The sequence below is a fragment of the Apostichopus japonicus genome, chromosome 13 (assembly GCF_037975245.1).
Source record: "Apostichopus japonicus isolate 1M-3 chromosome 13, ASM3797524v1, whole genome shotgun sequence".
Taxonomy (NCBI): domain Eukaryota; kingdom Metazoa; phylum Echinodermata; class Holothuroidea; order Aspidochirotida; family Stichopodidae; genus Apostichopus; species Apostichopus japonicus.
Genome location: NC_092573.1, coordinates 8,609,070 through 8,665,195, shown reverse-complemented (window position 1 = coordinate 8,665,195; position 56,126 = coordinate 8,609,070). Strand labels below are relative to the sequence as shown.

The 56,126-nt window shown below is 36.7% G+C and overlaps 2 protein-coding genes across 5 annotated transcripts; one reads left to right on the top strand and one right to left on the bottom strand.

Annotated features, from left to right (window-relative positions):
- Positions 1 to 294: 294 nt before the first annotated feature.
- Positions 295 to 15,114, bottom strand: LOC139978636 (neuronal acetylcholine receptor subunit alpha-6-like). Of its 2 annotated transcripts, XM_071989009.1 has the most exons (7): positions 14,858 to 15,114; positions 11,462 to 11,607; positions 10,735 to 10,779; positions 9,775 to 9,884; positions 9,008 to 9,197; positions 5,956 to 6,316; positions 295 to 1,014 (listed from the first exon to the last, which is right to left on the bottom strand). In XM_071989009.1, the coding sequence occupies exons 1-7, from the start codon at positions 14,955 to 14,957 to the stop codon at positions 527 to 529; spliced, it is 1,440 nt and encodes a 479-aa protein (XP_071845110.1). In that variant the 5' UTR covers positions 14,958 to 15,114; the 3' UTR covers positions 295 to 526. The 2 variants fall into 2 exon arrangements, with proteins under 2 accessions (XP_071845110.1, XP_071845111.1); XM_071989010.1 differs by lacking the exon at positions 10,735 to 10,779.
- A 5,640-nt stretch (positions 15,115 to 20,754) lies between these two features.
- Positions 20,755 to 55,680, top strand: LOC139978627 (uncharacterized). Of its 3 annotated transcripts, none has more exons than XM_071988990.1 (33): positions 20,755 to 20,861; positions 23,894 to 24,013; positions 24,211 to 24,338; positions 25,373 to 25,571; positions 26,400 to 26,666; positions 27,657 to 27,859; positions 28,306 to 28,437; positions 29,293 to 29,385; positions 30,271 to 30,381; positions 30,903 to 31,175; positions 32,010 to 32,233; positions 32,759 to 32,918; positions 33,476 to 33,703; positions 34,320 to 34,498; positions 35,351 to 35,505; positions 36,113 to 36,378; positions 36,606 to 36,830; positions 37,631 to 37,735; positions 38,467 to 38,604; positions 39,319 to 39,471; positions 43,598 to 43,636; positions 44,063 to 44,203; positions 44,991 to 45,122; positions 45,700 to 45,873; positions 45,984 to 46,082; positions 48,668 to 48,802; positions 49,424 to 49,587; positions 49,902 to 49,989; positions 51,163 to 51,301; positions 52,144 to 52,304; positions 52,542 to 52,744; positions 53,304 to 53,382; positions 53,966 to 55,680. In XM_071988990.1, the coding sequence occupies exons 2-33, from the start codon at positions 23,929 to 23,931 to the stop codon at positions 54,023 to 54,025; spliced, it is 4,938 nt and encodes a 1,645-aa protein (XP_071845091.1). In that variant the 5' UTR covers positions 20,755 to 20,861; positions 23,894 to 23,928; the 3' UTR covers positions 54,026 to 55,680. The 3 variants fall into 3 exon arrangements, with proteins under 3 accessions (XP_071845091.1, XP_071845093.1, XP_071845092.1); XM_071988991.1 differs by having other exon boundaries at positions 20,827 to 20,903; XM_071988992.1 differs by lacking the exon at positions 43,598 to 43,636 and having other exon boundaries at positions 39,319 to 39,510.
- The last annotated feature ends 446 nt before the right edge of the window (positions 55,681 to 56,126 follow it).

The following is a 56,126-nucleotide window of genomic DNA, read 5'->3' as shown; positions in this document are numbered from 1 at the left end:
AAAGTTGAAAATATAGATGTAAATTTGAAGGGGAAAAAATCGTCTTTATAGAACTTGAGACAATCCCTGTCCATCGAAATCTTAAATAAGAAGTACACACTTTTGGGAGAACTGATGAAATTAAATAAAACCACAATTTTGAGATATAGTAGTAAAACACTTTAAGATATCTGAGGTATCGTAGCAGCTTCAAAATTAAAAATCGACTGGTGAGGATCCTCAAACTGGTCACTACTTTCTGCCCCCCCCCCCCCTCCCCACTCCATGATACACACACACCTTTTTTATATCTAATTTAGCCTTACGAAAATGCTCATTCGAAATTGCTTAACGTTTATAAGGTAAACAAGTTTTAATGCTGATGTTATTATAAAGAAGTAAGACAAACTTAAGTATTTAGTATCAACTATGCCACAGGAAATTAGTATACATGAAGTGTAGGAACCGGCTCATGATAGAATGAGGCGTCATCTATTGCTCGATCATCAAAGCTTTCGTTATTGTTGCAATGAACTTTTCAATTTGTCTAGCTAAGTAAGACGATAAAAAACCAGAGGTTGAGGATGAAAATCACAACGAAATAAATTAACCCAAATCCATAAGTATATAATAAGTAACAAAGAGAACCCTTTTTGTTTTTGTCCTCTTCATTGCTGCTGTCTATTAGAAGTGACCTCTCACTTGGGTTAGGGACCGATGGATGTGAAAAACTCGATTCTGCAATTCCTGATCCACTAGAAACTTCACCGGTGCCACTGCTATGACTAGGTGGTGTACTTTCTTGATGTGAATCAGGTTTCTCCTCCGTTTTACGTCCCTTGTCTCCTTCAGACGAACTCGTTTTCTTATCTGTTTGATTAGTAGAATCTACATTGCTTATTCCATAACTGGTTTCGGTTTGGGTGGAGATTGTTGATCTACTCACTTTACCTGAAACAGGTATCAGACGCCACCAAATAATTCTCACTATTGTTACGATCGCCTGGAACAACATCAAGATCGCGGTATAAATTCCTGAAATAAAATAGAAATGTTTTATACATGTAAAATGGTATAGTATGGAAACAGTGAAATTGTACAAAAACATTGAAATAAAAATCTCGGGGTTGTTATGATCGAAATTTTGTGTTGTCGAAATTGTCTAAAAATCAAACCAACCAGCTCCCCGGTCGATTGATCGACTCTATGTATGGCGGGCCATCAGTTTCAAATCGTGGGAGATCGAATTATACCGATTTAAATCGACATATACCAATTTCCTTCGACTTATACCAGTTTCCAGCAGCTTAAATTGACAATTACTTGCAAAAAGATTTCGGTGTAACAATAAGGCTGAAAAACTGATATGTCAATGACGTGCAATTTTCTCAATGCAAACTGGGCTTGAGTCTACTCAAACACGTGGAGCTATAGTATAGGAATATACACGCAACTGCATAGGCCTCAGTACGTACACAGATGCAATTACCTACTCCAGTTACACCATAAACAGTGAGGCCTGAAAGGTTACGTTTTACTTCAGCTAAATATATACCCAGAGGATTAACAATTACAGTATTCAAGCTCAAATCATGCATTCCACTGTGCTCGTGTTTATTTTCAATTATTCGTGCGCCTTGTCAGGTGACTACACGTGATGTATGTCCACATGTCAATCATCACCGAAAACGGGATTTGGAATATGTTAATGAGCTAAATCGATGATATGTCGATTTTAATAGGTATATGTCAATTTGAGTTGCTAGAAAGTGGTATAAATTCACGGAAATTTACTTCTATTGATTTATTTCGACATATCATCGATTTAATCTGGTAGACGTCGATTTAAATGGACATATCATCGATTTATTTTATATATCATCGATTTAAATTGGTATATGTCGATTTAAATCAGTATATGTCGATTGAAAGTGGTATAAGTCGAATTAAATTGGTACGGTATATGTCGATTTAAATTGACATATACCGATTTATTTTACTTATCATCGATTTAAATTGGTATATGTCGATTTAAATCGATGATATGTAGAATGAAGCTGGTATATGTCGATTAAAATTGACATATACCGATTTAATTCGACAATATCATCGATTTAAACTGGTCTATGTCGATTAAAATTGACATATACCGATTTATTTTACTTATCATCGATTTAAACTGGTATATGTCGATTTAAATCGATGATATGTAGAAAGAAACTGGTATATGTCGATTTAAATCGATGATATGTAGAATGAAACTGGTATATGTCGATTTAAATCGGTATAAGTCGATCTCCCACGATTTGAGACTGTGGCCCGCCATATCTATGTTCCACTCTTTGTGTTCAGGATACCGCTAAGCGCTGTTTACGATGAACGGTGATCAGCGATTATTGCACACTAGGTAGAGCTTACTCTGTTAGTATGGAAACTACAACTAGCAGCAGTTCCAAAGTAAGGGGGTGGAGTGTGGGGGACGTATTGGGACAACTCTTGAAATTATGAATATTTTATACACGAAATTCAGAATTGTGACAAAGTTTAATGTTATATAACAAGTTTCTTACATTCACCATAGTTTTGAGACCGACTAGCAGTGACTAGCTGAGCAATGTTTCGAAAGCGGCAACTTGCTTTATAATTACAAATGTACACTGTTATTGGTTGGGATTGCAGGCCTACAGAAGCTGCAGCAATTTTTAGATAGCGAATTTTAGAGCACAAAATACATGTCGCAAACTACAGTAAGACTTTCATTTTTCTGGAATGCATCTCAGATCCCTATTGGGGTTCCAGAGGGGAAGCACCAGAAAGCTCAAACGTTTTCATGTATTTATTATTCACTAGCAGCGAGTTTAACCCGTACGGAAGCGTAGAAGGGACATGGTGATGAAAGAGAAACAACAAGTCAAAATGACAAAATTCAGAAAAATGACGTTTGCCGAGTTTAACAACTTGTCAAAACGACAAAATTATTAAATTTGCAGAGATGCAACAAATCGTCAAAATGACAAAATTCTGAAAATTGACGTTTTGCCGAGATACAATAACTCATCAAAATAAAAAAAACTGAAAATTGACGTTTTGCCGAGATACAATAACTCATCAAAATTAAAAAAAAACTGAAAATTGACGTTTTGCTGAGATACAACAAGTCGTCAAAATGACAAAAATTCGAAAATTGACGTTTTGTTGAGATACGACAACTCGTCAAAATGACAAAATTTTGAAAATTGACGTTTTGTCGAGATACAATAACTCATCAAAATGACAAAATTCTGAAAATTGACGTTTTGCCGAGATACAATAACTCATCAAAATAAAAAAAACTGAAAATTGACGTTTTGCTGAGATACAACAAGTCGTCAAAATGACAAAATTTTGAAAATTGACGTTTTGCCGAGATATAACAAGTCGTCAAAATGACAAAAATCTGAAAATTGACGTTTTGTTGAGATACGACAACTCGTCAAAATGACAAAATTCTGAAAATTGACGTTTTGTCGAGATACAAAAACTCATCGAAATGACAAAATTCTGAAAATTGACGTTTTGCCGAGATACAATAACTCATCAAAATAATAAAAATCTGAAAATTGACGTTTTGCTGAGATACAACAAGTCGTCAAAATGACAAAATTTTGGAAATTGACGTTTTGCCGAGATATAACAAGTCGTCAAAATGACAAAAATCTGAAAATTGACGTTTTGTTGAGATACGACAACTCGTCAAAATGACAAAATACGTTTTGCCGAGATACAACAAGTCGTCAAAATGACAAAATTATGAAAATTTACGTTTTGCCAAGATACAACAAGTCGTCAAAATGACAAAATTCTGAAAATTGACGTTTCGTTGAGATACAACAAGTCTTCAAAATGACATTTTAGAATGTTGTCATTTTGACGACTTGTTGTATCTCGGCAAAACGTAAATTTTCATAATTTTGTCATTTTGACGACTTGTTGTATCTACACATGTTATTGTTTATACTTCATTAAGCAAGCCACCTGTGACTCTTATCTTTCTCTCTGCTGCCTGCTCTGTGGTCAGATCAGTTTGAGCAAACTGTAACTTCATAGCACAGCTCTGGTTATGAAAGGTCGGCAGGGGGCAAGTCAGGATGGAAGAGTTGGTGATAACATTCCTCCTTGACCACATATGAGGAGGGTTTCATGGTAATGGGAGATTCACACTTATTTCTTTTCTCATAGACCTGTGTTGTTTTTCACTACAAACATCATACTGTTTTCAGCATTGTAGTAGGCAACACCGCATCCGCCTTACATACCCTACACAGTTTCATTAGCTAACGTTTTCGACCTGGCTCAATTATAATCTGTAAGTTTTCTCTTTGTCGTATTTGTTAGGTTAATTATTTTACAACCTTGCCTAGCAGACACATGTCAGTTAATTGAGATTGTTAATTAGACATAATTAATCTAATTGTTTTCCAAGTAAGAAGTATTTACCTTGATTGCAGGTTTGCACATAATTTGTTGTTTATTAAATATGACTATATATATTTACTTGTGACCTGATTAAGTTAATATTAATTTAGTTACACTTGGGTTTTAATTACCTTAACCCCTGTTCAACTATGTTTTTGCTTACATATTCATGTTCCTATCAGAGTTGCGTATTGCTTACGTTACGTAATTGCCGTTCGTTGAGATGGATTGTTGTTACTAATTAATCATAATAGTTTTTGCTCATTTGATACTCTATTTGTTCTTTAGTAAACTTTATTAATTATTCTTCTTAAGACAAGTTAAGATAATTAATTAAACCCCAGAGTTATTCGACTCTCATCACATTATAGTTATTCAGTGTAAAATATTGTACTGTGGTGAGCTTCATTTGGCCTATGGCAAGTTCGAAGTTCACCGTTATATTCTTTCATTTAAAAACATTCATAGTGTTGTATTTAGCATCATTATTATTCAAGTTTATCATATCCTTTTATTTCAGTTTTACCGCGATAACATGAGTGAGGAATCTCAATACAGTTTACAGAAACGTACTCCTGTCTTCTTCTCGTCATTTCGCTGGTTAGCTAGCTGTCTAGTGTCGCATATCTAGACGCGTCTGCGAGGGCAGCATATCTACCCTTCGATGGCCCCCAGAAGTCTGTAATTGTATCTTTCCCAAAATATGTGTAGAGCTGTTGCGAGTTGCAGGTGGGGACAGCCAATGAAAATCTTACCCCTGTTTGTTTGTAAACTTTGTTGAATCAGCACCCAAGTTTGGAGATGTTTCCCCTTGTTAGTGGTAGCGCAGATCGTTTAGTTAGTTTTTTAGCTCACCACGCTCACGAGGTGTTCCGAGATTGGCCTCTGACAGAGAAAGAACTGCGCCTATTTTCTGTAAGTTGCTACCACTTAACTGGTATATCTGTTCTATCACACGATTATGTGCTTGGCATGACGTGCATGTTTAATTGTTTGTCTAAGGAAAGGTAAAATCGGGTATCTTTGGGGTGACGGGGATATTGTTTGTACACCTAGGAAATTCTAAGAAAACTATCTTTGCGCTAAGTGCACTTAAGTAACAAGAAACGAGGGTTTAGTTTTAAGAGACATCATATTTGTTGTCACTTTCTATAGGGGTTCGATAATTGTAATTTCGACTTCACTAGGGGGGGGGGGGCTCACAACGCTAGACCATGTGTTTCATGTGGGCGTATGTCTTCGTTGTGGTCAAGTGGTTTAGGCAGTGGACTTGTGATCTAAGGATTAAATTGTGGTAAATTCATATGCCAGTGAATCAAAGATCGACTGAATACATCAATAAATAAGAGATCAACCAGTCATCGACCTCTTCTCCAATTTTTGTCTTGATATGTGTTAAAGCTTTTATTAGTTCAAGCAGCTGGACTTCGGGAGACACTGGTCAACGTTACACTATTTTAAATGGTCAAACAGGAAAAAAATCGCTCTCGAGTTAAGTGGCATATCAATCATTGAACTCACCTACATAACAGACACCAGTGTCAGGTAGCAGATTGTACAGCATCGGTAAGAAAACCACCAAAGCCAAGACACACGTGAGGCCATAAGTTGCAACTTCAGCATCTCCGACATGAAAGCAAAACACAAGGAAAGTCATGGCTTCCACCACTATGCAAGGTGCCACGAAACAAAGCATGGCGAGCCCAGGTTTATACCGTTCCAGTGTGACTTTATACGTTATGTACGATTGGTCCTCTACACAGTAAAGACATCGGTAGTTAGGGTCATAATGGAAGAGCGTCATATCCCATTCACCAGCACTTGCTTCATTTTGTTTGTAAGTGTCGTTTATGAATAAATCGTTGTAGTGGTAAAGTAATTGCTGTAAAATAACAGAACATACATGAAATACGTGGAATACATACAATTTGCTATTGAAATAGCGTGAAATAACACATAGATTGTTATCCACATATAGAACACACGTTTCATTTCTTATAGGCAAGTGCGGGTGTCACGGAAAATAAGAATTAACCAAAAAACGATATATATAACTAATTTAGACAGTACCACATAATATATAATATATTAGACAATATACGATATGGTGTATAATTTATATAGCATACATCTTATATTCAAATCTGATCCATCAAATCCATCAAGTCCAGGTCGGTGATAGTAGAGTGTATTGCGATGTATGAGAACAGTATACGTAAACCAGTACACACACACTGCCTCTGTTTAGAGTCATTACCATCTTGGAATAAGAATTAGAAAACTGTACTACATCTTAACAACTTTTGAGAATATTCAAGAGGAACCGAAACTTATGTCGCGAAGTATATATGCTGATGTGGAATAACTAGACGAAATATATTACTGGTAAACGGTTCCAATAATTTAAATTCCTCAAGGAACTCTTTTACTGTCACAACCGTAAATCGAGGACTAATTAGTGAACTTAATCTATATTTGATACGATTCCCTTTTTATAATCAGTATTACTTTTATATAAACAATTTTTTGGGGGAATTGCCGTATGCCTTTTTTTCATGAAGGAACAAAAACCAATTAGCTACATAGCAATTAGCAACATATTAGTACTTTAAGAAAGAGCTACATACGGTACGACAAAAAATATTTAAGATTACAAACAAAACTTGAGGGCAATCTACGGAGTTGCAAATCTCATCGCAACATTGCTTATGAACGCCGCATAGAACAAAATACCATGACTTTGACCTTAGTTGCCATAATTGAATCATTATATTTTGACAAAGCTTAATTTGCGAAGGTTGTAAGGGCTATTCAAGATTTGTCCTCCAAAACAAGATTGAAAATCTGCCCTTTGACACTTTTCACCTTATGCAACTTCTGATATTTGACCTTTCGTTCCTAGGGTCTGCGAGATAGAAGTTCTAGTCGTGGGGCAACTTCCTAGCAGTTGTGAAGAAAATCGGCATAGTCCGCTTACGAGGAGTTTTTTACACAAAATTGTCGATGTAACAGACATACACACGGACAGCTTTTTACACGTCTCCCAGATATGGACTTTCGGACAACGTACCATGGGTGAGCTCCTAAGAATCGCTACACAGGAAAATTAACTACAACAATGGCAACCGTTGCTATAACCAACCGAATTCAATAGCTTTCCAAATATAACCAATTTGTGTCAAACGAAGCTTGCATCATCGAGGAATTAACGTTCAAAATTACGAGGGTAATAAAAACTTTGTAAAAATTGTTGTATATATATGCGCGTGACGTCATAAACGTCATACAAGTCTGAGAACACACAACATTACACTGTTGCAGTGCTCTGTAGTAATGGAGATTTGGTGTTGGAGTTTTGTTTTTACATGAATTTATCTCGTAACTCTTAATTACTCCGAACCGATGTGTGGTTGCAGGTTGCTCCAACACAAGTAAAGACGGATTTCACTTGCACGCTTTTCCAAAAGATGACAGACATCGAAGAAGTTGGACACGATTGGGTTATAACACTACAAGGGCATGTTGGCCTACACTATTGAAAAATTACTTGTTCCACATCCTAGTACTCCTTGATGCAGCAAATGACGATTTTTTAATGGTTACATGGTATTTTGCACAAACCTTAAGGCCAGTTCGATTTAGAACAATCAATACTAAATCTGCAATTTTTTCTTTTGTGGTAAAACTGGCGTTGTGTTATGATTTAAACGTAACAGTTGGATGATACAACTTACACAGGCTAGCCTGTGATACAACGTCTATTAGTTAGGTCTTGACCCATGATACTACTAGTAGTACTATATGGTTGTACTTGCACTTTACAGAATGTCACAATCTCCTTGCACTATAAGTAACAAACTTCCAGAAGCTTTGCTACGAAGTTAAATGGCAGGATCATCGACATTCGAGTAAATTTAAATCATGTTATAGTCTTAATAACGGTGGTTTTGATGCTCAACCGACCAGTTTTCGGTTCAGGATCGTCCAACAGTTGTTCTCGGGGACTTCCATCGGCAGCGACGCGTCTCAACCGTCGGGAGCGGGTTCAAGCTGATAGGGCAAAAACAGTGATATCTTCATCATTCTCGCAGACTATTTCCTCTTCTTCTTCAAGAAAATAATTTTCGTCAAAGCTTTCGAATGTTCTGAGAGGTGAAGTCCCATTTCCTCGGAATCGGAAGATTTTGGGGAAGACTATTTCAGTTGATGAAGAGGGTGTGTTTTAGTACCTGTAGGTTACGTAGTAAACTGTAAGACGCCGTAACAGTTAAAATCGTGGAGTCGGCTTTGGCTGAAATGGTCCCTTTACTACCGTCATACGAACTGCCCTGAGAAGCTTCGATTTTTTGCAAGAGTGTCTGCTCGGGAGGTCTCTAGGGAATACTTCGACAGCGAATCTTTGGCGTTTGCAGCTGCATTTACCGGGAGTATAGTGAATGGGTGGTGTTTTAGTCATGTAGATAAACCATTCTTAGACATGAACACCCACCATGATGATCCCCTCTTTAATCAAGTAGTCCTACATTATACACTTAAACATTTTCGATGTATTTTGCTACAACGTAACCATTACCTCGTTTTCCGGGTGCATCCAAGTTGTGAACGTTACGTCACAGTTCTGCTTATCGAATGGAAACTTCCTTATATCAATGAAGCAGAATGATCTCGTTGATGCCATGGTATACCAGTAAACTGTTCCGTTAGAAAGAACTTTCGCAACTTCGGTCTCTATTTGGATATTGCCGTCAGTGTCAGAGGGAATCCTAGTATGGAACAAAATATGAACCCATTTAACATTTCGGGAAATTAGAACCATGGAAAACAGGTCACATATTACCCAATAGATATCATTCCGTACCGAACTTGGTAAACGTTTCATTTTGCCTTCGTAAGCATAACTTTTGGAGCATCGCGCTCGGCTTGAAATTATCTATGAAGGAATGCAAAAATCATAAGAACTAATGTACCCAGGCAAGCCAGCAAAAACTATTTTTAAGAATCACTTTAAGGATACTTACTAGTTTCTCAAAAACATTTATGAAAACGTGACTGGACAGTTTGGAAAAATATGGAATATTATTTATTGAAACATACAGTTTCACCACAAGGAGGTGGAAGTCTAAAAAAGTTTCTGAAGTAAACCATAGGCTAAAGGCGCAGTATCAGAATTTAACTCCAGTTAACGGATGGACAAAACTGCAAATACCACGGCAGTGCACATGTTACACGAATGATCAGGAATGGTGTGTGCTTCCCTAGACAGCTAGTGGTGCCGTATGTTTACATAAGTATCTTCTTTAACATAATAAACGATTTTTTTCTAGAGTTTTGCCTAGGTACCTTTCATACAAGACCAGTTCCGGTTGCCATATTTTATTTACTGGTAGATCTAAGCTACGAAGACCTCCATAATCATGAGGATTCCACACAAGGCGATGGTCATCCCAAATCTGAGGGAAAAAACATAATTTTTTTAATCCCATTAGGCTGAAGTGTTGGTTTGGCGGCATTTAATGTACTATGTAAGTTTTTCGATTCATTTGCCAAATAAAAAGAAAGGATGTATGTATATATATATATAAATATATATATATATATATATATATATATATATATATATATATATATATATATATATATATATATATATATATATATACATATATATATATATTTATATATATATATATAAATATATATATTTATTTATATATATACATATATATATATATTTATATATATATAAATATATATATTTATATATTTATATAATATATATATATATTTATATAATATATATATATATATATGTGTATATATATATATATATATATATATTTATTGAAATTGTAGTGAGTTGGAAAATCCAGAACAGTGAAAAAAACTTCCAGCCTCCACCGGGATTCGAACCCGGGCCTCCCGCTTTATATACGGACACCCTAACCAGCTATTGACACTGATTGTATGTCCAGAGGTTCGAAACCGGTAAGGAAGGTCGTAATTTCACTGTAGGCGTTGCCACCTGTATCGAACAATACTATAGTCCTGTTTTGGTGACATATTTGTCATGCTCTAGAGATCAAACATGATGCTAACCAATTCGAAATCATTTGAGATTCCAAAAGCCGGATCTCGATAGAGATACTTTTGAACAGACTGTTAAATGAAATGGAGGTAAACGACAAAGGCAAATGAATATATATATTTATATAACTTAAATTGAAGTAAGTTAGAAAATCCAGAACAGTGAAAAACTGCCAGCCTCCCGAACTCGAAAAACAATAGAAATATATTGCATACCAAAGCCATCATGCCTCTTAACTGCATTTCCTGATTACCTTCAACCTGAAAGAAACAAATGAATGCATATTTGACACACGTTAGTGTTGCATCAGCATCACCAAATACCAAATAGTTTATGGCCACTTGGAGAGGGTATTGGCGGCCTAGGCGCCAAATTATTCGTATAACCCCCACAAAGTTGTCAAAACAAATATTTCATCTAGGAAGTAGGTTCTGCCTGCCACCCCAGAAAGCATTCCCTCCATCCGAAAAAGGAAGTCTAATCACACCCAGGTTTATATAGAGAAAACCGGACCAAAAAGTCTTAGTTGGACTAAGCCTTGCCAAGATAATCTACCAAACTCGAATAAAATTTAACTTGGCTACTTAGCTGTCGGGCAAATGTTAATATTTTACTTCGAGAAATCAATACCGCTCTCATACGAGAGGCTCGCATATCCGAAAACACATGCATGGAGTCACTTAAAAGTTCCATTGAGATCTACCGAGGTCTTCAAACCGACAACAGAAAACGGACATAGCGGTAAGGGGTTTTGCAATGAATTATCTCCAAAAATCTTCTCACGAAAAATGTTGTTGATTCCCGTTTCATTTACACCACTATTTAAAAACGATTTGTCTTCCTTTTTAATGATGAAAACTTTTCATATATAACAATGAAAAGAACAAACGAGAAGCCTTTAAGATGAGAACAAAGGAAAGAGGGTACTTCAAATTTATTTACCAAATAATGTATCACCGGTGCGAAACGGAACTGAACAGAAACTGGTAGAGATGAATTTTCTACAGGTCTCACATAAGGATTGTACGTGCTACTGTTTAGAAGCGTTGCATATAATGCAGTACGTTCACTGATGTTGGCACAATCCCCTAGAATGTGAAGGAAGTAAAAAGAATATCAATAAAAGAAGTTAGCATTCAGATAGCTGAACTAGGGGTTTACTTGAGATTAGTTTATGTTTTTCCTTGTAGTTAGCAGCTTGAACCTAACTAGCTAACAGAAACACAAAAAACAATTCAAGCTCCCAAAAATCACTCCAACGCAGTAGTTCAGCTGATATATGTTAACTTGTTATTTCAACCCACCCAACGTCGATTCTCCTTACCCACACCCGCCCACCCCTCCCAAGTAAGCCTTGTTAGAGTTCTTAATATTGTCATGTTTTGTAGTTAGGCCTCGTATATACCATTGATACCGGTATTGTGAGAGCAAACGACAGAATCATTACAAAGTGAGCGAGATACGAAGAGAATTGACATACGTGTCACTTGAATTCCATCATGTTTATCAAATGTATTGAACTAACTTATCTATTATTTAATCAGTAATATATTAAGTTTAGTTCTTATCATCACAGTCGTCTAAGTGAGCAAAAATAGCATATTTCCTTATCAAGCACCAGTATAACTAGCAAGCCTGGAAACCAATAATTCAAGACGACAAAGAATTATTGAAATGCATATAAAAAATTAATCAACTATAAATAAATTGTAATACTGTGTGGCGACAATTTAGAAATAACAAACAATCAAATTATATAATTCCAACTACTGTAAATTTCAAAGTTTCGTGCCACAGTAAAAATTGGATCGTGCTGATAAATCTGATAAATCGGTAGCATGTGCTATTAGGATTGAAGTAAGAACTGAGGATATGTCTAATCCCAACAAATGTATCAAACTGGATTTGTTGGGATTACACATATTCTCTGTTATTACTGTAATCCTACTGGCACATGCTACCGATTGATAGCACCATCCAGTTTTTTTTTTTTTCATGGTTTACAATTTTAAGACATAGTAGTTACTGTGTTCTCTGTATGTATCGGGTGATAATACACAAATGTATTCAAATTAAGATAAGAAACCAACAAAAGTTAATTGCAAACGTAGTCCATAAGCTCCATTACAAACAAGGAATCCATACTCTAAAAACGGTAGTCCTAAACCTAGTCTTTCAAAATACATATCTCGGTCTCGGGTTTGTATTGCTAAAAACGTTTTAATTCAAACTAAAATGGCTTTTTATTCAAGGATGCAAACCAGGAACATGAAGGTGGTTACCAGCTCTCCTTCAGCACTACAGAAGAACCGTACAGTAGGAAACTGAATGAAGGATACTATTAAATTATGGAGATGAACAACTGCTCATGGCACCATTTTTATTTAAGCAAACCTGTACGGAGTGCTACTCAATGCAGATAGCAGTTAATCAGCGTTAAGGCGCTAATTATCTCAATTTAACTAGCGCAGATTCATACACTAGCACAACAAGTGATTTGTATATGGAGCAAGTCTTCAATGGGTGTGATTCGGTTCTAACCATTGGTCTCGAAGAGCACTTTAGTACTATCAGAATAAATTGGGAGTGACAGGTGGAAGAGGATGATATATAAAATGAATCTAGCTTCTGTAGTTTGCATACTTGTACTGAGGACTTCCCAATTAGCCCATATTAATGTTACATGAGGAAATGGACAGTGTAAGATGAAAACTAATTCATTGCACATTAAATGTAACGTATGCAAAGTATCATATCTTCTCCAGACCCACACATATGATGATAATCATGTTCACTGTTAGCGAAAATGTGGATATTTGTGAGACCTGCTATCTAGTCATAAACACGTACTTGTAACTATGTGATACGTCTTGTTAAAAAGCGAAAGTTGATGTTCACTATTATCAACAGCGATTTTTATAAGCAACATAATTAATATTTGTATCAAGAGATACATACACATACGGGCATTGTTAATGCCACAGCTAACAATATGCGGTAACCTTCAGCATTATCTCGTGAATATGAAAGTATATGTTAATGGTGCGTCATTTTATCTCTACCGTCATCACATACATATCCATATCATGTCCACGCATGATTACACTACCTACAGTTATTAAAGGCAACGGTTGTTGGCATTTACACAGATGTGCCATCACCCTCCCCAAAGAAAATCCAGTTTTACATTGCCTTATACTGTTCAGATTTGTAAGCAGCTAGCTCTATGTATTTTCCATCTCTGTTTGATGGCTTTGTCAATACTTTGCATGTACCATATATTATTTTTTGTGACTTCCTGTTTGCTCACAGAAGTGTATGTTTTTCAATTCGTTAATTTGTAATCTCCAAAAACGTTTTCATGTGAACTTTGATCACTTATCACATATCCATTATGATCGTACATCCCTTATCATCCAACAACGTATCTATTATAGTAATGTAAATTCCAGTTATGGACTTTGAACAGTTACTTTAGATTATTAATAGACGCCAACCACCATGCCCCAGTAACTTGAAAGTATTACAACGGTTCAAGTTGCGTTGTTGGAATTAGTTACAACAGTATAACTGTGTGCTTATGTATTTATGTGAAAGTTTATATATGGGGGAAAGGGGAGGGGGTAAAACATGTCCGTTTGTGTGAGTTTCTAAACCTAGTCATACTAAATACAAATTGCAGTGTTCAGACTATTATGGACGGTTGTGTTGTTCTAAAACGTTTTCACATTATTTTTGATCACTCGCATGTTCGCTTCGAAATTGTCTACTTTTAGTTGGTATCTTGTTGTAAATTGTACTTTAGGCAGGCAAGCTTATGATCTATTGTTTTTGGATTTTAGCATCAAATGGCAGATAGAGCCTAGAAGTGTACTAATATCCACCCAATACTGATATAATATTGCATAAATTACTGACTTGTCCGGTTCACTTTACTGAAATCATCATCTTTTCCCGTTGTATTCATGACCTTAAATATGCATGCTCAATATTATTGCAATTGGGCTTAACATAATGAATGAAAACATTACCTTACAAGAAATAATCAATGGCTAAATTAAAATGAATAGTGTTAAATACATAAACATACTTGCAGTAATACGTGTGTACAACATCAAATCACTATCACATGGCTGCATTCTCGTATCGAACTTGACAGTAAAGATGTTCTTTGCTTGAAGCTCGATTAAGACTTTTCAATTTTCACAGATATTTGTACCATGTATATGAATATTAAATTATATGGCATATAAAGTTATGTAGCCTATATACTTTTCTTATATTAAACTACAATGTAGTGCAGATAAGTTACAATAATGAACATTCATATATACTTACCAGTAAGGCAACAAAATGGTGAAATAAACGCGATTCCAAGAAGAATGCATTTGAAGAAAAACATTACGATTTTTGGGTCTGAGACGATAAGGCAGTGCATTTTATCGATTCTGTTGGAAACAAGAATTTCTCAAGATTCTAAGTTGTTGTACAGTGCTGTATCAATGCTTTGTGTATTAAACTTAGGAATATGGAAGCTCTTGGACCGTTTGACGCATTAAACATTACACGATACCAGCACCACATATTATACTATACTATCTCATTAATATGGAGAGTTCCATTGGCGTGGAGGGGGGATTATGATCATGTGTTTACTAGACTAGAGTTGTCACTCCCTTGAAGTTGGCATTTGCAGAAGTCAATAAAAGAGATGTGTTGTATCGTGACCTTTTAATAATTATGATATGCTAGAAATTATGATATCTCTATGGCATATAAGTTATGTACTTTGTCCTTCGCGGTTTACATACCCATGTTGAAAACTAAGTGTATTTTCAATGTTTGAGTTCATTAAACCTTAATTCAGCTCAGTGTGTCTGTCTACTAGCTATTTACGTAGAAATTGTCGTCGAAATCAAATATTGCTGCAAAATAAAAGTATAGATCTGCAATTCTATATCATTGTAACTCCTCCTTGAGTAGTCTGTGGATTTTCTTCCATCTGAAGTAAAAAGGTGCTTTATGGTAGGGTTTTGTGCTTTGTAGACTTTCGGAACGAAAAATTAATGGTCAGAGGTCAAAAGACAAATTAATTGAAAAGTGATTGATTGCGATATCAATGTATGTGACCTTGAAACTTATAATCGACATGTGAAATATTATCAAAGTATGTGGTTACCATGGTAACTGAGGTCAATGGCTACGGTGTCAAATGTTACATGTACGTTTTACCGCAATTTTCTTTGACAAACTCCTTCCTAAACGGCTCTGCCGATATTCTGAAAACTTGGTAAGAATGCTGCGCATATTAATATGGAAACTTGTGTTTTTCACGAACATTTAGACTGAAAGGTCAAAGGAAAGTCAAATTAGGTGAAAAGTGACTCTTTGCTACATCTTCATGGGGAAACCTTCAATAGTCTTGCATAATGGGTACCTCAAGTATGCCGACTACGAAAAGAAAAATGGTTATTCATGGTACCTGACCTAAGAGGTCAACTTATTAAATTTTAGTTAAAATGATATATCTGAAATTTTTCTTAAACACTCAACTAATATTCTTCAACTTTTTATGGAAAGTGTTTCCGTGATAGGTACTTATGCCATTTTTTTTCACAGAATATAATTAATGTAACTATTTTATGATTAAAAAAAATACGCATCTAACGGACACGCAATGTAACAAAGTAACATCACTTCATGTAAAGGCACAACGTGTCTCCTTTGTATTTCAGTCACGATTCGTAATTACGAAGCATAGAATGTAAACATGCACATTGGCGACTGTCACACATTGAAAAACATCAAAAGGATTGAAAATTACCGTTTGCACAATTGATACAATCTTGACAAGACGTCAAAAATCTAAAAATTACCGTTTTGGTGGCATATGCTAAGTGAGCAAAACGGTAAAGATCTTACAAATTAACGTTTTGCACACTGACTACCATTTTGGCAAACGTCCAAACGGTAATTTCAAAATTTCAGATTTCGAAAGGAGTTTTGTCGCGCAATACACGGTTGGAGTAAATAAGATGACGTTGCAAGGAGTCGCGGACGACGAAGACCAATATCAGTCAAAAAGACGCAGTAATTAATATCAGTACTTCATTCGATATCCGACGTATTCATAATTCTTGATTACGGACATAAACAGGTAGAGGTGCGGATTCCTACATGACTCTAATGTACATAAAAGAGACTGACCTTCATGTTGAAAACATTTCTACACTTAAATATCACCTGCTACTTTGCCCTCATGAAACACCACACCAAAAGGCTGCTCGCAATTTGATGCATGATGTTCAGAAAGATATGTCCACGTAACGTATATGCTGTTACTGTAGAAAAATGTACATAATGTTCATTAATCAGTTTAGAATATTGATTAACTTCGGAACATGGATCCACCAATTTGGTGAGCCTTTTTCGGCACAGATTTAAAAAAAAAGGTTACCAAATATGAAATGAAAGATATGTACCTGATGTCAGGGACGTCGATAGAAGGGTGTGTGTGGTGTCTCACCCCCCCCCCCCCCCCCCGCACCATCTCGCGATCTTTATACTCCGCCGTACAACACTTCGTATGATTTTGAATACTTTAAAAAAAAATGCCTGATAGAACAACGGCGTTGTATAACGTTCGCCAGCTTCAATTCGGTTTATTTATGTACTAATTTTGCTATTTGGTGGGTTGACCCTGTTCGCTAGCTTCAAGTAAGTTCAGGATATAATTGTCTCTATGGAATATAATTAAACTTGAAACGCAATGCTAATCTACGGAAGCTTAAAGTGCCATTAACATGAGAAAAACTTTGCCCCATAAATTGACATTTTTCAGTAAATTGTATGAAATAACAAGATAAAATCTTTTGGATTGCTGAGTTGCTCTAACTGAGCAATTGAACAATATCTGCAAAATGTTTAATTGACAACTTATTTATCATATCTCATCAATTTGGATATGTTTAATTGACAACTTATCATATCTCGTCAATTGGACATTTTGCTACAAAATGTTAAATTGTTCACTTCATTCGATCTGAGCAATTGAAAAATGTCTGCAAAATGTTTAATTGTCATCTTATCGTATCTCGTCAATTGGACATTTTGCTACAAATTGTTCAATTGTTCACTTCATTCGTTCTGAGCAATTGAAAAATGTCTGCAAAATGTTTAATTGTCGACTTATCGTATCTCGTCAATTCAACATTTTTCTGCAAAATGTTTAATTGTCCACTTCATTCCAAATACTCAGTTGGAATGAAGTGAACAATTGAAAACAATTTCATGTGAGTGATTAAAAGCCCCGCCCCCCCCCCCTAGTAGTCTATGTAGCCTTCAAGCAGATAACTTATACTCAGTTGCTTACGTGCTTAACCAGAGTGATTAATAACACGGTGCGTATCCAGGGGGGGCGTTGGGGGCGCGCGACCCCGGGTAAGAAAAAGAGGAGAGAAGAAAAAGAGAAGAAAAAAGGAAAAAGGGGGAAAAAGAGGAGGAGGAGAGGAAGGAAGGGAAAAGCAAATGAAGAAAGAGAGAAAAAGGAGAAAAGGAGGGAGTAAAAGAAAAACGCGAAGACATCGGGAAGAGAAAGAGGAACAGTGACATCATTACAGCGCTAAAGGGTAGCCAGTGACTGATCAATGATTTCTCACCCTACCCCTTACACCGACAACTCCATTTTTTGACGTTTCCATTCCTCTCTCACTAATGATCTATATATATACTATATATGGTCTATCACAACGCGTGTGTAGAATTGTGCTATGAAACCAACTGTGGCTGGTCTCGAACTCGACAGCGTCGTCGGGGAACATGACGATTTTTGGGATGGGGGCGACCGCCCGCCCCCCCCCCCATTCAGCATTTTTTTTTAAATGATATCGCTAAGTAATTTCAAAATAGAAAGTGCTTAGATGCAACTTACAAGGCCTGGGAAGTGTCATTTCCAGCGATCTGGGAGACATTTTTGGCCAAAATTTGCATGTACGCTTCGCGCTAACAAAAGGTCCTGGGTAGTGCCATTTCCAGCGATCTGGGAGGCATTTTCGGCCAAAATTTTCTTGTATGCTTCGCGCCAAACTATGGTGGCGCTACGCTTAGATAATTTGCCTACAGGCTTCGCCCCTCCCTTGACAAATTCCTCGATACGCGCCTGCTTGAATTTGTAACGCAAACAGCAGATATCACATCATATCAGTGAGCATGAAAATGGCGTTCCAGGATGAAAAGCCTCAAAACTGTCCGACTTGCCTGACAAAATAACCAAAAATTTTCGCGTGCGCTCAACGTGTTAATGTCAATATCATATAAGCAAGCCTCGGTTATTACATCGCATGCCATCATGTACCGTACGTTCCGTTAAAATTGCTCAGTATATCGCGGGATGCTAATGTAAACAACGACATGTTTCATGTAGATGTATAAAAAGCATGGAGGTCCAATTATGTCAAACCTCTCTTTTACATTAGTAATGGAGAATTAGGGGCTGCACCCCCGCCGCGCAGTGGCGGAGCGTCCATACGGTCATGGGGGCGGATGCCGCCCTGACGGACTCAAATGAACTGCTGGCGCCTTTTTTCAGCTCTTTACCACTTTTTACTTATTCTAGATTATTGACTTTTTTTATTGCGCTCTCATCTACTTATTGACATTTGTCATATTTTGTTGGTGTAATTTGGCGATGACACCTTATTCTTCGTTTATCTGCAAATTAGCCAGGCCCGGAAAGGGTCATTTCCGGCGATCTAGGGAGTATCTTTACTCAAAAATTTTCTGTACGCTACGCGCCAACCAGTGGTGGCTTCCGCTTAGTGTCGAAAGCGCCCCTACAGACCATTCTCGCCCTTCCTGACCAATACCCCTAGCTCCGCCACTGCCGCCGCGCCTCCTACGCCTATGTGTGTAGTGTTCGGTTTCGGAAATATCTGCTATTTTTACATTTCCTTCAACCAAGTTTTATAATAGCCGTTATAAGAGGTTTTAATATTTGTACACCAATACATTAACTGTGTCTGAAGTTTCGAAAATTTCTGACCAACATTCTGCATCACACTTCCCTCTACTCGCGCAATTTTGACCGGTCTGTTAGGGGTTGAAGGAAGTTTTTCTATATTGGTTGTCCATAGATGAAATTTTGTACAACATTATGGGTATGTTTTGAAGTGAGTTTATTCACGAGAAATGTGAATTTTCAAATTCTGAACAAATATGGGGCTTAAAACCTTGAAAAGTGGGGCTGACGGGTATTGTGGGCCGCGACGTAGAATCACCTACAAAAGCAAAGACCCACAGGAGATGCGATCAGATCGAACATGATGTTTGCCGGGTTGACAATCTTCAAAAAGATTATGGATGGAAAAAAAACTATTAGGAAATACTTGGTTCTCAGGCAAAAAGTGTACATCTGGTTGGTCATTTCAAGCCCGAGAATTAAGTGCCGTTTCCGGTGATCTGGGGGGTATCAAAATAAGAAATTTTCTTGTACGATGCGCGCCAACCGATGGTGGCGCTCCGCTTAGATAGTAATTCGCGCCCCCCCCCCCCCCCCCCCCCGGTTTGAAAATCCTGGATACGCGCCTGAATAAGTTTGTGAAGTGAGGGCCAGTGGTACAAATATATGGAAAAAAGTTAGTATAAGTATAATGGGTATATCTGATTATATAGATTATTGTAGTTTAGTATGGGGTATGACTAATACCAGAATTGTTCTCAGAGACTTAGTCGTCTACTGAAAGCTGCAGCAAGATTTATTCTCAATGCAACATTTGACTATATATAGATCTGAAGAACTTTTTAACTTTGAACAGGTCCTCCACTCGAGAAACGTTTAAAATGGTCTTTAAATGGTCTACCTTGTGGACCTGTCACGTCACACGAATAATGTATATAACCATTCCCGATAAGGTCCACCACACGAAATAATTTATTTTGAGAGGGTGGAATAATTTGATTGTTCCATGTTGTGTTTCATGCCATTGTCTATTTCGTAGGCTATGTATTTTTTTCTTTTCATGGTCCTTCTATCGTTTACGTTTGAATTTCTAGTTTATTTTTATTATGATTATATTGCTTTATACTACTTGTAGTTTCTTTATTCCAGAGCATCGGGAGATTAGCTTTACGCTAAACGAGTAAAGCAATAATAAAAAATAAAAGCTTTTGTTAATTACTCTCGTTTCAAAAAAGAAGTCAGAATTTTTTGGGCACATTTTAGTACCTAAATCTAGTCACTTCGGTAATGACGTCAGCTTCTCCGGCTGCCAAGTAACCAAAATACAATATGGCCGATAATTGACGTTTTGGTGAAAGTTTGATCGTGACTGATATTTTCCAATATGTATGTATTGCTGTAAAGTTGAAACTTAATGGTAGAACCAATGTATGTTTTAATTATTAAAAGTTTCCAACGTTGAAATTTTGGCCTGTTAACTGAGCTCTGCACTCGAAAAGGAGCTAGATCTAACAAATGCTAGGCTAGGCTTAACGTTAGTCTACATTATCGACACGCACTTTGACGTTACGCCTACGGTAGGCTAGCTTTCGGGAATAACTTTAGTGCGCAGTGTGAATCATACCGGCCTAGGCTAGTCTGTTTATATATGAAGAACTAGGCATAATGAGTCGGGGTAGACTAGCCCAGTTCGACCCAAACGTATACCCTACAGTAAATTTGCTAGACCTAGGTGCCGTGGAGTATTTTTGGTGGAAAAAACAAAGGACCAGTTGCATGGACACTTCGAAGTTCGGACACCTAGGCTAAGCCTTAAAACACCCTTAAACTTTATCTTCTGGTCTTAATCACCTGAAAATATACTTGATATGGTGGGAGAATTGTGTTATATTACGATACACGGCCAAACTTTATTTCCTGCAAACTGTTTTCACGTTGTATTCCAAGAAGATTCTTCGTGATTGTGGAACTGGTATAGCCTATATTTCTTTGCTAGAGTATTGTGAAGTTCGGACACCCAACCCACAGTGTGACGCTGGTGATAAAATTGGTGGCGAAGTTGCTCTTTCAGTAATTATAACAGACTTCATAGATCTCTCTCATTTTATTGACAAATATGTAAGTACTTACTTGCACACAGGTCATTTTGGAGAGCAAATAACTGTTGCTTTGTAGTTTTTTGTGAAATTGGCTGTTGCTATAGGTTGTCATGGTGAAATCGTGTATTTCTTAGGGGTGTCCGAAATTCGCAGTGTTCCGAACTTCGCAATACTGACATATAATATAGGCCTAGCCTGACAGTGGCTTGTGCCTAGTTGAGCCGAAATTCGGTCAATGTTTCATTCAAAAGTGAAGTGAATCGAACAGCAAATTGACTGCTAAATACAAAATAGTTTTGCAATGGTTACCAAGGTGCTCTACTATTTACTAAAGACTATGTACCGCAGGCAAATCTTGCAAGTCAAATGTTAGGGAACTTAGGCCTAAGAGCATGGAAAGGAATACTTTAAAGTATATTTGGGTCCAATTTTTGCATGCTTTTAAGAGAAAATTTTCAATATTTACAGAACTTTTATAAAAAAAATGGGACAAAATCTTAATCACTCCACGTTCATTATACCATTTAAGGAAAAGTGCAAAAACGGAATCATATTAAGATGTAAGTGAAAATAAGTGAAAAGTGCAAGTGAAAAAACTGTCATGTTCACTCAAGTAAACAATGTATGAGAACACATAAAAGATCAAAGTAAAACTCAACTCTTAAAATGTATCTCGATGTGTGTTTATTCGATCGGTTACCAAGTCTGACTCTGACAAGGAGGAAACGATATACAGTATGAGTGAAACTAACAAGAGATGAGATATAGGACATTTCATGGTCATATTGTCCACAGCAGGTGGTCAGTAGATCTGTCAACTCACAGGGGTGGTCAGTATCAGTCAACGCAGTGGTCAATCGTAGGAGCTCCCTCACACAAGTTGTCATTAAAACAGTGTAGTTACATGCATATGGTATTACAAGTGGGTCATTCCATGTCACATAACATTATGGAAAATACACCATTGTAAAGCTAATGTATTGGGCAGTGAAGATGCAGAAAAAGTGACACACAAACCTATTTGCGTAATTAGTAATACAAGAGAGCATTCAACTGCAACATCACTCTCTTTGCATTACAATTTGTAACTCAGTGTATTTTGCATTATAACTTTATATTATTGCAGAGATGACTATTTTAAAGTGCCTGTTTCAGAGCTTCAAAAGATAAGAAACAATGAAACATTTCTTTGAAATTATAGGTAGGATATCTCAAAATTTTGAATTTTGAAGAAAACAAAATGGTTGCGCAAGGACATTTCCAAGGTCAAAGTGAAGGTCCAACGGTCAATTATTTATTAATGTAGCCAACATGATAATTGAAAGTCCCCTTTGCATTAGCTTTAAAAAGACACCTTTCCCATCTGCATTGGGCCTTTAAACTTTGTAGGCCCGATCCATTTTCACCAGATGGTGGTGTATTTATCTTTACCTTTTTGAGGTGAATTGATATGGTATGGCCCAATTATACATGGTGGATATCAAAATTAGTTACAGTAGGCTGAACAACCTGTGAATATCGCAGTGTCACCACTGAGAATTGTACAAATTTTCATGAAGGGTTACTATACCAGGGTAAATGTTTCTGGGTAGACCAAACTACAGTAGTTTTAGACTGCCGAATCTGCCAAATATGCATTAGGAGCTGACAAGTATTAATAATGCAGTACAGCACATTGAAGTTGTATGTAAGAAACCACTAACTACGTGATAATCAGGAGACATGTTCCAAGTATTAAATCAATATTTTGCAATAATTTGCTTGGCAGATAATTCAGATGCTATCTGAACAGATTTGGCATTTCCCATACTCATTGTACACTACAAAGCTCTTCGCGAAAGCTTTGACCAATGTCACCGTTATCGTTAACTTGTAAAGACAGTGATCAGCCTATCGTATGGTTGTTACACGTAAATCATAATGTTAGGACATATTGTAAGAAAATACTGTCGTTGACAGTTATAATTTCTCAAGAACTTGGAACACAGAAAACTGTATCATCGTATTTTTGTTAATGTCATCAGTTTTCGTAGTGTTGTTATAACTCATTTTGTGAAAATTGTGTCAAATCTGGTCTGCTTTATTTTCATAAATATTCACTGATGGCTGGAAAGTGTTCAGAATCATAATCTATTTTGATCACTGCATAGCCTTAATTTTGAACACAACACATTTCATATCATATCTAGTTTTATTAATCACAATTTTTAACACTCGTTTCATTTCCTTATCAACAACACACATTCTTACCCTGTTTCCCGAATATGCCTAAATTGCTTCACATCTAAATTATTTTTCTCATTTCTTCTTTCCTTACAGGTGGTGAATAAGAGGAGATTTCTGTGGTTAGAATAATGTCAACCTCAAACACAAATGCAAAAGTAGCCCCAAGACCTGCCTCAGTGCAGGAAAGACCATCATCTGCCAAATCGTACAACTGTAAGTTTGAAAAGAAACAAAACTTTTATTAGATCTACCCTTTAGAACATAATTTATCAGTGTACAATATTTGCCTTTCCAAAGATGGCTCTTCCCTCCCCCCTCCACTCCCTTCCCTCATATGTATTATCTTACAATGTTCTCCTCATACACCAGTCTATGTCATTTCGTCTGCTAATCATTGTTCTACATAACAGCATGGGTGAAGGAAGATCCTACAGATGTGGCCAAGTTAAAAGATAATGAACGATCGTCCACCCCTGTGCAGTTTCTTTCCCCAAAGGGAAGCAGTGTTGTGTCCGTCAGAGAAGCAGCTGACATGAAGGTAGAGACTTTAGAAAATAGTTTTTTTTCTTCTCATGAATCTGTTTTGAGGGTTCTGCTTTTAATTAGCCATTTGTCACATGTTAGCTGATATGTTTTAAGTTAAAAAAAATAGTTAAAGCCAGATTTGCTTTCTTCTATAGCTTCATTCATCAGAGTCACTATTAATTTTGCTTCTCATTAGTTGCTTGCACTTGCAGTATTAATATGAGGTGAGTCGATAGTCAGGTGCTTAAATCACACTTCAGTGTCGAAAGATCATTTCTAGACTGTGTAGAAAACCAACCGAATACTAAAGTTTTCAGTTGGACAACCTCTATAAAGTTAGGCTAAGACACATTTTGATGTGAGAGAAACATGTAATTCAGTGCAATAGAATGTTAATAAATGATTCATATTAATGTGTGGCTTGTGTGTGTGCGTTTGTTTTGCTATCTGACCGAGGACTTAAACAAAAGAATTTCAGGTCCTCGGTTGTGATTTCTAAAGAATCACCACGTCCTCGGAAGAATTCTATTGTATGGGGTATTGTTAAGGTTAGGGTACGTGGATTTGAACAATGGAAAATACAATGGGGTCCTCGGTCTAAATGTAATACAAACATGTGTGGGTGTATGTGTGTGTGTGTGTGGATTCTTAGCTTGTAAACATGATAACTCAAAACTATATGGTTGGGAACTTCATATTTGATACTTGGGCTTACTGGGCACAAGAATGCCATTGTTTTCTTTTGAGGCCAACAGAGGTCTGAAAACCTTGTAAAATCAAAAACTCAAAAGTTATCACATGGATGAACTTCATACTGAGTATGTGGATCCACCTTATTGAGTACAAGAGCCCTCATGTTTTCTGTGGAGGACAAAGTTTACTTGAGGTCAACAGATATACTTCCAGCATGTCAGTCTTTGATGAACATTTGATATGTCTATGTTACTCTATGCACAGTTATGTCAATGTTCTCACATCTGTTAAAAAGCATCTTGGCTATCTGGTTTACATTATCGTTTACCTGTATGCTTTGTTCCTGTCCAACAGGTCACGGATACTGCCGGTCCCTCATCTAGAGGTAGCAGGCCTTCGACCCCTAAGCTTGAACGCCCTGTCTCGCCTAAATCTGTTAGGTCAGCATCCCCAAGTCTCAGCCACAAACTGAAAACAAATTCTGTGGCACCAACAGATGCAGTGTTGCCTGCACAAGAGCCTAAAGAATTGCAGAAACCAGAGCCTGTCGAAGGTACAGTATTTTAAATCAGGAATTAGCTGTGAAACCCTTCAGCCCCTCCATCTTTAACCCCTCCCTCTTTAACCCTTGTAACCCTCTCACGATTCTATTCGCATCCTACATGAAAACAGTTCTGCTCTGTCATTTAAGATCAAATGTCAGCCTTCAAACTGTGGTTACAGAAACCAAAAACCACCTTTTGCCAATGGAAGTGGGTTTGTTTATATGTCTAGACTTATCATGAAGGTAGCGGTTAAAGGATATATTTCATGCCATTATGTATCACCAAAATTACTATGATGTAATGAAATATGATATCACAAATGTCGTCTGGATTGCACTTGCAGAGAATAGTTCTGGCGGTTCTAACATTTTGATGTTATCGAGATGGTTTTTACTCGCAATGGGATGTTTCACATTAAAATGAGAAAAATATGGCACTAAAAACTATTTGTGGATTTTAGGTTAATTTTACACTTGAGAATTCCTGTAGGTAAAGTTTAATTGATGATTGAGCATTCTGTAGTTCCTGTAGTTGAACACTGTTGAACAAATTAGTTTTGAATCCCTTGTTACCTACTGTGATTTAAACTTAACTAGTACAGCATTTCCATGCATAGCAACAACATGACCTTTACATTGCAACTGCAATATGTATTCTTGTAAGGTCATTAAAGATTCATCCTGTAAGTGGAAACTATTGGTAGAAGTGGTTATAGGACCCATAGTATAATATTTTATATGAGAGTCTTTTTTCTTATGCTTTCTGTTTTATTTTGCTCAAGTTAATAGATTGTTTTGAAACATATCAAGATATTTTGTTGTCTTCTTGTCTCGCAGCCTGGAGTGATAACGGTAAGAATGAAGAGCCCACCAAACAGGTACCACGACCACCGTCGGGAGGCAGGGCAACCCCTCTACGTAATCGCTCTCCCGGGGAGGGGGCACACATGGGTAGCGTTCCCAGTATGAGGTCTGTGATCAGTGTCAAGGAGGCTGCCGAGGACCAGAGGGTCGACGGGATGACCACGCCCGGCTCAAGCAAGGTGACACCAGCGGCCCCGAAAGTAGACGGAAAAACAACGGGCACTTCGAAAATTGCAGATGGTGAGTCAGATGATGATACAGGTTAAGGGCATTACAAATTGTCATAAAAGCAGCATTTTTCTAATATTTGGGTAAATTTGTCATTGTCATTCTGTACCACTGTCTGTGTTTGAATGCAGTTTATTAGTGTCAGTGTTTCCCTGAAGTGGTAAAGACAAATTCATATTTTTTGAAAAATGTTTTTGATGTCATTTTTGTCTATATACACAACTTATACTACCATGAGAAGTGTCCTTGGATATTGAAATGATTACATTCCAATGGAATGAGTGATTACTCCTAATCTTGTGGTAGTTTTATCAATCAGTATGATCTTAGTTTGAATGATACTTGGTAGGTTTGTCAAAATGTGGTTTCCAAAGAACGATAAAAATGTTGCTTGAAGTTACCCTAGCGATCTTCCTATTATTATGAGAATTGAAAGAAACGTCAAAGTTGCGAGAATTCATGACCTTAGTAAAAGTGTTTGTTGGTTTCTTTCTTTCCCTATTTTCCTCTTTTTTTTTCTTTTTTTTTTTAATGCAGTCTTACAGGTCCCAAATTAAAGCTAACCTCTAAATCCTCATCGAGCTTTATAAAGCTCGACAAGGATTTAGAGGGTAGCTTTAATTTGGGATCTGTTAATTCTTTAGTGCTACAGTTATTAGGTAACTGTATCAATCTTAAACCACAATCATATTTTGTGTTTTTCCCAATGAAGATTTTTTTTAATGTGTTTTTTATTTTAAGGAACTTTAAGCAATGGGCAGATTACGGCCATGAGAGCTCTGCAAGAAGAAAAACTCCTTCTTTAAACTCTAAGCATTTACCAATTTAGAACAAGTTTTTTTACCACTTGTTCCACTATGGTCCTCTTTCAAATATCTCTATTTGCCTGTCACATCCCCTTTAAAATGAAATATTCTATAGCTATTATCACCATGGAATGCTATTTTTATGTTTTTGTCCTTTAATTTGTCCCTATAATTCTTACATTTGTTGTCTTTCCAGATTCCAGAAGCGTAGTATCAAGGGCTTCGACTCGAATAGCTCCCCCGCAACCCGCCAAGCAACAGCAGGCTTACATACCCTACGTGATGGCTCGAGATACCATCGGTAAAGTGGTCGACGACATGAAACTGATGAAAGATAACCACATCGAAATTGTCCACAAAATTCAAGACGCCCACAAAAAAATTGAGAATGAGACTCAGGTACATGAAATGCTAGTGATTTTATCGACACTGTTTGCCTACCAGAAGTCAACACCTCATTTTTTTGTGTTAAGTGAATAAGTGTGCTACTCTTTAGTGCAGGCAGCCATACCAATTATACATTATAAAGCAGGATGTGTTTAGGGCCTCAAAGTTCTGGCTACTTACTGCTAGTGGAGTTTGCTGTGTCCAGTAGAGACACACAAAAAAACAAGACACCTGCAAACTTCTGTCAATGGACATTAAGAACTCAGACACACGTTAAGTCGCATAGCAATAGTCAGTCAAAGAATAGATATGATTTAAGTACCATACATGAGACCTGAATTAATACTTATTTATCAGCAGATATTAATGCCAATAAGTAACTTAATTTTTAGTCAGATATATAATTACTGACAGTCATCTATTTTATTTTATTTTATTCTTGCATCTTGGATACACAGTCTCAGTTCAACATTTTCGTCCTCGGTTTACGGACCCAGTACAAGGAGAAGGTGAAAACCTTTAAGCAGGTTATATTGGTCCATCAACAAGAAGTAGATGGGCTCAAGAATTATTGGGAGTCTTCTTTAACCGTGAGTTTTAGAGCAGTTTCTGCTTATATCCATCGTACATCAACATCGCTGGACGACCATCACATCTGACTGCTAAGAATTTGCATTTTTAGTCCCCAAAGTTTCTTTTTTTTTACTAAGCTTAGATTATGTAGTAACTAATAACCCAGCTATAATGTAGGGAGAGAATTCCAGATGTTTCCGTGGTTTCACAATGTTCAGAAATCAACTTTTGTACAGCGAGGTGAAAAGTGGATAATTGCTATGTCCAATATCATAATTATGTTTATTGCTATAGAATAATTCTTTGAAGACACACGGAAATGGAATGCTAACTGACATCATTAATGAATAAACTACTACCATAAGACAAGGCTTGTCCATCTACACCTACAAATAGTGATTCACAAGAAAATGGTGTTTTGCTTGCCTGTTAATAACCAATGAATTACCTATGATTTACAGGGTATATGAGTGAAATGATAATTTTCTTGATAATATCTACCTACCATTTTGCTGAAATTTGTCCCAGTAAGAATGTAGCTATCCCAAAACTCTTTTTTCTGTTATGTCTTACTTTCGAAAAAGAGGGACATAGCTAAACCATTGCTCTTGTGTCCGACCGGACTCTCAAGATATTTATCACTTTGCACTAGGTGTGGTATTCTCATCTTTGATCCTCTTCCAAATTGTCAATACTGAACCAAATTTAATTTATTCTTTCATTTTTTTATTTTTTATCACAAAATGGGGGCAAGACTGTTGAATAGATTAACCTTCACTGCAAACTGCAGGCCATAAATGCATATATAGACCAAACAGCCCAGTTTGTCATTCTGTTTAACAATGAGTATGATTGTTAATATTTCCCAACAGAGCCTCGCCCAGAAGAACAAGGAACTTATGAAACAAAAGAAGGAACTATTATTAATGAACAAGACAGAGGTGGAAAAACTACAGAAGGAAAAGGTGGGCCATTTTAAAGGAAACCCTTATCTTCTATTAAGATCCAACAAGAAGAATTATGTGTAGTGTATGATATGCAAGGCAAATACCTCTTACATGTTTTTAGCAGTTTTCTGAATCTATCAAATCCTATCCACTCCCATCGGCGTTCTCAATGACTTTTGATTACAGTAAAACATGTTCAATAAAATTGCATAATAAATTTGCATTTTTTAAATTTGCATATTTGTAATTTTGCATTTTTTGAATTTGTGTTGAAGTTATGACATGCCATAGGCAATAGCTTGGGTTAATGTCAATTTAATCAGAAGGGGGCTGAAATTCTTCTTTTTTTTTAGATAAATATCCACAAATTTAAGTCAGCTACACAAAATGTTTACTACTGAAATTTTCAAGTGACGTAGTATATTACAAAGTTTCATTTGAATGTGTGACATGTACTTTCTATTAAAATGAATAGAATAGATTTGCTTGCTGGTATTGTGTAGGGAATGAGATTTCACATTCAACGGGTAAGGCACTGTGTTGAAACTGTGATGCTGTGGGGATATACAGCCAGGTTGTATAGCTTTGACCCTTTTTTGTGCTATGCAGATTCCCACAATGCACTGCAGTTTCACACAAATAGGTAATTGCCTGCATCTTCAGCCTTGCTGCAGGGGATTTTGCAGCTGCTGCAGCTTTCTTTTGTGACACTTGAGTCCATGAAACTGTTACTATAGGTCTCTAAGTCGACCCCTTGAACAACAGTTTCTTTTGTCTTTCAAAGGGGGTGCAGGCAGGGGGGGGTGGGGGGCAGAGGAGTGGGTAGGAGAGGAAGGACAAGTATGGAATGCTGATTCAATATTTTTTCTCATCTGTATCTTTATGTTTGCGTTACTTCTGCAGGAGCAATTAATGATGGAGCTAACCCAGAAAATGGATGAAGATGGCAAAACCAGCCACGAGAAAATCAAACAGCTTCAAGAATCAGAGAAAAGTCTAGAGGATGAAAAGAAAGCAAGCCCTTTTAAACATTAACTTTCTAGAACAACGTATATTGTTATCAAGCTGAGCGCTTCGTGATTATTGATTAAGCATCGAGATTTTCACACCACTAGCCTATAAAAGCGCTCTTTCCTTTTGATCAACAGTTTGACCTCACTCACAGCCTACATCATTTTAGGAGCAGGGGGAGGGGTGCAGGCCATGATGCGTGGGGCAACATGACTGGCACTCATTTTTGTTTTCTATTTTCTTGAACTATAACATATAAAGAACTAAACTTCTGTCTAATATCACATTGAATAACAGAATAGCAACATTACTTATATATCTCAATGGGCTGTCTTTCCTTCAACACATGCTATACAGTGTGTGCTTAGAATATTGTCTTACTTGATACAGTCATTGTTGTAGTATGCATCATATTAACATGATTCCAGAAACCAAGTCAATACCGATTCCTGCTATAAAACCATATCAAGTCATTCTTAATAGCAGCCCGTTTCTTCCCCCTTTTTCCGTTTTCTCACATACAGATACTGGAAGATGAGCTAGCCTCCGAAAAGAACACGGTTAAAGAGAAGGAAGAGGATATAGAGCGTCTTCGGACGCAGCTGAGCGAGGGAGGCATTGCTCCCCTCGTCGTCCGATCTGGCAGGGACTCAGTCGGTAGTGAAAACGCCGAAGAGAAGACAGAGGTACGAACATCCGGAGCTGCAGTTATCGTCGCTGGAATTTCGTCTGAAGAGCGAGATCGTATCAAGAAGGAAAAAGACGAAATGCAAGATAAATTGATAGAGTCACAGAAGGTTTGTTAAGTAGAATTGAAAACAAAATATATTTCATTTGGTTTATTGCAGAGTTTTTAAGGATGTCTTTGAGAAGTTGACTTAAACGGACAAAAACCATTTGTCTTAGCTTATATTAAAGAAAGAAAAAAAAAAAAAAATTTTTGAAGAAAGACAATAATTTTTTACTTGCTGAAAACAAGGTTGATAATTTGATCAGGTAACTTAGCGATGAAAACTTTGATCCTAAAGTATAAAGCAAATGTCATTCTGTTTCACCCCTTCCTGCCCCCCTCATGTTTTCAGCCTGTTTGGCCCGCCAGAATTACCAACTTAAAGGAAAAGAGCTTTTATTTTTCAAATCAGACCTAGCTGCTCTGTTAATTGACAACGTTTGATAACAGAGGGCTGCTGTACTGGGATAAAGTGTCGAGTTGTCATGGAAACTGTTCTCCTGCTGAATCTGATCTTTCTTCTCATCTCATCTTCTTCCATGATAGAAAAACAATTGCCCAATTTTTGATTTTTATGACAACAATATTTCCAATAATTATTGCGAAATGCAATCATCAAATGGCAAGAATTGGATATGAAGTGGTTAATTTGCCCAGAAATATAATTGACCTCCCTCCAACTTCCTCCCCACCCCCCTCCTTCACCCCTCCTTCATGGCCTTACCCCAATCTCTGCTTCCAAGTTTTGACTTTTGGGACATGAATGGCAATATGCCAAAAAAAAAAAAAAAAAAAAAAAGGTACAAATATGGAGCAGCACGTTCTGAGGATGGATAGATGGTTGTGTAATACACAAAATAATTGCATTGTCACCGAAACGACTCTCTTCCTTCTGTCTCAGGAGTTGGCGATCGTACGGGTCAAATACTCGAATTTAGAGAAGCAGTACCGTTCCGTGGCATCGATGGCTAAGAGAGACGAGGAGAGCATCGCTGCACAGATGGAGGATGTCAACAAGGATGTGGAAATCCTCAGGGAAGAGAAAGACAAGCTTAAAGAAGAAATGGCGACTTGGGAGAAGGACTTCAAAGAACGAACAGGGCAAGAACCATCGGAGGAAGACAGGTATTGGTTGGGAAAAATCTATCTTAAGTTTCTTGTTTTCTACTTTGGGTAGTTAGATTTGTTTTCCTTTGGTAATGATAATGAAAAGTGGATGATAAATATGTTTCATTCGACCAACTCTGTATGGAGTATAAAGTGAGTTTGAGTTTCTTTGAAGTATTTTATACCTTAATTTTTAAGAAATTTCCCTCCTTGATTGCCATTAAGGAGTGAAGTTTTATGAAATGATTGCTTGTTTATTTGTTTGTTGGTGTGTGTATTGTATTGTGTTGTTTGTTTATATGTCATTTGGTCAATGAGCATTTTGTGAAGTTACTTTAAAAGTAAGCATTGTTCTATATCCATTTTGCACTTGCCAGAAATATTGGAAGTAATCTCACAACAGCATCCTGCAATGAGATGTCTGTGGTTTCTATTAAGTGATCTGGTTGAAGGGGCAAGATGATTCTATTGTCTTCTAAAGATGCCTTTTAATAGATGCTTTACTCAGTGACACTGAATCTGTACTTTCCTCATTTTTCATAGACCTGAGAGCATCAAGGAACTGCATATTCAGTTAGAAGAGGTTGATAGTCAAGAGTCCAATTTGGAAGCTCAATTAAGTACTCTGTCAGAATTAAAGGAAGGGAAGATACCAGAACCTGAGGAGATTTCTGTCCCGGAACCCATCATCAGAACAGTAGAGGTAAGTCTGAGGTTAATGAGCTGTGATAGTAAGGTGCAGGAGGGGGTGGGAAGGCATGGATATGCAAAGTACTTTCTATTTCTTTGGAAATGTTGAAACAACTGATACTATTTAATATGAATATTAAGTATGTCAGTATTTTATAACCACGCAAGAATGAGCAATCAAAGATGTTCAGTCAATATACAAATAGTTTCAAAAATTTAGCAATCACCTTCAGTCAACCATTCAGAACCCACCATTTTGCCATGTGCCAAGAGTCACAAACACAGAAATTCCCGAAATAATCACCAGTCACTCAGATATCTGACAGATATTATCACATCTGTTGTCATCGGCGATACCCTCCTCCTGCAAATTGTTCCTCTCATTGGAATTCAAAGCATGTTTTTTGTCAAGGTCAGACATCGGCATAACTAAAAGTACCTTTCACTAAGGTTGATTCTCACTAATAAAAAAAAAAATGACAACTTAAATCTTCCTTGATGTTGACAGAATTTGTAGGAAAAACAGGTTTCTTATAATTATGTCATTTTACACTTCTCTTTGTTAAAAAGGTAACCATTCCGGACCCTGTTACTCTGGCAGCATTGGAGTCATCCCAAGCTAGAAACAAAGAGTTTCAGGCAGAGATCAAAGCCCTGAAAGACCAGCTTAATGAATCCCAAAAAGCTCTCAGAAAGATCGAGAAGGAGAATAAGAAACTGCAACATGTTTCCAAGGATGCCGTCTCAGGGAAGGATAACGCAAACGCTGTGCTCGTACTTCGAGCAGTCCTGCAAGAGGTGGGTCACATTATGCCTTATCCTTTTATATCAAATAATATGAACAGATTTATGATGGAGACAGAGGACTGGGTTGAATTATACTGTCAATTTTGTAAACAAGGATATATTAGGGGGGGGGGGGGACTGTAAATGGATCCACAAACAAATTTCAATTTTTCTCAAACATTTAAAGGAAACATGAAAGAAAATTGTTGTATTGATCATATTTTAAGGTAAACAAACGATAGCGTAAATTTATTGTTTGTGTGCCATTTATCCTCTGACAACCCAAAGAAGGGTTTGATTTTAAGAGGGTAAAAAAGAACTTTTAAATTTCTCTGAACATGATTAAACTACCTACTAAAAGTAAACCTTGGTAATGCACAATATATCAGTTATCAGAACAAGTTTATAAACAGTAAAAGTCTGTATAATAAACAGAATTTTCCCAGAAAAGTTGGGAGGACTACATAGTTTATGCTTTAATAAGAAGATACCATGCTGTAGCCATTTCTCTCCATTTTTGATTTGTGCCATTTTATTCTGTTTACGAGCCTTTCTCCTAAGATCTATTTTTGCAATCATAATAGATTTCTTAATTTTCCCAACAATCCTCTTGTTTAACAATTTATAGATGAATGCAAGAGAGGGAAAGAGCGAAGTAGATAAAACCAACTTGCAGAGTCAACTTCACAAACTTGAAGAAGAAAAACAGAGATTAGCTGACGACCAGAAGGAAATGAAAGAAAAATTAGACTTGTGGGTCCGGGAGTTTGAAGAAGCAAATGGAAAGGCTCCAGAAAATAGTGACAGGTTTGATTAAAGCAAACTTTTAAGGAACACTTCTGAGTTTGTTTATTAAATTACCGAAACCTCATCCTGCACGTATTACATTTACAAGTTCAACCTCGTTAGCCCTTGTTGGTTTATACGGTTATCTTAACTAATGAAGCAGCTGCAGCAGGAGTTAACTTGCACAAAAGAGCTTTAGGAGTAAGATAAGGAGTGTTAAGATAAGGAGTGTTAGCTCAGTGGTTAACGTTGATGCCTTTCAATCATAAGGTCCCAGGTTCGAGTCACTCCCAGATTAATGTATGTCGTCCAGTTACAGAGTTGCTGACAATTAACAATTCATAATTATGGACGATAAATATGAATGTAAGAGACTGACTTCGGTCAGCTCGCGGCTTTGATAAGCCTATGAGGCTTCTTCGCGAGTTCCTGCTTGCAGGAGGATCTAATATACATACATAGCTTTGGTTACTTCGTAGATCATGTGATACCCGCAAAATCACCAATTTTCGGGGTGGTGTAGGGGAATAAACCAAGCAAGGGTTAACCAGGTTGAACTCATAATGTCATATTAAGATAGTACTTGATCCAACTCAGACTCCTTCTACATGTTGTTCCCACATGAACTATAATTGGCCAAAAATTTACTAATCTGTTTCATTCTAAGAAAAACAAACATATTTCCTTCACATAGAGAATTAACGAAAGTGAAACACACCGACTCAACTTAAGAGGATCTTCAACTTACTTTAGTAATATTCTTTGATAGCAATGGAAGTGAAAGTTCTTTCTTTAGCCCAAGACAAAAGTTACCGTTTGAAGACATAAACACTTACATAATTTTCTCGTTTTGTTTCTTTTTTAAATTCACAGAAATGATGAGATAGATCAACTATACCAAAGCTTGCAAGATGCTAATGAAAAGAGTGTAGAGCTGGAAGCTCAGAATACTGCACTGACAATAATGACAACTGGAGAATTACCTCAGGACTTTGATAAAGTGTCCTCAGCTCAAGTTATAGTCAGCAGTAAGTGAAGGGGTTTTTTTTGGCATAATCTAATCAATGTTTTATAATCAGTGTCTTGCTTTATGAAGTATAATTTTGATGACCTGACTCAAAGAGAGTTACAGTTGCTAAATTTAATTTAAACTATTAATGTTTTCTTGAATTTCCAAATGTTAAATCTGTATTGTGAAATATTTGTATGAAACATGCTGGAATTTTCAGATATCTTTTGAATACCTTGCATAAAAAAAAATGATAGTAGGCTTTTCTTTGGTTATATATATCTATGTATGTATTTTAGATCCTCCTGCAAGCAGGAACTCGCAAAGAAGCCTCATTGGCTTATCAAAGCCGCGAGCTGACGGAAGTCAGTCTCTTACATTCATATTTAACATCCATGATTATGAATTGTCAATTGTCAACAACCCTGTAACTGGACGACATACATTAATCTTGGAGTGACTCGAACCGGGGACCTTATGATTGGAAGGCACCAGCGTTGTTGTCTTAGCTAACACTCCATACTCCACTATTTTATGGTAATTTATTTGGGGGGGGGGGCATTATCTTGGTAGCAGAAGTTACTTTGATATAATTACCCAATGATTCTGATCTGCTTTGTCATCAGATGGAGGTAGCTCTGAAGAGACAAATGAGCTGAAGGAGAGGTTGCAAGAATTGGAGGAAGAATTGGAGGGATTGAACCAGAGGAATTCATCTCTAGAGACGTCTCTGGAGGAGATGGAGGTAGAGAAACAATCCTTGGAGGAAAGAATCAGTCAGTTGATGAACGGGGAGGGATCTGTCGTCCCTCCACCTGGAGAGGGCGGAATCTCGGCAGGTGGTGTGACACCGGTGCCATCTTATGACTACTACAATGAAGATGACGTTGAGGTGAGTAAAGTTATCATTTCTCAATAAATTAAAAAGTGCAGTCATCACTGTTAAGTCACATTTCAAAGCTTTACAGATGACCATATCTTGGAAAGAAGAGGGAGGGGAGAGGCAGGTGGATGGATGGATGGAGAGAGAAAACAAAACAAAACAAAACAAAGTTATTGAAACTGTCGGAGTTGGTACCTTGTGATAATGATATCAACGTCGGTCTCCATCTCTTACAGGAGCTTGGTGCTCAGCTGAATCTGTTGAGGAAACAACAAGACAACCTCGAGAGGCAACTGGAGGCAGAGAGAGAGGCTCACGAAGAGACCAAGGAAGCGCTGGAAGAGTTACGAGGTAAACTCGAGCAGGCCAGGGAGGATGGAGCAGCAGCTGCTAGGGACAACGATGGGAAAGCCAAAGCTACTAACACTGCTGTCTTAGCTGAGATGGCTCTCCAGACCAAGGTAAGATTAAAAGTACTTTTTGGTTTAAAGCCTGTCGTAGAATCAGTAGAAAGTTGCAACAGATTCAGATGGAATGTTTTTCCAGGTAGGGAAATTTGTTCATTCTGCTGCTTAAATTCAATTCAATCAAAACAGTTGACAATGAATCATTCTATGATTAAAAAAAAAACAGTATATAAATAAATATAAAATTCCTTTAAACACTTCCCTTTATAAACATTCCATTTGAAAGTGTTCATTTCTAGAGAGGCTAAAAGTTAAGGTGATTGTTCTGAAGCAAACGTATGCAAGTTGATCACTTAAAGTGCAGGAACCATTCCTGCCTTACTTTGTTTTGTAATTTTAACTTGGTACCTATGGTAGTGAAGTAGTATTCAGTGACATTAAACCAGATGGTTCACATTAATACACATTTCAGTACTGCGCAAATGTAAAGCAATTACAACTAGAAAGGGTACAATCAGATAGTAACATTTACCCTATCACTTGATGAAAACATATTTCACCCTAAGTTTTATACAGTTAGGCTAGATTGTTTAGGATATACCTAGGTGCACCTACTGTATACAGTGAAAGTGTTCTTGCCTTTACATAATGCTAGCATAAAGTAGTTATGTCATACCAAGAAATCTGGGTTTTAACCATTTGTGACAGAAATGCAACAGACTAGCAAATGTTTTGGTTCTGAAGTCTTACCATAATATGTATAGTTGCCATGGAAACTCAATCACCAACTTCTGTTGTTCGCATCTTGTCAGTTTCACATTTGTTTATTTCTTACATTTTCACCGTGTTTACAGTCTCTGGAAGAAGCCAAGCAGAGAATTGACGAACTGGAAAAAGAAAAATTAAGTAACATACCAGCAGATTCCGCAGATGAAATCAGAAAACTTCAAGAAAAACTTGTGAGTTTATTTTTGTTAACAAGTCTTGTTAAAACGAAAATTTCCTCACCTGCTTTCCATTTTTATCCGAGATATTTATAACATGTTCAAAGTTTTGAAAGAGCTAGCAAGTAAAGGATGTATTTCTTTGTACATTACAAGCAATGAATACTAACATTTTCTGGTTCTATGTGCAAACTGTGATTGTCCAAATTAAGGTGGATTTTTTTTATCTTAGAGCAAACTGCAAATTTTTTCCAAACCCCTAAGACAAATCTGAAATGAGTTAATGTTTGGTAGATTGTCCTCTGGAAAGTGATGTGTAAGTTAAGTTATATAACATGATTCATTATTTTCTTTAATCCAGCATTTTATTACAGTACTGATAGTAATAAAGGAGCTGCTGCTATTGAAGCAGAAATTGCATAATAAAGTTTTACATAAATAATATGAAATTAATCAGTCAGGTTTTGTCATTACCATTTTCTACAGAGTTGGTGATGACTGGGTTTGTTTGCATGAATATGAATGTGACAAGTTGCCAGTAATGAGGGAAATGAGGCAATTAGTTACCTATATACATGACGTAATATTCTTTCCATTTTTGTTCAATAAAAGTAATTCCAGATGTATGTATATGCATTATTTTTCATATGATCAAATCAAAAAATTTTCTGTTAGTTTTACATATTTTAACCTTGTTTCCTTTTTTTTTTGTTTCTTGGGTGTTTGTTCTTTTTTGAAATGCTTAGAAAAAGTCAGAAAAGGATAGAGATGTATCTCAAAAATCTGAAATCCAGAAGACATCAGAACTGGAGAAAGTGAAGGTAGATTTGGAAACAACTCAGAAAGCTTTGGCGAAAGAGAGAGAAACTAATAGAGGGCACCAGGTAAGAATGACATTCATGGATTACTCTTTGGTGTGTAACAGACTGGTTAAAATGAATGAGTCTCAGAGAGGGGTACCTACCAATGTCACTTTTATGGTTTGAGAAATTACGCTGTTAAACATGGGCAGTTCAGCAGTCAGAGTGGTTTTGATTTCATAGAATAATCTACATTAATTCATTTACTCAGGACAGGTCAATGTGAAACAATAGAATTCTTTGTTGTCTCAAATAACAATTTTTACTTACTGTTTTTACTGTTAAAGAAAAGTAGTATGAAATTTAGTTCTTCAGTGGTAAACTAATTTTAAATAATCTTAATTCTTATTTGGTGAGAGCATTGTGGTCAAGTGGTTAAGGCAGTCGACTTGTGACCTAAGGCTTTGCAGGTTTGAGTCCTGGTCAGATCAGTATGTTGTGTCCTTGGGCAGAGCATTTTACCTGTGTTGCCTCTCTTCACCAAGGTGTATAAATGGGGACCTGTGAGATGAAATGTCAGTTGGGTGCTGTTTAGCTGCTGCCATGTGAAGGGAGTGTCTGTGTTTGACAGGTTATCGTTGACAGAGGTAATGCTGTAGTACCCCTCGAGCACCATTAACGGTGCTTTATAAATCTAAATATTAAACATATTAATTTGTTGAATAACTCTGTCGTACCAATTATGGGATACATATATAATAGAGAAGTAAATTGTGTTAAATATTTTGCATTTGATAGGAAAACCTTAAAAAGAAGCTTGCAGAAAAGGATAAGCAGTCCAAGGAGATGGTTGCTAATACTGAAAAGAAATTTACAGCAAGGGAGGAAGAGAAACAAAAACAGATAAAGGCCTTGGAGAAGAAGTTAAAAGAGGGCAAGCTCACTGCTGCTGTAGGAGGAGCGGCTGCTGCAGCAAGAGGAGGCAACAAGGTAAGGAAAGAAGATGTAGCTAATGTAGAACAGCTGCTTCTCTGTGAGGTTGGAGGAGCAGCTGCAACTAGAGAAGGCAACAAGGTAAGGAAAGAAGATGTAGCTAATGTAGAGCAGCTGCTGTACCTCTGTGAGGTACAGTACCGCTCACGTATAACTCGCGTAGACGTATACTCTACGTTTATCTACGCGATTATACGATGTTATACGTTTCTGTACGCGACTTTCTACGCGGTGTCTACGCGGCGTCTACGCCGTGTCTACGCGGCTTAGGGCTTCGCTTCAGCGCACCTGAATAGGGATTATACGCGCGTAAAGACGTACAATCTCGTATAATCTGTAAACGTAGGATATTCTCAGCCGCTTTATATAGCAGAGCTTCTATGGGTTAGAATAAACTGTTATGCAGAAAAGAGTCGGTAAACTCAACATCAAGTAATGTCTCCTAAGCCTTTCCAAAATATTCAACCACAGAGTAAGCATATACTTAAGCCGTTAAGAATAAGAGTAACAAAGAAAACAGCGCTACTAGAAGTACAAACAATCGATACAATCAGTGCAGGAAAACTTCAGCAAGGAAACTTTATCAATTACAATGTGCACCAGTCTGTTAATATTTATACGAGTTCCTCCCGTTGGGCATTAAACTGAATGTAGGTAACAATTAATGAGAACAAGGTAGGCCTTGGCCTATCCTACCTTTTAGCCTTCATCGAAAGTTACGCCGTATATACCTCGCAAGAAAACCATGATAACCGTTTAACGAAAAAAAAAAAAACAATATTTGAACTCGAAGATCTGACTTCCCCCAAAAGCAATGACAAGGTTTTGGTTAGGCCTACTATTAAAAAAAATTTTCAGAAGAAAACCCTTACGATTTTTTCCACAAATATTGAGGCTTAGGTATTAGTGCTTCCTCACAATCAAGGAGCCTCCACGAATTTCGCTCCGCTTACGTAAAACTTCTATACATATATAACACGTGGAAAGACCCGATTTTTTACACACATAATTCCCATTGACATTAGTCACGGAACATAAATTGGTCATCAACATTCGAACTTGCCCAGGTTCAATCACCATGGGAACGAAAGAAGTTTTATCGGTTACAGTCGAAGTTTATGATTGGTTGCCTTTTTAATGAAATGTTATTGTAAACACAAACATAAGCGACTTTGGATACTTTTCCTACTGTATATGTAGCGTATTTTGCACTCCTGGCACGATGCCAAACAAAACATTTCGAAATGCAGTGTATTGCTTTTTCCACAAGGGCCATTGCTGGTATGTTATATTGAAAGTATATAGGCCTGGCCATTCAGAAAGTGTTGAAAAATCGTGTAAGGTGAATTAATGATTTGAACAAAGTCAAAGGTGATACAAGTTTGAACACAAAATTGCTGCGAAGAAATATATTGAAGTAACGTCATGTTTTGACAAAAGCATTCAATGTACAATAACTATTTACTAACCTTTTGAAACAAAAATTCAAGCAGAAGGAGTGGGGAACAGTAACATGAAATAAGAGAAATATCGACATATTGATGATATTGGCCATCGGTGTCGGGCGACAACCAACCATTCCCACTATATCTTATCCTGGTTCTAAGTGGCTTCCTTCAACAAAAATATTGTTTTACCTAGGCTCAAAACGTCGCACAAAATATTTTCAAAACAACGGTACACATGAAGTAATCCAATAAATCCCAGACTGAACAACGAATATAAATACGGTACACTACAGCATCGTTACTTTAATGTTTACCTCCTGCCGACACAACCGAAAATGTTTAATGTTTAATATATAACACGGAGATACGTATTGAACTTTTTTTTTAAAATAATTTCAATGTTTTAACATGTCACTCCTGTAGCTCTTTAAAAGTTGCTAAGCTTTTTATTGATAACGCCGAACGTACCGCCATTACCAGACACACAAGGCGCCACGAAATGTAACACTGTTTAAAAAGTCGGAAACATCTGAAAGTACTAGTAATATGCAAATGTTACGAACGTTTTACCCCTACGTTAAGTGTATTTTTTCTCACCGTTCAATCGTCCGGTTATTTTCCTTTTTTTATCTTCAATGGTTATCGAAGTTTGTTTTTGACAATGAGGAAATGTTATTCGCAAAATTTGAACATATTGAGAAACAAATCCCAGGGCGTAAAATCTCACGAACATACTTGTACTTCCAGGAATCCAGGGTAAAGCTCGTTGCTGCAAAGGTTGAGCTCACACGCGCTAAGCAAGGTACCTGGGAGACTGCTTGGGCCACCCCTCCTCTCTTACGAGATGGGTTAATATAGTGTTGCACGTTTTTGGCAGTTTGCCAGGGTTGTAACTACTCCTTGTTAGGTCAGAATGGAATGCAAATTAACAGGTGTCAGGCTTGTGAGCAGAAACCAGGACATGACCTAGATTTCCAGGGTAGTCAATATTCCGTGCGCGCACCTGCAGTTGGGATATTTGGTGATCACGTTTTAGTACGCATGACATGGGAAAACGAAAACCTCAAATGAAACTTACTGTTGGAATACGTGGATTTTACTCTTCTGATGTTCGGTTACAACTGGTTCTTATAATGTCAAGTTGAATGGAGCTGGTAAGCATCTTAGCGCCATTTTAAATTGTGCTCGAACACTTTTGTCATGGCCAATCAGTCTGTGGATCCTAAATGTTTTTTATTTGGCAAACGGACATTCAAGGGAAAAAGTCATGCAATTGGAAACTGTTTTCCTACATTCTAAGAAGTATAAGTTTTTTTACGTAACACCTCTTTTTTTGTTCAAAGTTTTGTTTTAGCATAGGCCTACTCAAATCAACTTAGGGAGAACAGGATGTTCAATGAAGGTTTACATATTTTCATATGAAAGGTCCGCCGTTTTGCGGCAAATTCTCTGCCTCTTTCAATACATATTTTCCAATAACACACTTCTTGCGACAAAAAATTACCATACGTTTGAGTTGTTCATTTTTTTTCAAATAAAATAATGTTTCTCGTACGAAATCTGAAAAAAAACGGGCGGCCATTATTTTTTCTTTTCATTGCTTTAATACTAGTTCGGAATACGTGGCTTCCTTTACAAAATATTATTTAATGATAGTTTAGATTGCTTGTAATCCGAATAGACACCCGGGGATTCAGGAAAAAGGAGGCCCCTTGTGCGGGCGAAAAACATGTTTTGTTTTTAACCGGCCCTGCTTCAAAGTTGTTCGGTGGAATTTTTTCTTTTCATTCCAACGAACCAACGGTAAATTAAATAAAAATTGACAAAGAAACGCTTAGTAATACATTATTATTTCTTCAAAATGTTGACAACTATTCAAAGTAAACTAATCCTCCGTGGAACAGAACCTCTACAACTGAAAAATAAAGTCGGGGAAAGAAACACTGAATAGAAACCCAATTAACAAAAAACATTCTATGCCATCAAACACTTTACCTTCGTTCCCTTCGCTGCAAAGTGAATATCACCTCTTAAACTACGATGTAAGAAACGGCTGTTTTAAACATCTCACTAACTCTTTCGGCGACTTTAATCCCTATTCATTGAGCACAATAGCATTTCCTGCGTATAAACTCGTAGAGGGATTATACGCGGTGTCTACGCGGCCTCTACCCGGCAATTTCTTTGTCAACGAGTTTATACGCGGGTGTACGTGTTTATACGTGTTTATACGATTCTGTGCGCGTACACATGTCCAGTTATACGTGAGCGGTACTGTAGGAGGAGCAGCTATTGCAGCAAGAGGAGGAAACAAGGTAGGGAAAGAAGATGAAGCTAATGTAGAACAGCTGCTGTACCTCTGTGAGGTAGGAGGAGCAGTGGGGACAGCTAAGTGAGGCAATAGGATAAGGAAAGAAGATGTAGCTAATATAGAACAGCTGCTGTACCTCTGTGAGGTAGGAGGAGCAGTTGTTTCAGCAAGAAGAGGAAACAAGGTAAGGAAAGAAGATGTAGCTAATGTAGAACAGCTGATGTACCCCTGTGAGGTAGGAGGAGCAGCGGGGATGGTCAAGTGAGGCAATAGGATAAGGAAAGAAGATGTAGCTAATGTAGAACAGCTGCTGTACCTCTGTGAGGTAGGAGGAGCAGCTGTTGCAGCAAGAGGAGGCAACAAGGTAAGGAAAGAAGATGTAGCTAATGTAGAACAGCTGTTGTACCTCTGTGAGGTAGGAGGAGCAGCTGCTGCAACTAGAGGAGGCAACAAGGTAAGGAAAGAAGATGTAGCTAATGTAGAACAGCTGTTGTACCTCTGTGAGGTAGGAGGAGCAGTGGGGACAGTCAAGTAAGGCAATACAGTATTAAGAATTTAAGAAATGTATACGGTTTATTGGACTAAATTTAATATAATTTGAATAATTCCATGTTATGAAGCTACCATTTAGGAGTTCTCTCTAATTTTAAGAGATACCACCATGATATCATGAAGAAATGAATAAAGTTTCCCCCATAGGGGAGGAGAATCAACAATCCTCCCCACCCCCTCCCAGCTCATGAGGCACTGCCATCACTGTCATTTTACTCTTCCTATTCGAACTGATTAGGTCGATGCTAAGACGGAGAAGAAGATGACAATGATGCAGGATCACATCAATAACTTGAAGAAGCAGGTCGAACAGGAGAAGAACACAGCCAAGCAGCTGGAGAAGGATCTCAAAGAGATGAAAAGTGGAGGTGTTGCTGATGTAAGTCTCTTAACTTTTTTATTTTCTTGATTTTACATCGAGAGGGGAAAAAATTATATTTTTTCTAATTTTTTTTTTTTTTTCATATTTTTATTTATATATTTTTTTTTTTCATAAAACATGATATATAGCAAACGAAGAGCTTAAACTTTTACACAATTGAAACAATTGATATTTATGTCATCTTTTGCATACTGTTTAATTGGTTAACACAGATGTAAAATATGCTTGTGTTTTGATCATTTTCAGACTTATTGAAATATGCTTCAGTGTGTATTGTTTGCATATGAAAGGTGCACTTGTGTTAGTGTTTGTATAGATTATTTTAATGAAAAAATATGAAAGGTGATGGTTTTGTTTGAACAGATATGTAAGGTGTACATGAGTATGTATTATTGTGCAGAGATATGTATTAGGTGTTGGTGTTTGGACATTTGCACCAATATCAATGGTGCGTGTATTTGTATTGTTTGAAAAAAATATGAAAGTATTGGTACAATTACTCAAATATGTAAGGTGCCAATATTTGTATTTCTTTATGAAAAGGATGAAAGCTACCTGTAGTTTGTATTTTTACCATAAGTATAAAAAGGTGACCTGTCTTTGTATTGTTGGAATTATGAAATCTCCATTGGAAATCATTAAATGTCTCATCAGGCTAAATGACAGTTTCAGTCGTTATGTCACTGTAATTGTGTTCTTTACTTTAATGTTGCCTTTTGTTTTTGCTATGAATAAATGAATAAGAATAGTAAAAAATCTGCATTAATTGTTCTTTTCTTCACAGAAACAAGCTGGCAAAAAGATTGAGAAGCAGCTGAAAGATCTGGAAAAGAAACTTGAATCTGAAACCAAAAAATTTGAACGGGAGCATAAGAAAGCCACAGAACTAGATACACAGCTTAAGGATGTAACAAAGGTAAAAAAAAAATATCAGGTTATAAATTCTGTTTTGTTCATATGACCTGTGTTGAAAACTTAGCTTTGAGGAAATATGATGCAGGACATAATATTTTTACTGTTTCATAGATACATAATAAAGATAAAGCCTCTTTGAATACAGTGATAACCTGAGTGGCGTAGCAAGTTGCAACCTGGCCCTGTTGCAACAATTGAAATGGAAAGGTGTAGCAAGTCTACATTCACCCAATCCCAACCATAAATTGGGCTTGGTTTGAGCAGTTATTGATATTTGGCATCTTCTAGACACCCAGTTATGGCACCCTCTGGCTTACTCTGTTGAGTACAGTGTTTTGCTTGAATTCTAAGTTTTCTTGGAACTCGGTGTGAATTTAAATGACTGTACTGAGCAGTGTTTAAGACATAAGAAAGTTAATGAAATATTGCCTTACTTAAAAGTGTCTTCACCCGATTTGTGGTGAAATTTTTCTGTCCCCTGCCCCTAATGGGAGTTGACATTTGGCCTAATTATTCCACTGGATGATACATGCATGAGACTTAGAAAATCGATTGAAATTGGTCGAATTTTCCCACAGGAGCGAGACAGTCACGCCGATGAAAACAAGAAGTTGCAGGTACAGATAGCTTCCCTGGGTGTGGCAGCGCAGGAAGCGCTGGAGTTGAAGGAGAAAGTAGATGGTATGCAAGGAGAACTGAAGGAATTGAAAACAGAAAACAAGTCACTCACAGAAAACTATAACAGCGAAAGGGTGAGTGTAGCAGAACTTGTGCAGTATGATTAGTCTGAGTTTTGAATGTATATTCTAAACTAGAATTGTCATAATGATTAGTTTTAACTTTCGATTTGCCTTTTTTGCAGGTATTGAGGAAGAAATACTATAACATGGTTGAGGACATGAAGGGTAAAATTCGCGTCTATTGCAGAGCAAGACCACTAAGTGGATCGGAAAGAGAAAGGGTGAGTCTTGGTTTTGTTCCTTTTCTGTATAAGGAATAGTAAATGATTTGTTTTACTCAGTCCTAAACACCTTAGAGTTCCATGTGAGATCTTTCCTGTATAAGGGATAGTATATGATTTGTTTTACTCAGTCCTAAATACCTAAGAGTTCCATATGAGATCTTTTCTGTATAAGGAATAGTAAATGATTTGTTTTACTCAGTCCTAAACACCTTAGAGTTCCATGTGAGATCTTTCCTGTATAAGGGATAGTATATGATTTGCTTTACTCAGTCCTAAATACCTAAGAGTTCCATATGAGATCTTTTCTGTACAAGGAATAGTAAATGATTTGCTTTACTCAGTCCTAAACACCTTTAGAGTTCCATGTGAGATCTTTCCTGTATAAGGGATAGTATATGATTTGCTTTACTCAGTCCTAAATACCTTAGAGTTCCATGTGAGATCTTTTCTGTACAAGGAATAGTAAATGATTTGCTTTACTCAGTCCTAAACACCTTTAGAGTTCCATGTGAGATCTTTCCTGTATAAGGGATAGTATATGATTTGCTTTACTCAGTCCTAAACACCTTTAGAGTTCCATGTGAGATCTTTCCTGTATAAGGGATAGTATATGATTTGCTTTACTCAGTCCTAAATACCTAAGAGTTCCATATGAGATCTTTTCTGTACAAGGAATAGTAAATGATTTGCTTTACTCAGTCCTAAACACCTTTAGAGTTCCATGTGAGATCTTTCCTGTATAAGGGATAGTATATGATTTGCTTTACTCAGTCCTAAATACCTTAGAGTTCCATGTGAGATCTTTTCTGTACAAGGAATAGTATATGATTTGCTTTACTCAGTCCTAAATACCTTAGAGTTCCATGTGAGATCTTTTCTGTACAAGGAATAGTATATGATTTGCTTTAATCAGTCCTAAATACCTTAGAGTTCCATATGAGATCTTTTCTGTACAAGGAATAGTATATGATTTGCTTTAATCAGTCCTAAATACCTTAGAGTTCCATATGAGATCTTTTCTGTACAAGGAATAGTATATGATTTGCTTTACTTAGTCCTAAATACCTTAGAGTTCCATGTGAGATCTTTTCTGTACAAGGAATAGTATATGATTTGCTTTACTCAGTCCTAAATACCTTAGAGTTCCATATGAGATCTTTTCTCTACAAGGAATAGTATATGATTTGCTTTACTCAGTCCTAAATACCTTAGAGTTCCATATGAGGTCTTTTCTGTACAAGGAATAGTATATGATTTGCTTTACTCAGTCCTAAATACCTTAGAGTTCCATATGAGATCTTTTCTGTACAAGGAATAGTATATGATTTGCTTTACTCAGTCCTAAATACCTTAGAGTTCCATATGAGGTCTTTTCTGTACAAAGTAATAGTACATGATTTGCTTTACTCAGGCCTAAACACCTTTAGAGTTCCATATGAGGTCTTTTCTGTACAAGGAATAGTATATGATTTGCTTTACTTAGTCCTAAATACCTTAGAATTCCATATGATATCTCTTCCGTTCAAGGGATAGTATATGATTTGCTTTACTTAGTCCTAAATACCTTAGAGTTCCATGTGAGATCTTTTCTGTACAAGTAATAGTACATGATTTGCTTTACTTAGTCCTAAATACCTTAGAGTTCCATATGAGATCTTTTCTGTACAAAGTAATAGTACATGATTTGCTTTACTCAGGCCTAAACACCTTTAGAGTTCCATATGAGGTCTTTTCTGTACAAAGTAATAGTACATGATTTGCTTTACTCAGGCCTAAACACCTTTAGAGTTCCATATGAGGTCTTTCCTGTACAAAGTAATAGTACATGATTTGCTTTACTCAGTCCTAAATACCTTAGAGTTCCATGTGAGATCTTTTCTGTACAAAGTAATAGTACATGATTTGCTTTACTCAGTCCTAAATACCTTAGAGTTCCATATGAGGTCTTTTCTGTACAAGGAATAGTATATGATTTGCTTTACTCAGTCCTAAATACCTTAGAATTCCATATGATATCTCTTCCGTTCAAGGGATAGTATATGATTTGCTTCACTTAGTCCTAAATACCTTAGAGTTCTTTGATATATCCATTTGAGCTTTACCTTTGGTATCCAATATGTTGGCATTTTGTTGGTTTGGTATTGGAGGGGGCAAGGGAGGGGATAAGGGAGAGAGAAAGGGAGTGTAAAGCAATTGAATCATCACACTAGTTATTTCAAGTCTGTTGCAAATGTCATATATCTGGTAAGAGGTGGGTTTTTTTATGATGCATTTGAAACTAAAAAACTAGTTATTTCATGCGAAATGCATGTAACAGATGCTGAGCTTCTCTATGGAGCTTATAGGCTTCTGACATGCCACAAAGGACCATTACAACAACTCTACCTTTCTGGGCTCTGTTCTGTAATCATTTTGAGAAACCTTCATATAACTGCTTGGCAATTTACATAATACCATTGTCGACCTGTTCTCATCCACAGGTTACAGTATTTGCGACCAAAAAAAAAGAAAATGAAATACGCCGTTTGTATTTTTTATCTATTTTGTTTTAGCAATTTATCTTTTGTTTAATTAATTCACAGGGTAACTATGAGATTGTCCAAGCTCCTGATGAATATTCAATAGCGATTGATAGTAACCGTGGTAAAAAAGAGTTCCAGTTTGATCATATCTTCATGCCTGATGCATCGCAAGAAGATGTTTTTGAAGACACAAATGTGAGTCATATTTGGTTTATAGAAGATTTTGACATTATGTCTAGCAAATCTGCTTACATCATCCCAAACCAGGTTTTTATTGTGGGGGGAGTCTCTAAGAGTAAGAAATCATTCGTTGTGCCATCAAGGTCAGAATCTAAGAGTAAAATTTCATTGTTACGTAGCCAGATATCAACTGTCAAAGATATTTCTCTGTAACGAAAAGGGAAAAAAAATCATAAGGACACCACCTAGCTAGCTGATGATAAAAGAGCAATTAATTTCTGGATTTCATTTGATTCCCAACATATTTGTAACTTGGACAAACTTTCATGGTAAGTTTAACCACAGTTGTCACAACAACAACAAAAATTGAAATTTTCAATAAAATTGTACTTCTCTCTTTGAAATTAAAATGTTGAAATTCGGCTAATAACCTATATATTGTAATAAGAATTTTATAATCACACAATCAACCTAAACAGCAGATGTATATTGTCTTATTTCAATAAATCTGATAAAACTATACTTTGATGCTTTTAATCATCATAAGTGAAGATGTTGTACATTCTGCATGCTACCAGCTGGTTTTAATTCTTTCTGTTTTTTGGGTGTTTTTTCTTCTGTTTGTTTCCCCCCCAGAATCTGATCCAATCAGCTGTGGATGGCTACAACGTCTGCATCTTCGCATACGGTCAGACAGGTTCCGGTAAGACCTTTACCATGATCGGAGATAGAGAGCAAAACTTTCCGGGCATCGCCCCGAGGGCTTTCAACAAGATATTTGACGTGATTGAGGAAAACAAGTGAGTAATGTCTTCACATATATTTTGATTAAATTCTTATTTAAAAGATTACATCTGAAAAGATCTTCCTAAAGATATATTTACTTTCTTTTCATGTGTTATACTAGAAGAGTTCTGGGAGTGGCAGATGGGTCCCATAGAAACAAGCCTGCCTTTTAATTACCTGAACCCTCTTCAAAAAGAGAATGAAACACTTGGTAATTAAGTCTTTGGCTTTCTGACTCCTGGAAAGAACTGCACTATATAGTACCCCATCTAACCCTTTAATTCCTGGTGGTCAACTCATGATTTTTTCTTTTTTTTTCTTATTCTAGGAGCAAGTTTTCCTTCAAGGTCTATACCTACATGTGTGAACTGTACAATGAAAAACTGATTGATCTGTATTCAAAGGACCATTCAGATGTAAGTGATTTCATACTGTAATGATATTCTTGTATCCAAAATTAAGATAGTCATTTAGAAAAGATTAATAGCTTCTTAAAATCATGATGAACATCTCATCAAAGAACTTCTTACCTCTCCGATGTTTTTTCTCTTTTGATCAAAAATTATATGATCATTTGATTTTGATGATTATGGGGTTTTTTGGGGGATGGGGTGGGGTGGGGGATTGTCAATATCCAGTGTATAGTAATCAGCAGCTATAAAGATATGTTAAATCATTTTTGTGAATTTTCAGCTTCCATCGTTTACCCAGCTTTGTGATGTGTTATTAGCTATGTTCAATTCACTTTTAGACAAACATTGCATTTCATTCAGTTTTGGGTTTTTTCCATTGAAAAAATTCCAGTATTATCTCTGGCAGCTGAATTCTATGCTTTTTGATACTGATTTTTAAGTTGATAATCCACATTCCAAACTTTATCAAACAAGTGTTAGTATTCCAAATAATCATGTGATATTTCATTTCATTTATTTTTTTCTTCACAACATAAATACAGAGAAGTTAACTAAATGACAAAACATATCAACAACAGGGAAAATTGTGAAAGGAAGCACTCCAAAAAAAACCAGACGGCTTGTCTAGTAGAGCGCTCCCATAAGTAAATAGAGTGAACCATACAAGGAAACAGTAACACTTATATCCACCCACCCACACACCAACCCAATACGTATAACCCACCCACCTCACCCCCACCACACACAATACATATATATATATACATGTGCGTACATACACAATAGAATATGATAACGCTGCTTCTCGTATTACATTTCTACAAGCATGTCATCAGGAATAAAAATAGGATCGTTTGTCATTTTACTAACTGTGGAAGAAATCTCATACCCACACATCATTTGACAGATCTATATAATTTAAAATTGACAATATAACATCATCCATCTCGGTGTTTCTCGGCATTCTGGTGGTCTTGAGTTAAATAAAATCACTTCAAAAAGTACAACTAATATTCATGATTCTTTAACAACAACTTTTTCCAATCTCTTAAATCCCTTAAAAACATTGAATTTTGCTTGCTGATAAACAGACATCTTTTATAAAGTGCAAACTATAAAATGTTTACATTTTGCTTCTCACGAATATACCCCCCCCCCTTTTTTTATTTTTGACAGGATGCAAGATTAGATATTAAGAAGGACAAGAAGGGTATGGTGTTCATCCAAGGAGCTGTCATACAAGAGGCTACCAACTCCAAGGAGCTTAATGGATTATTTGAACATGGATCTGAAAACAGACACGTAGCTTCAACAAGTAAGACACACGTTACAATAAACAAATGTACAGATTTATGGATAAAGTTAGTCGCCAAACGCTTCCGAAGTCAATCGCATAGGAATCATTTATTACTCAAGAACGTTATGAGAATGATTTCAATAAGGCTCTTTGGCACAGCTTATCTGATAGTACAAGCATCTCATTCAAGACATGGTTGTTCATGGTTGTTTTGAGAGAAGAAGGGCCGACTGAACTCTTGTGACGAAATCAGTGTACTCTGCTCAAATGACTGCGTGTATTTGATACTCTTCAGAACATATTTGAGATGTCTTGGGTGTCTGAAAGGCACTGAAGACTCGCCACAAACTGCGTGACGCGCTCTGATAAAGTTAACTTTCCGTTGCTAGCAAGTTAAGTTTTCTTCTTGTTGCTACAAAATGCAGACAGTAATGAAACGTGATACCTTGTTATCTTTTATCTAGACCTGAGATGTCCACGCTGCTATGTACACTGTGTTGTGGGTATTGACCGTAGCTGTATGTATTGACTGTACACTAGGCATGTCTAATTACCGACGGTAGCAAGCTGTGTGTGTATTTTCTAGGATCGATGGTGGTGTCTAACACTTCTGTTACACCTCATTCGAAACTAGGTCAGATTACCGGCATGAGACGTTTCTTTGTGCGCGAGTCTTCATACCCTTTAATACTCACGTGACATCATGTCATGTGACGATGCTGTAATGTGAATAGAACAACCAATCTTAGGGCAACGTGTGTGTGTTGTTCTTGTCACCAGGTTGTATTAATCTATGAGCCGTAAAATCTTGAAACTGTTCAAGGGAATCTAGTCTATTTCTTTGCGTTCCCTCATCTCAGAAATGAACGCCGAGAGCTCTCGTTCTCACTTGATTCTGGCCATCATCATCGAGAGTACAAATTTAGCCACGGGGAGCGTCGTGAAGGGAAAACTGAGTCTGGTGGATTTGGCTGGGAGTGAGAGAGCTGCGAAGACGGGCGCTACCGCTGAACAACTGAAGGCGAGAGAAGTTTATTAGTTTTTTGGTCAAATTCAGTTGTTGCCATGATACAGAAAAACATTTCTCTAGTTACCTGTTGTATAGCCTTGTATTATTCAGTGGTATGTACCATTCCACTTTACATCTATTGTAGCTCTTTCTATTGTTTTATGTGGTATGTAGTGTCTCCCTGTTCTTTCTATTGTATTTAGTGGTATAGCTGCCTTGTATTGACATGTTTATTATGTTCATTTACAGGAAGCTAATTCGATCAACAAATCCCTGAGCGCTTTGGGTGATGTGATCTCGGCGTTATCCAGCGAGCAGCAGTTCATTCCATACAGAAATAATAAACTGACAATGTTGATGCAGGATTCCCTTGGAGGCAACGCCAAAACCCTTATGTTTGTTAACATTTCACCTGCAGATTACAATGCTGAAGAGACAGTCGTTTCTCTAACGTGAGTTTATAATAGAATACTCTATACTAGCTGTTCTGTATTAGTTGGTTCGGTATTAATTCATTGGGGTTTCCACATTGGTTGTTGGAAACCCCTTCTCCCCACCCCACTGCCAAACAATGAAACATGGACGTTGTAAAAATTGTATTTTGTACCAATAGACAAATTATTTAATACCCTGTGAAATGGATCAAATAAGATGGTATCTTATGTCACTTTGGTGTTTACTTCTCGTTGTGTATTGTTTTCGTTGATTTGTTAGAATTGGAATGTTTGCTTAGGCGTCGATGCACTGTGAATTCATCATAAATACAATATATATGTAATGTCCTCTGTCGATAATTGATTTGTACATTATTAGACTTCCAGGTATCAAAGTTATGACGATATGAATTTTATTATTAGTGATTGGCTCATAGGATTATAAAAAGAAGAAAATCCTACATTTAGAAATGATATTGCCACTCTTAAACTGTTGGAAGCTAGGACGGTTACAGTCAAGTAACATTTACATTTTCTTGGGACCAATATTTTGTTTCTGTTTTTCAACAACATACAGGTACGCATCCAGGGTAAAACTGATCACCAATGATGCTTCTAAGAATGCTGATAATAAGGAGATTGCAAGACTCAAAAATGTAAGTCCTTTATAATTTAAGTACTTTTTCCTACTCGGATAGCTTTTCACCTTTAGTATCGCACTGTTAATTTTGTCTGAAGTTTCGTAGGTGACAATTTCTTTTCCCTTCCACCCTCCCTGCCTCCCCGCCCCCCTCCCAATTTCCCCAAAATTTCAAAAGAATTTCTTTCAATATTTAACTTACAAACAGTGATACACAGCCACACAAGTTGGTGGGGGGAAATCCAAACAGCTGAAAACCCTCACTTGTTATAGGTTGGTTGCAATCCAATAGTCAGCATATTGTTTAATTTTCTAAATTTGCAAGATCACAGAAACTGTTGTGTTCTAGCTACTGATGACAATTGACTCAAGGTTTAACAGAATAACAAACGATATATTAGACGATAATACATAGCAATAATCCAGGTGTAGAATCATAACAATCAGTGTTCTCCCCCTCCTGATGGCGCTATACAGATATCACAACAGAAACCAAGAACTTTAACCATATTGCTGTGACTAGCCAGGGCTTGAATTCTTGGACTCGTTCACGCTAGGTTTCGATTCTCAATTTTTGATGTGATTCTTCCCTCTTCTAGATCATTTCAAAACTAAAGTCAGGAGAAACCGTCGACGAGGATGAAGAAGAAGGCGCTTGATCGGAGTATGTGGCATGAATCGTCCAATCAGAACATTAACTCACAAGAGGGAACATTTTTCAGACATCCTGGATGTTGCTTGAACTTAGTGGTGGGTATGGTGGGTTAATGCTAGTGTTGAGGGTACAAGTATCATCTGATCAGGGCAGAAGTGGTCTCATCTGGATGTTGTAGGGCAACGTTCTGGATGAGACAGGGTATTAATCATCTGAATGAGGTAGGGCCACATCTCGATCAATAGGGCAACATCTGGATGAGGTAGGGAAACCATTGGGAAACAGTGGGGTGAATAGACATCAACTAGGTAAAGATGTTTGGGCTTGAAAATGTCATGCTATCACTAATGATTACTGATCAATGACAAAATAACTTTTGAAGGATATGTGTTTTTCTTTTTCTTCATTTAAAAAATGTGCAGTTGCTTGAAGCTATCGGGTACGTGTATGATAGGTTTAGTATATAGAGCAAGTTTGTTCATCGTGTACAATATTGACAAGAATCACTTTTAATCTTTTAGAAAATGATTATCATGTTTTTACTTAAAATGCAAAAGGAACCTGTTGGATTAGAATAACCTTGTCTTGTTAATAGAAAAATTACTATTTAGAGCAATTTTAGAAAGAAATTTGTTAGGTGCAATGGAGAAAGATTGAGGAAATATTTTTAATGGTATTGTATAGCCAACAGCTTCCACGTAAAATTCATAGATAATTACAAGTTGTATCCAGAACCTTTATGTATCTTCAGAATTCCTTGACTGACTTTATATATACCCAAAAACTAAGAAGTTATTCCATGAGATTGTAAGGATTGATGTCAAACTGTTTTGTTGGAAATGGAAAGTTTCAATCAATTTTCTTTTTCAAATTACCCAAGTTAAAACAGAGCTCTTTTTGCTGAATATATAAGTAGTATTATGATATAGAATAAGGGTATTAGTGTTCATATTTGACATTTCTTGTTGACCTTATATATAAATCTGTGTTTGTTTTCCATAAGGTACTTTAAATTCTTTATAGGTTTCTCTTTTCATTCTTTTTGTCTCTCATTCAGCTTTCATCCGTCCAACTAAATTTGTAGCTAAACGATTCACAAATTATTCTAATGTTTATAAGGTCTTTCCAAATCGTGTGTGAATGCAAAGTTGAAAATTTTTTCGGTGAATAGTGCTTAGATTTTTGCCATATAATTATTTATTTTACAACACCATATTTTGATCATGATTTTAAATATAAGTTTGTATATTTTCATTGATATCAAAACTTCCATTTATCAATCAAGCGTAGTAGTTTATCAAATTAGTCATGTGACCTCAGGAATTGTTCGTAATATCAAGTGAAATCAGCAAAAATTAATATATACCACCTAGAATTGCTCCACTGGACATGCAAATTTAATCCTACGAAGTTAATTGCTATATTAAGACACTGATGATTCTTGGATGATGCCATGTTTCTTATTGCAAACATTCATTCATTATTTGGATCACTTAACAATTTTCACCTTGACAATTATTGTTTTCATTATCGTGCAAGTATTATCCGTCCTTGATATTCCATTGACTGTAGGTAAAATGGGCAATTATATTCAGGCTTCAATTTTTGTAGAGATATTTTTAAGACCACCTTGAGAAGACAATAGATAGAAACAATGGACATCACGTGTCAATCTCGTTCTCTTGTGTTCTACTGTGATGTCAAGGACTTTTTTTTTTTAAGTACACTTGATAGTTCTTAAAGCAGTCTTTTGTATTCCATTTGCTACAATCTGATGAAATGAACACTTTTAAGTCCTTGAAAACAAAACTTAAATTCCCCCAGAAGTCACATCAAGAACAACGAAATTATGTATAAAATTCAAAGATTTGTACATCAAAAATTAAAAGTATGGCATTGTAAATGTGTGGTATGCAATATTTTCTGTGTTGCACTGTACAGTGTATGAATTGGTAGACAAGGAACAACCAAGTAGTCTTAACTGAGATTACATCTCTTTAATGGTGTTGTGAAGTCTGGAAGTAGAGAGCAGAAAGCTGAGCTAAGTTATATTAGCTTCATAAGCTATTACTAGGACATTCCTAAGGGGATTAAAAGGATTGGCT

Coding starts and splice junctions, on each gene's coding strand:
- LOC139978636 (XM_071989009.1), bottom strand. CDS start 14,957: ATGCACTGCCTTATCGTCTCAGACCCAAAAATCGTAATGTTTTTCTTC. Junction 10,780..11,461: donor CACCGGTGATACATTATTTG/GTAAATAAATTT, acceptor TGTTTCTTTCAG/GTTGAAGGTAATCAGGAAAT. Junction 9,885..10,734: donor TAAGAGGCATGATGGCTTTG/GTATGCAATATA, acceptor TTTTTCCCTCAG/ATTTGGGATGACCATCGCCT.
- LOC139978627 (XM_071988990.1), top strand. CDS start 23,929: ATGTCAACCTCAAACACAAATGCAAAAGTAGCCCCAAGACCTGCCTCA. Junction 36,379..36,605: donor ACAATGAAGATGACGTTGAG/GTGAGTAAAGTT, acceptor CATCTCTTACAG/GAGCTTGGTGCTCAGCTGAA. Junction 39,472..43,597: donor AGGGCAAGCTCACTGCTGCT/GTAGGAGGAGCG, acceptor TACCTCTGTGAG/GTAGGAGGAGCAGCTGTTGC.